Source organism: Sphaerodactylus townsendi, linkage group LG10 (assembly GCF_021028975.2).
Source record: "Sphaerodactylus townsendi isolate TG3544 linkage group LG10, MPM_Stown_v2.3, whole genome shotgun sequence".
Classification (NCBI taxonomy): Eukaryota; Metazoa; Chordata; class Lepidosauria; order Squamata; family Sphaerodactylidae; genus Sphaerodactylus; species Sphaerodactylus townsendi.
The window spans coordinates 59,758,434-59,830,522 of NC_059434.1; the positions used below are offsets into that span (position 1 = coordinate 59,758,434).

A 72,089-nucleotide genomic window follows, 5' to 3' on the forward strand; every position below is an offset into this window, starting at 1 on the left:
TCTAAGTCGCCACCTGTTTTACAAATTATTTATTCCTTAATTATATTGGTATACTGAAATTTCGGAAGGGATTTTTTAAAAAATTAATGCTCTGTTGAATGTTTTAGTGTGTTTTAATCTGTTGTAACCTGCCCAGAGCCGCTCGGGGAATGGGCAGAATTTTTTTTTAAAAAAAGGTTAGACAGACAGACAGACAGACAGACAGACAGATAGATATGCTCTTTGCTGCAAAAGAGCCACCTGCAAATGCTACCCAGGAAGAAACCAGCTCCACCCTCTACCAACTAAGCATCATAGGGAGTCACTTACTGCTAAAATGGCAGCCTGTGAGTAAAGCACAGGAAAGAACCCACTCCCTGAATCAGCTGCTCACTTTAAAACTGAGTCCTGAAGACACCCTGCAGCAAAAACTTCTTCCCCCACAATGGCTGATGACGATGCCAAAAGCTTTTCCAACCATGCAGCTAACTAACTAATAGGTGGAAGAGTTACCAGTCTGAAGACAAAAGGTACCAGCTCAACAAGAGAAATGCAGGTGTAAAAACACACAAGGACTTGTGGGAGTCTCTCGTTTCTCACTCTCCCACTATTTCCTCTCTTGCCCCCATAGCCTCTCTTTTCCGACTTCATTTTCCTCTTTCCACCCACCAGCCAGTCTACCTTTATCCCTGTTTTCAGCCTTCCTTACTTCCCTCCTTGTCAGCCTCTACCTGAAAAATTGATGTTGCAAGGTGATGGCTGATGGGCCAGAGCCAGTTGCACAGAGGAGAACCTGCATGGACTTGTGGAAAACACCTCATTCTCCTTGGATCTCCTTTCCCACATTGTTTTCTGTTTTCCACGATGCGACAATCTCCCTTCCTGTCTTTTTTCTCTCTTACCAAGCAACTGACACTTCACCTCTACCTGTATTTATTATTTCATCCATACTCTGCCTTTCTCCATAAGGGGGACCTTAAGCAACTTACACCATTCTCCTTTCTTCCATTTTATCTTCACAGCAGCCCTCTAGGTAGGATTTAGGAGTAAGGGTGAAAATGTATAACTGATACAGGGTGATCTACTGAGCTTCCACAGCACATTGGTGATTTGGACCTGAGTCTCCTAAATTCTACTTTGAAATTCTAACTGCCATACCACACTGTCTTATGTGTGGTGGCTACTGTTGAATAGTAGCAAGCAGCCAGTGCTGGGTCAGCCATGAAAGCCATATGGTAGTAAGTCACTTGGTGGTTGCTGCCTGGCCTGGACCAACTAATCTTCTTTCAAAGGCCAAAACAGCTCTGGAAAGGGTCCTGCCTGCTCCCCCACCGTTTACTGACAAAAGAGGGTTGAGGGTTGGCAATATGGTTGTGGTTGCTCAGCAACAAGCCACTGAGGGCATTTGTTTCTTAAAGTTACAAGTGCTGTTTCAATTATTTATATATATGTATATATATTTGTGTTATGTATATATATATATTAGATTCCAGATTTTTCTGCTAACCTGTGGCGTTTTCCAGTTTATAGGAAAACTGCCTTGTCTTTCAAGGCTCTAATCCCCAGATTTAAATATCCACAGGTGTGGCCATATTGAGAATTAAATTTATTAATGATAAAAACATTTTGTGTTATGTATAAATAACATATACTTCCCTGAAATTAAACTGATAGTTACATTGTAATGATTTCTTGTAAAGTAGTGAAGATTTACATTTTAAAACATAGTACACATTGTAGCAAAACATGCACAATAAATTGGCATCGGTTCTGTTGATAATATTCCACTGCAGAAAATAAGTATAAAAGATTTTATGCACATATTCTATTTCCTCCTTCAGAATTTGCACTGATATTTCCTGTTCTAATACTATCCCATATTCATTTGTCACGCTTAGAAGAGAAGATAATCTCATGCATGTGTGCTTCTGCTAAAATGGTAACCATCCCTGGCTAAGAAATTAACACCTCCTTTGAGTTTATCTGTATTTCTTCCTGCTTCTAACAGATAAATTAAAACCAGCATTAAGCAAGTGCAAGTTTCACTTCACATGCAATTTCCAATCATTGCCTCACTAACACTGTAAGTGAAACGGCTTCAGGCCCTATTACAACTGAATCATAACCAGTGATGCTTGTTTCCAATATTACTGAACTGATTTATTCCCACAGCCCTCCTCAGAGGACTTCCTGTGCTTTCCACTAGGGAACAATGTTGGTAACAGCTAAAATGTGTAATTAAAATTAAAATCTTTTCCAGATTGGATTGGAAAACTGGAAAATTCAATCTCTCCCAGGCACATCCATAAAATAGTATCACACACAATCATAGCAAAGTCTCCATTTATGGTGATCAGTTAATAGCCAGCATACAAGGTGACAATTTAATTACTTATAACGTAGAGGCAGGCAAAGGCAAACTAGTACCTCTGAATATCTCTTGCCTTAAAAATTCCAAGCAGTCCCCATATATAAATCAGTTACAACTTGCCAGCACTTCTTACTATCCACCTTTCCTCTTACTGGTAGCTACCATGTTCTGGCCACATAAAACAAAGAGTATTCCAGGATGGACTATTCCAAGAGAACAGTCTGAAGTAAGATTACCATTCTCAAGGTAGGGCTTGGAGATCTCTTGAAATTATAACAGATCTCAAGACTATAGAGATCAATTTCATTGGGGGGAAAAATGACAGCCTCAGATAACAGACTCTTGGAACAAAGTTTAGGAGAAATGGAAGTTCTGCAGTGACATGTCTACGGTTGAGCTCCCTCCGCAGGCTCTGCACTCAGATCCCCAGGAACTTCCCAAGCTGCAGCTGACAATCCTAACATCAGACAAAGATCTAAAATGAAACGTACAACTGCAGCAATTCACATACAAGGAGATCAGTTGATTATTCAGTACCCGACAACTCACAGTTGAATGTGGAAGCAAACTCATCCCATCTGGGGTGATATGAAGCTTCTCTTTTGACATTTGTTCTGTGATGTCTCTTTCACACATGCCAATCACTATCTGATGATTTGCTTGTGTAAATAGCTGATAGTTAGATAATACTGGTTGTAAAATGATGCTCACACCAGACCATCTACATGCCTCCACTCATTCCATGGATGCCCAAGAGGTGCTATCAACATTTTTCCATGGCCATTTCCCGCTATCGCAGATCGGCAGAAGTTTTCGCTGGAGTCGGCGCATACTTAGCTGACGTAGGTAGAATCTCACCGACTGACATTTAGGGCAGTGGTAAGCGTGGTCCCCAAGGCCTACGACAACGCCGGAGGCCCGGGGACAAGGTAAGTGCCGGGAGGGAGGGCGGGAGGCGTCTTGATGCCGCTGCTGTTCGCTCGGCAGCGGCTTCAAGGCGGCGTTTCCCCAACAAGAGCGCTTCCGAGCGGTCTGGGGAAATGCCGGCTTTGCGGCGGTTAGGCAGCGCGGCTGCGATGCATCTGCGCCCCCTGTGCGAATGGCAGCCTGGGGACGGCTTTTTTGCCGTCCCCAGGCCGCCATATTCCGCCCGTGCAGAAACGGCCCATGAGAGAAACATTTTCGAGCCAGTAATAGCTGCTAATGCCACTTGGGCAACAGCTGTGTATGCAAGACAACAATCTGTGTAAACATATCACAGCAATATTCATGTTACAGTTTCAGCAAAGAAAAATATATGTTATTCATACTGAATTAAGACATTACTTGTGAATGAGAACTGTGCCTGAAACAGAATGAGTGAAAATGAAATGGCTATTTGTATGGTTATCACTACTTAGTAATTGGCAATCACCTGGTGATGTTGTCTAAGTAAGCTAAAGGAAGAACTCCCAATAGTTTCTTAGTGCACTCTGTTCTTACACACTGCCTGCACTTGACACACATTATTAAGGTACATGTTAATAGGTCTGACTCTGTTCTGGCTTTCCTTTTCTACCGTAGAAGGTTCAAAACAGTAGAAATAGCATTTTCCATTGAAATGACCCATGTTCTACGATATACTTCTCTTTTATTTGAAAAAAGTCTTGGTTTTGATTTGGAATATTTCAGAAAACGTTGTAAACAGAAAGGCCAATTAAAGCCTATCATTATGAATTTCCTGATCTTTCTGAAAAAGGCAAAGTTTGGCACACTTTTTTTCCATGCAAGTCTGAAAGGCAAACCAAGAACAATCTCTGGAGTCTGTATCTAGTAAGTAATGCTGGAGATACAAATAATCAAAAAGGAAAAAAAGCCTCAAATAAAAACAACAAAGGCTGCGTATCATCTTTGAGGTGGTGCCAAAAGCTTTAAGACAAAAACAGCTCTGCCCTCTTTCCCATTCTTGTCCCAAGACTTCATGAACTCAACTCATCAGCCTGCTATTAATAGACAAAAGTTTGTTTCTTTATTTATACAAAGCACAAGGTTATCCAAACAGTAATCATGAACATTGCTGGAAATGAGCCTGCATTAACAATGCCATTGACCAAGCCAATCTCTCTTCTGGGAAGAGCATCACAGGACATGAGGTATACTAAATGTTTACATCCTTACAGGAGAACTGTGATGATCTCATTCATTTGGAACAGAGGAGGCTGTTTTTTTGTTTCCTCCTGATTGGCATTGTTTTTATGGGCAATGAGAAGAAAATGAAGATAGCCTTGAAACACCTACCGGTTGCAAACAACATGGGAGAAAAAGATAACCCAAACAAAGCGTATTACCATTTCTTTGCCCCTGTTATGTGATGAGACATCAATGATGAGTTTTTCAGATTAAAATTTTTGGTGCATTGATTTCCATGTAATTCCACAGTGACATGTTTGCTTCTTATTAGGTAAACAGTCCCATTCAAAAAGGGGGGGGGCTTGAATCTGCCATTGGGAGTAGAGAACAGCTGCACCAGCAGATTTGCCCTTCTTGCGGCACTTACCTCGATGGTGAGACAAATATTCCGCATGGCTGCTGCAACCCTTCCTGGAAGTGGGACGCAGTGCTGAACACCACTCCAGTGTTCCAGTGGCCCTGCTGACATAGCAGGGGCAAAGCCAGGGGAGGAATCAATGCCAGTTGGCTTCCTCCTGGCCACTACCCTCATTGATCCATCAGTCAAGGCTTTGGACTAAGTCAATTCATTGCGTTTTTAGCCTCCTCGTGTCCTGGAAAGCCCCAGTAGACTGACACAGCCACGACTGGGTGCCCCACTGTTTGGATGGGACTGAAAGACACAGCTGCTTTGTTGGGAGACAGGAAAGCAAAGAAATGTGCAAAATATAGTGAGAAGTATGTTAATTACAGCATTGGATCCATTCTGCAAAAGGAGGAACCTTCCTCTAGGACGGTGAGACTTGTTTCAGCAGAAGGAGCATGTTCCATGTGTCCAGAGAAGATACCATCAATAATAGAGGCTGTTCATAAGAGCCGCTGTAAAGCTTGCAATACGGTATGACCAGAGGATGATTTTTGAAAGGGTCATAGATATTTCCAACAACTGTTGATCCATTTATCCCCCAATGTCAATGCCAACTTTAACACTTGCGGATCTTACCTTAAGCCTTGCAAATTATGGTGTGATTAGGCAGTTATTTTTGAGAAGTTCATACATACATCCTGTGCCTATAGATTCATTTTCCCCCTGAAGTTCATATCTCTCCTCTTTCTGAATCACATGCAGAAATGAGTGTGAACGTTATTTTCCCTCCTCTGCTATAATTAATTAAGTAGCAGAAAAACTGAAGCCAGGGCCAGTAGCTTTCTTAGAATCAGCATTCTCAAATAGTTAACTGCCTGAACAAATTCTTTCATGACACTCACTGACTTTCCTAATATGACAAAATGAATGAAGAGCCTATTAAAAATCCCAATAAAATTTTTCTGGTACATCATCTTCTCACTTACTGATACATATATACCAACTTAGTGATAGTATTTTCTAATTTTTAAAAACTTCAACACAATGAAAGGCTTTCCAATATACTACACAATGTTACACTACTGCCATCTGCTGGACAGTTTCTAAATGGCATTTTCATTGACAACAACTATATAGGAACAGAATTCCTGAGTAAGATATGAAGTCCAATAGCCCAAAATTTGAACAAGAGCTTAGTATCTGGCATAATTGCAAATTGGTAAGCATTTAAAAAATGTCAAATGGACCATACACAATACAAACCAGTCAGCATTTTGAGTAGCTCTTGATGTACACTTATTCTGTTTTTAGAAGAAATGCAAAACCGCACTAGCAACTCAATGTCACCTATTATAGCACTTTTGTTTTATTTTCAAAAAGGAGACTATGGTAATGTATGTACATGTGGTCTCCTTTGCTTTGAATGAACATTCCCTTTGAGAAGGATTCTTAGTTATACACACATTTTCCCCTCTTCGGCATTTGCCCTGCAGTTAGATCAGAGAATCCCAGAAGTTTCTGAAAGCTTTTAAAGTGTGACATTTTCCTCTCCCTTCACAGGAAAAGTGAAGGAGCTTCCCATGTGCTTAGCTTTCCTTGGAATATCTTGTCCCTCTCCACCTAACCCTGCCCAGACCACAGTAGTTCCTCCTACTCTTCAGGCCACCATTTCAAGATCAGATGGGTTTATATTTTTTTTAATTGAACAGTGAAAGTCTATCATTGGAGTGGTGAACCTAGTAAAGTTGACAAGGCTGGTCTCGTGGAGTAACACTAAACCAAAGACAGGAAGAAAAAAGTGGCAGGGAACCTTCCCAAATGGAGGTTGCATGGAAAGAAGGTGGTGGGTGGGCAGCCAAAATGGAGAAGGTCAGCTAGGGACACTTTGCAGGAGTATAATCTGTGTAAACAAAACAAAAAATGCAAGAAACCTCCATTGTGTAACAAAGTTAGAGGATCGACTGCTTCCTGTCAGGTGAAAAATAGTGCATGCATCAATGGCCTATGTTGAGTGATAAAAATAGCCTCTAGTATCCAGGCAACTAGATAGGTGTATCTCTAATTCTGGAAATGAGAGTAGTAAACAGAATAAAATGTTAGTTGTGTGGTAGCTGTTGAGGGATTAAACTGCTCATTATGAGCTACTAGATTGGGGTGGGCCAACTAGCTAAATTCCACATCCCCTATGGGAGAATGAAGGCCCATTTTGCTACAGCACTTTCATAGAAAGTACGTCCTGTGAAATTAATAAGGTGTACTGTCTGTCCTCATAATGCTGATCACCTATTCAAGGTAAAGAAATGCATCGAATCATTTCCATATCTAATAGAACTGACCACTCACCTCAAATTTCATTTGCTTACATACATCTTGCAGGATGATCTGCATGTGGAAACCTCTTTTGGTGCCAAATTGTCCAAGCTGAATCGGGGGCCGTTTCCGCACGGGCAAAATATGACGTCGGTATAGCGTCAGGCCGAGGCGTTACGCGCAGCGCAGATCTTGATCGCGCCCGTGTAGCAGCTAAACCCGAAGCCTTGACGGTGTATTCAAGCGGCAAAACCACTCTTTTTCCCCATGTGACGCATCGGCCTTTTCGTCACGAACAGCCATGCGCGGGCTGTAAGTCACAAATGGCGTCAGACCTGCCGGCAGCAAAGTCTCGCCAAGGCGCCAGCGTCCCTTGAGCGCCCTTCACTTAAGCGCTTCGATGCGAACCCGTCACATTTCTGCGGGAATGCGGACGCCCATAGCTCCGCCTGTCTGTGTAGAGGCGGCGCTTTTTTTTTTGGGATGCGTCGCCAGTTTGCGGCGTCAGCCAGCGTCGCTGCTGGCCGTCGCGGAAGCGGCGAGGTTAGATTTCTCCACCTCACAGAAGTACAGAAATTACTTAGGAGGCCAAGCAGTGTTGAACCTGAGCAGAGTTGAATGGACTTAAAAGGGTGTAACTCTGCTTAGGATTGCACTAGATTGATAAACAGTGTTTAATTGATTGTTTGGGGACAACAGAAAAAAAAATATCACTTTGAGGACTCACCAAAGGCAGAAAATCAGGGCACATGGACATAAAGAAGTGCATAGCTGAGAGTCTGTTCAAGTGTGATTATTGACTACTGGCTTTGATTATAATATTTATGGTATTCATCTTGCATTAAATTTTTGGATAATCCTTATAAAATACTATTGATTTTTCCAAAAAGGTTTACAAATACAATCCGAAAAGCAAAATGGAAGCTGATAGGAATTTGACTTCAGAAATTACTGGCATAAAGATGTAGAAAACAATTCTCTGTCACACACACATACACACACACACACACACACACACACATATTACACACACACACACACACACATATTAAAATACTTTCCAAAGTACATTGTTTGTATTATCATGCTATTTTTTTGTAACTGTTGATTTCATAGTGCAGTATTTTTAGCTGGAAAAAGTAGGGCAACCTTTTTCATGGGCGTAAAATTGGAAAACAAACATCCTTATGATACATCAACTGAATACAGCAATACAAATCCAATGTAAAAACAAAAATACATTTAGAGACCAACAGTAAAAACTATTTAAAAAGCACTGGGAATCATCCAAGCACAGTACAGTGTCTTTGAATATTACTGATTTTAAACAGGAATGTTTAAACAGAATGCAGTGAGGCTGTGAACAAGAGCAATGTTGGTGGGGATGAGTTTCTAGGATCGTTGCAAATGGTGAAATCCATTGGAAGGTCAGGTTCTGCTGCCACCTAGTAGATTTCCTTCAAAATGTAATGACATAATGATGGCACGGAAGAAGTAAAAGCGAGTGGGAGATCATACTATGTTGCCCTGCAGACTGTGAACAAGTGAAATTACATTCATATTTTTGGATTTAAAGGTGCCCTTCCACTTGCCTTTCTGTGAGCAGAAGAGCTTTTTCCATTAGCAGTGATGTACTTTTTGGCCTAACCCATATTGATATAGAATTATACAAACTCTTTATAATGCTTTTGTAGGCATTATAATGCAAATAATGAAATGAAATGAACCTTTAAAAATCCTGTGCATGAATTATGTTCCTTCATAATTCATTTCACTTTGAAAAACTACTTAGAAATGCTATGAATTATGGCACACAATATACAGCAGCACCCCAGCAAGTGCCTTTTTTGGGACAGGAAGCTACTGCGCAACAAGTGCCTGTAGGATGTCCAAGACTGCTGTGGCTTGCAAACAGCACAGATGGAAGGAACTGGGGCCAATATCATGGCTACCAGGAATGCCTTGGGCTTGAGCACCACGGAGTCAAAATCGTCTATTGTTTACTTAATGTACAACAAAGAACTCTTTACAATACCTCTCTCCAAATTAGACATTTTCCCATGAAGTCATAGGACAGTTATAATCCTTTTGTTTGTTGGATGTATATGTTTCTCATCTTGGCAATATGCCATAGTTTTGTTTTTGACCATTCCTTGCCTTTCTGAAGCATATCTTTCAAGTACTAATACTCCATCTATCCACTGGGCTCACAGAATATCTCCTCACACTTTTTTTTTACGCATACATGCACAAACCCCTTGCACATGAATGGATATGTGTGTGTAAAAACTATCTTGGATCTCATGGAAATCATAAAGCTGTTTGTAATTTGTTGTTGGGTCAGTGCCATAGCTGCAGTGAAATATTTGGGATTTCATCCAGAGAAACCACAGAAGAATTTATTAAACAAATAAAAACATTCAAATGGAGTATATAATATAATCAGCTTTCCAGGTTTTCAATTCTGAAACAGTTCTCAAAAATGCTCAGACAGTCCTTGAAGAAGCGTAATGGTTTCCACTGGCTTAATTGTATCCAAGATCATCAAATGTATCCAAGGAAAAATCCCTTTAAACTGTTATTGATGCAGACTAGAAAGGCGAAGAAAAAACACTTATGCTGAATTGGTTTTAAAGTTTAACCTTTCAACACATTTGGGAACCGTGACCAGAAACAAATCTAATATTTTACAGTCAAAGCACCCATCTCCAACATATCCCCCACACCTATGCTCTCCGTCATTTACTATACGGTCCCTTGACAGAACATACTTCCTGCCTCTCCAACATCTGCCTTTTTCATCATTAATCTTCTCAGGACATAGACAACTGTCTTTCCCACCTTACAAAAATTGAAGCACACATGAATGTTTAATATACACAATGTCATATTATTTCAATGCATGCTGGCAGTCAAAGTATGAATTGTAATGTATACTTCCAGTTGTCAGTTCAGAAATGGGGGCTGCAGTCATTCAAGATGAGTCAATACAGAGTTTGAGAGTCTGGTTTTAATTATAACTTATTGCTCCCTTTAACTTTTAGTCAACCAACTGAAATTTGGGATGGGATGAGGGGTGATCCTAATATTTTTAACAACAGTGATGGGTTGGATCCAAATAGCTATGATTAGAAAGAAATAGCTGTTAGCACTCTACCAGAAACACCAAGAGTTGTCATGCTATATCAAGACAGATTGTACCTGGAGAAGGGACTGGCCAGAAAGGGAGGGAGAGAAAGACCACACAAACACAGAAGACTGGGGAAACATCGGAACATAACTTTGATTACCAGTTCCTCAGGGCAGGGAACCCTGGGTGCTGTTGACAGTCTGTTTTTAGTGAAACCCTTCACCCACCTGCTTGAAGTAATCAAGGAAAGAACCCCTTAAAGGGAGTCCTTTTTAAGGTCACGCAGGAACTCCTCCATACTATTTTCACCAGCCCAATGTCAACTGGCCAGTTGTAACAGTTAAGCACATTTAACAATACCATAACATAAAGATATATAGATAACACACACATATTTTTGACAAGGAATAATATATCCTTTGCCTGTTACTTGACTATGTTCTGCACATCCATATTATACATGCATATACACATATTATACATCTTGATCTCTTCCCACCTACCCACCCACGCTCTGCTATAAAGTGTGTTAGCTCAAGATCAAGCATCTATCCACAATCGTTCCCATCTAAAAACAAATTAGACACTATAATCCCAAATATTTTACCTGGATAGAAATTCTTGTTGAATGCAGTAGGACTGTGTGAAGTTTAGGCTTATTGGTCACTAATTTTGATCTAGGGGAAGAAATCTTTCTCTATTTCATCAGTTTCCTTACATTGCTTGGATTGTTCATTAAGGAAACAAGACAGAACAGAAAGGATACTGCAAGGCAATTAGTTTAACTGACCTTTAGGGAAACATAAATGACATTAATTTTGTGAACTTTGAAGGAAAGTGTGCCTGTTTTTGCTTACCATTCACAGTTGAGGCATTCACAGCAATACAAAGAATATCTGCCATATACCAAGAGGACAATTGCATAATATTAAACATCTAAGTGCACATGTCTCTGGGTATCTGAGCAAACTAGGACGGGAACAGAAGATGTTGCACAAGATCTCACACAATGTCTTGCACAGGTGGAACTACACTAAATAAATTTATTTTTCTGTTTGTGCATCACTGCATCCAGCCCAATGTACTTATTATACATTGCTTAGAAACATTATGAATTGGACAAAGAGACCTGAGATGAGAAAGGGAACTCAACCAAAACAGGAACTGATTACTCACTTGAAGAACAGTCGATACCTACAACATAAAGGAAGGGTGAACTCTGCTTAGGAGAATCGTTTTCCAGAGGGTAGGGAACTACACTCCTTATCAGTTTCACCAGCATGGCCAATTGGCCATGCTGACAGCAGGGGTAGGAACCTGCGGCTCTCAGATGTTCAGGAACTACGATTCCCATCGTATGGGTAGGAACCCTCTGGCTCTCAGATGTTCAGGAACTACAATTCCATCAGCCCTACCAGCATGGCCAATTGGCCATGCTGACGAAAAAACTGATAGAGAGCCGCATTCGGTTCCCTAATTTTGTCAGGCCCAGGATTCTGGGATCCTAACAGGGTGACACTACTAAGGACTTGGCTTGGAGAAATAAAACGTTCAATGTACAATTCTTCTCAGCATGCCCATTTCCTACAAGCACAAACTGTAATGTTGGCAGCAACCTTTTTCCAAATGAGAGAGGCTATGGCATAAGCAGAGAGAAACACATTAACATTGTGAGGCAGGAAGGGTTTGTCAAAATGAAGCCTGAACCTTTAGGGACAATTCATATATCCACCTATATCACTTGATCTCTCAGCACTTGGTAGCTCACAGCTAAACCTGTAAACAACCTCCATTAAAAATACTGTATTTGATATGAGAGTTTCACCATATATGTGCAGGGCAGCTCTTAATGATGCAGTCATAAAATGATAAGTGTACGGTTATGAACACAGCTTTGCACAGGGATCCTAAAGACTCTCTTGAGACATCTACTAGAACTATATAACCCTAGCATTCAGCTGCCCTTGTAAAAGTTCATTATGAGGGAGTCACCAATAGTTATAGCTAGAACTCTGTCTGTTTCCTGTAAAGGATGCAATAACCTTTGTGAGAATGACTGTCAAGATACAACAGTCTGTCTGTTGCACATCACTCTTCAAATGGCTGAAAAGTGTGTTTGACATCTGAAAGCACTAGCTGTCTATAGATGTGGGAAAAAATGAAAGGCAGATAACAATTAAGGGAGGCCTGCTAAATATCAAATTAAGATCTGGAATGCTATTCCAGTTTTGTTGTGACTGAGAACCGTTCCTGTGTATCATCTGCATCTTTTGCAGACAGAGTGAAGGAAACAATCTGATCTTGATATAAATAGAGGAACTATGCACGTCAGTGAAACTCTGCTCTTCCAACAACTTATTGAGATGTGGGATAGCATGCAGTTATTAGAACGGTGCATTTCATATGCATCGGTTATGAAATAACTTCCTTTCTATTGTTTAACTGTTGTTTTTATTTTTTTCTACTTATTTTAAGCTTTGGTTTTAACTTGCTTTAACGATGTATTCGTGTGTTGGATTTAATGACCTTTAAGATATTTAATTTGTATATTTTAAAAAAATTGTTAGCTGCTTTAGTAGCCCAGTATTATGAACAAAATAAAACATTAAATAAGAATAATTAAAATTATTAAAAAACCATTGTGGATAGACAGAAGGGGACATTAGTCTTACAAGACATTAAATTCGGCGGTACAATCTTACTTTTGAATATGAGAGATGTCAGGTCTCATGTATTCTGTTCTGAAACGACCAAGTAGTTAAACAATTGTGAGTGTATAAACTGCTATCAAGTTGTAGCTGATCTTATGGCAACCCCAGCAAGGGGCTTTCAGGGCAAACAAGCAGCAGAGGTGGTTTGCCATTGCCTTCCTCTGCAGAGTCTTCATTTATGGACTCACATCCAAGTACTGACTCTGCTTATCCTCCACAATGTGGCTATACCATGCCACCTACCGTAGTTAGTCAGTTATTGAGAAGAAAATATTCTACACCAGTAGCTATAGAACTTTTTGAAGGGGATTCCACTTCTTAACTTTATGTTTTGCAACCCACCCACTAGCACAGAGATACAGGACGTTGACAATGCAGATCCTTAAGACAACAGGCAGACATTGAAATCAATGAGAGTGCAGGATGGAGGGAATTTAGCAGTTCTGCTGCTTGCCATCCCAACTCAGAACCTGTCCAGCCTCTGGAGCTTCAGGATGGAGCAAGTAGAGGCCTCCAGTGTACTTAGCCCAGCCCTCTTGAAACATGATGAGTCAGGACTGGCTTCCCACTCCCAACACCTAAGTAGATTCTTAACCTACCGGTAGGTAATTTCCAATAAGAAAGCATATAAAAAACATGGTTTATAAAATACAGTTTAATAAACATAAACACTAACATACAACACAATGTCTAGGGGTTCCACTATTCATTTAAAGCACAGGTAATATTTTGAAACTTTTGTTAACATACATAGAAAGTAATGAGACTGAAGAGCAGTAGTTCTGTATGCTTAAATGTGGGCCTGTCCCAATCAGGTAGAAATAGGCAGGTAAGGAGCACAGGACCCATCTCGTTTACCCACAGACCTCTCCAAGTGCTTTTTTCCCACCCCACAAAAAACTTTAAATGTTAGACCTATCGAGGAGAAAAACACACTGTGAAATTAACTGCATGTGGGGAGAAGAGTGGGGGTTTTTTGCTGCTCATCTCTTTATCTCTTTTGCTTTTTATGAAAATGTCTCTTAAATGAAGTCTGGTTGTAGGTCTGCTTCTCAACTATATCATCATGCTCGAGTTACTTATTCTTAATACGTCTGACGATTTATACGATCCGAAGAGAAACGTGAGTATGTTTTTAAGTACTGTTTTTAATACTATATTTCTAGTACTAATAATTATTTCTTAACCTTCTGTCATTTTTTTCAGCTGCTTTTCCACTTCTTCTACAAAGGCTGGAAAGTTCTGATCCAAGAGACACAAACGGATAAAACTGCCTAAATCTTCAGCACTCCATGCAGATTGCTGATATGCCAGGGGAAGTGCAAAATTTGTCTTCAGTAAATCCTGCAGAAACAAACAGACGTAATCAACTTCATTTTAAAAAACACCAGAGCCTTTTAAAGATACTTTATACCTGCAGTGTGCATTTCATGCTGGCTAATCGTGATGAAATCCACGCGGAAGACCAATTTTTGTGTTATGAATGTAGGATGACTTTAAAATAATAGCTATCAGAAACGTAGCTAGCTCGTACAACACATTTATTTTATTACTATGCATTAAGGTTGGTTGCCCATTGGTCTTGTCTACTATTTAATTTTGTTTTAGTTTGTCCAGCGTTGTTTGCCAATAGTTCTTCCAATGGGATCTCAATATCCTGCCTGCTAGAGGTAGCAAACAAGTACCTTCATATTTAGATATCCGTCGCTGCCAAATAACAAAGACTGCTTTCATCAGCCCTCTTATTTGTGCATAAAGTCCAGGACATATTTAAGAATTGCCAACTACCCAAAGTCATATTTTTCTTCATACCTGGATAGTCCCATAAGCAAGCTATTACCTGCTCAAGCCCTTGAAAGTGGGGTGAAATTTTCAAATTGTCTCCCTATCTTGCATATATCCATGGTCTTCTAGCTTGTTACATTCACTTATTTAATGCAGACCCTGAAAGACTGTTCTACTTTGCCAAGTTTATATCAAAAGATTTGTAAGAAAGGGCAGAGTAAGCTCCTTTGAAACATCACAAAAAATCAAAAGATTTTACAAACCTTTTCATGTGATTTACAGGAACAACTACATTACATACTTTGAAATATATCCTAACATCTTCCAGACTGTACTCCTATAGTATGTGATTGCGCGAATAATCAAATAATATCTTATACATTGGGGGTAAAGTCATCACCATAAAGAAACTGCTTCATCATAAACAAAGCAGAATGCAGTGAAAAAGATTCATGTGTACATTTTTACTCATAGTATCAGAGCTAGAAAAGATACAGAAGAGGTCAGCTAAAATGATCCAGTGGACAGAACTATCTTTCTTTGACCTGATTTCCGAAACGAAACCTCCATGCTGAAAAACTGTGTATTTTTTTTATACTGGGGCAAAAGTAATGGCTGTCATCAGAGATGCAAGGGGTATCTGGCAAACTGATATTGGAAACAGCTGGGTCTTAATCTGATCAGTCACAACTCCTGCAAGTTCACAAACAGCCCACATAGGAAAACTGTGTGTTACCGCATCCTGAAAAATGTGACAATAATTGTTTTTTGAATGCCATAATATGCTTTTTAACCGTGGGAGTGCTTTGCTTTCACAAGGCTGCTATTACGAAACACTGAGAGGGAAATGTCAAGCTGTAGTGTGAATTAATTCCATATTCGCTGTAGGCAATAAGGATTCATGAAGTGGTGGGCAAGTTGAAAAGAAATGCAAAATAAATTATAATGAATGTGTACAGTTTCAACAGGGGATGGATGGGAGGAATCCAACTAATGATGATTAATGGGATTCCTCCCATCCATCTCACTGGGAGATGCTTTGGCCAATATCCCTTTTTTTAAGGGAAAGAGATACTGTTGCCATTTGAAGCCTTCCATGCTAGTCTTCTGCTTGACGTTTAAATGATGAGAGCCCCAATCCAGTGAGAGTTTTTGGCTGCAGTGTGAAGATTTTCATCAGTGGTAGGATTCTTGATAGCAAGGAGAAGAAGAGGCAATCTACTTAGCATTAGGGAGCCATCTTCCTAATTGTAAGCTCTACAAGGAGGAAAAATAGCAAAGGTGGGTAGATCCTGTCTTGAGCAGGGAGGTCTCCAAGCTTTTCCATTTGGGGAGGCAAATGTTTAATAAGGGTAGGGAGTCTCCTTACAGGAGAGAAAGGGGGGATACAAATCCAAACTCTTCTTCTTCTTAGTCAGGTGAAGTGGGATTTTTCCACTGGATCCCAGGGGCACTGGCATGGTTGCCTGAACAAGGCAGAGCCCTATGCTCCTTTGTCCCCCACTCAACAGTTGAGTCCTGGCAGCAGCACTCCTGGGACCAGCAGGGAGCCAGCACGTGAAAGGGGCAGGCATGGGGCCCCGCCCTTTGTTGAACACTGTGGCAGCAGCCTGGCTCACTGCTGTGTCCGGCCCTCCATGTTCACCTTAGGACGCCAAACCAGGGAAGAGTGGCTACAGGAAGCAGAAGCCCAAGCAGAGGGTGGCTCGCTGGTGATGGCAACAGCAGAAGAAGACACAATACTCCCATTCCTCACTTCTGGGGTGGGAAGAGAGGAGAGTGGTGGCCAAATGCGCCCCTCCACATGACACCCAAAAGTTTCACTCAGGGCTTGAGCCCCCAGAAGTTCCTTCCTGATGATGCCTATGCCCTTTTGAAGCACAAATTAAGTTAAACTTTTATCACAAGTAAGTTTGTCCTACCTTTAAGAAAGATTTCATTATTGAAAAATATTATTTTCGCCACAATCAATTCTGGTTTTTGCCACAGAAATAGCTGTCCTATCTTCAGCTAATTACCTGTGCTAGTTTTGCCACAATTACTCTTTCTTGAGCTGGACGAACCTATAAGATATTTAATAGACGTACATATTCATAAATGAACCAAGGCAAGAAAAATACTACAACAACATCAAAAACAAAGGCCAATTGGCCATGCTGGCAGGGGCTGATGGGAATTGTAATCCATAACATCTGGAGTGCCAAAGGTTCGCCACCACGGGTCTAGTCTGAGCATGCCCAAACATGTGGTAGGAAAATCAATGCCAACTCTCCCTGCTAGCTTTCTCTGTTCCCCAGTACTGTCACTGCTGGCCAGGACAAAGGCTTGCCAGCTGTACTGAAGGGGAAACAAAGCCTTCCTCTCCCTGCCATCTTGCTCTGGTTCCAAGTGCTGCTGGCTGGGATTAAGCCTGACTGTGTGGTTGGTTTTCTGTTTGTTTGGTATAAGTCCTCATGTGTGTGTTTGAATGGGGGCAATCACATTCTCTCTCACTAGATTAGCTGACACCATGATAAAAATGAGGGAGGAAAATGGGAATTAGAACAACCACATTTAGGTCCACTTCTTCAGATTTACAGACAAATAAAGGCTATTTTTATTTCATTTAACTTGGATAAAGAGCACCACAATACTTACCCTAGGCCGCCATTGTTGTCCCAAGGAGGCAGGAGGCTGGTCCGACCTTTGCCAACTGCCCGGTTCCATGTGGGGCGGGCTTTTCCAAGCCAGCACAGGCATGTGAAGTCAGCAAGGAGACAGGCAGAAAGCATTCCCAGCCTCTCATTAGCTTTCGCCCCTACGGTCTTTGATGATCTTCAGCCCCATGTTCCACTGGCTCTTGGTCAGCGTTCCTCCCTTTGGCTTCCTTTCAAAGCCATATGCCCAGTTAGTTGGCTACAACTAATGGTGGCAGGCTTTAGGACTGGAAAACCACTTGGCTATCTTATGAGGCCCTCAGAGGTAGCATGCCCTATGCTCCTCAACTGCTGCAAGTTTTTTGGAGGCAATTTCAAATGAAAGAGAGGCACTGATCTGTGTAGGAGCAGCCAAGGAGCACCATTTTGGAGGTTGCATCCACAGCTTCCAGATGTGTTTGGGCAGGAGGGCGGTTGGTGTTGGAAGGGATACTTCCAAAATAGAGTGTTTATTTACGGGCCAGTAACCCCTGTCCTCCCCTCAGCTAGCAATTAATAGAGTTTGTTGTTGTTAAAGACCATGTACTTTTTTACCAAGGTGATGTGTTTCATTTTTATTTTAAGCTTGTTTGAGTATGAAATTTAGAATGTAGGTAATGTAAAATCATATAAAAGCCTGGCTGTACTGGACCAAGGACAATTTTGTCCAACATAATGTTCTCAGTCCCTCAGTGTTCACTTTAAAGCAACATAAGAAGGCTAATGCAGAAAACATTAGACACAGTCCCAGCAAAATAATGGGATTATGGATGTATAGACAATTTATTTCAGCATGATTTAGTGATGGCTAAGTGTTATTGAAATTCAGGTTAAGAATGTTTGGTGAGCAACAGTTGTCATAAGTATGTTCTATTGATCTTTGGTAAATGCTAGTCTACTTAATTTTGGATTCAAAATGCAGGGGTGGTACATGCAGAGAGGCCTTAGTTGACTCTCTCAAATGCCCGCAAAGATGGGAGTAAAAGGGACCATCCAGCCACACAAAAATACAAGCATCTCAGCAACTTACAGTGTGTTGTACTGGCTGATTTTGTTCAGCATCTTTCACTTGATCTTCATCTTCAAGTGGCTGGCTGTGACTTTGTTGCAATTCCAGTCTTGCTGCATCCATTACTTGAACAGGTACATACTCATCAAGTTTCTGCACACAGCTATAGCAGTGTTCCTCTTTCTGTGTTTTAGAATCTCCCGCAAATTGAACACGAAACATACGATGTTTGTTCTATTTCAAAGCCAGAAAGAAAAACTGACATTTTATCTGTCAAGCTCTCAACTACCCAGCAGAAACTGAATGAGACTGTTTCTTCTGAGTCCTTATAGGTGCATTTAAAAAACCAGTACCATATGAACACCCGCCACTTAGCTATTAAGCAGGATTCCCATTGAACTGATTCTAAAAGGATCCAGTGACCAACTATGTTCCAAGAAAACATAAGCTATCTTTCAAAAAATCAAATGATCCAGTGCTGTGACAAGCTTCTTGACAAAGCAAAACAACAGTGCAGTCCTAAACAGAGTTAAACCCTTCCAAGTCCACTGACTTCAATAGCTCTAGAAGATGCCTTAATTTTAATTTTGATTTTGTTAGCAACCTTCACAAGAGGCAAACACAGAACACTTCATTGTGAAGCAAGCATTTCCAGTTTTGATGAAGTGTTGTTACTGTATATCTTACTGGTCTGTATTTCATTTAATCACAGCTTCTTTGTAAACTATTGCAGAGAGAGCACAGATTAAAAAATCATATTAAACAATGGCTGATGTCTCAGAGTGGCTTCCTGTGTCCCTTTTTATTGACATGGCCTTTAATGCCAATATATTAACACTTCCATCAGAGCCATTTTGGCTTGATTCATATGTTATGGGTTTGTTTTAGTTTCTGTGGAAGGGGGGTGTTAATACGCTATTTCCAAACACATAATCATAAGAAATGTGAATTGTGTAAATTAGAGGGACATGATGCAATTTTGATTTTGTGGCAGGACTTTTTAGACCTAGCACAACTGCAGATCTAGATTTAGACAGGACCTGAGGAATATTATTTAAAAAGCATTCTCTAAAGTTACAAATATATACACATATATTCTGAACTTTATACATATTCTTCATGAATAGTGTGTATAATGATTCCAAATGAAATGTCTTAGGTAAATTTAACAATGACTGATTTTGTACACATAACTCTATTTTAAGAACAACCTTAATATAAGCATGTCTTATGTTTTAGATCCAAAATGTGTGATGAAATACATATGAGGGGAGAAATACCTAGAAGAAAATGTGTCAGAAGCAGCATACCTTTATCTTTGAACCAAACAGCATGCAATCTGCATTTCTTACTATTTTCAACCACTTAGAAGCATCAATTAATGAAAAACCTTCCTAAAACGGAGAGAGAAAATCTAATGAGAAGCATAGAACAACCCAGAGTGCAGTGAAAGCAACATCTTACCCTGAGATGTTAATTCACCACACTTAAAACGTTTGGGGAAAATAGGCAATAGTGGCAATATTTTGGGGATGAGGCGGTCTACAAAATCTAATAAATAAATAAATAATATTGTAGGAAAAGGATTAGCAGTCAGTTTAATCCTTTTCTAGTTTTCGATAACAAAGCTGCATTATCAGTGTAAAGAAGAAGAGGAACTTTCCTTGGGCCAGTCTTTGCAGGTGTCCATTTGGATTGAGCAATATCTGCTCCAAATCATTTATATAAATATTAAAAAGGGTGGGAGCAGACCATCATTATCATTATTTCCGAAGGAGACTCTCTTTTCACTAATCTCCAACAGGGGGGGGGGGCTGTTTCTACTTGTGTCCAGGGAATGCTGGTACAATGACCCTCCTTTTACTACCTGAAGCTAGGAGCTGGGCCACACCACTTGCTGATCCACTTTCAAGTATCTGCAAGGGTCAAGTCCTCACAGGAGCAGGGCGGCACTCTCTACCGCTTCTACCAAGGGGAAAATGGGTGGGCTCTGTGCTGGCAACCATGATGAGTACTTATTTTCATCTACATAGTTTCCTTTCTGTATCCTCATTTATAAGGAAGTGCTTTGCAAGGAAAGTACTACTTACCAGTACTTTTTTTCCTCTGGAAATGAAGAAGTGGCCTGAAATAACTATAGTGAGAACAAGAACACCAGATTCTTCATCTGACTCCAGAACCTTTTTTATAATTGAAAAAGAAAAGGAGAGAAGCAAACAGGAATAATTCAGCAAAGGCTGTAATCTTAAATGTGGGGAGGGGAAATATGGAGACTGACAGGTACCCAACAAGTCACAAACATTTTTTTAAAAGCTACATTTATCAATCTGGAAGGCCTGTTCCTAAAAAAAACCATACACTAAGACATGCTGAAGTTACCAATAGGTGAAGAAATGCTTTATGCACATGCAAAGAAGCACTCGTCAGTATTTGTTTGTACTAGGACATAGATAGGGAGGGCTGAGCTGTGATACTCCTGCTCTGGCAAATCCTTCTGTCTCTTGCACAATACATTCAGCTACATAAGAGTGTCCTCCTCTTGGCCTGAATGAACCAAGCTCACCTTCCAGGAGCCTGAGGCAGTGGCCAAAGCTCCAGGCATGAATCGGCCATAACGCTTCAGTGGCCACTCCGAAACCCTGAGACAGGAGGAAGAATCCCGTGAACGTTCCGTTGCTGGAACTTCTGTTACTGGAGCTTCAGAACATGAAGTAAGGCACGCATGGCTTTCGTCACTGCATGTAGCCATCTTGTTAGCTACAAGAAATGCAGTGGAAAGAGGACAGAAAACACAGCAAGCATGTCAGATTTAGAAGGTGCATTCTTCAGTTAACCAAAATATGAGATTTAGACAATGGTCCAATGGCCCATTAAAATAAACTCCAGAACACTTGTTTTCAAGTGACAAATTTAAAGGTGGGATCACAGTTCTTGCAATGGAGCTATCTGAGGAGTTCAACCACATAATCAGACATTATCAGGCGTTTGAAACACACCAAAATAGATATCTCAGAGAACAACAGCAGCAATCTTTTACCTCAGGAGAAAAGAGGAAAGGGTCTAAGGAGGGCTTCTGAGGAAACACTTGAACGAGAGACTGAGGGAGGGAAACAGGGGAGGGAAACAGTCATACTAACAGCAAGAAGTCCCCAAACTGAATTTTTCTTAGGACAGTTTCCTATTTTCTGCTCAGCAAGGCTGGACTGACATATTCCGGGCCTTATGATATTTAAATTTTATCACTGTGAAGTCAGGGATGAGGATGGCCTGCATCTAGTAGAGAAGCCTGGTGTGTGACTGAACTGCCTAGGCCTGGCTCCTGAAGCAGCTGAGTTCTATGGAAAATAATTGCCTGCAGCCTAGGACAGAGACTTGAGAATAGCTGCTGTAGGTTGCTAAAGGGGGGAGGGGCACTTCATGGCACCAAAAAAGACAAAGAGACATATTTAAGTGGCATGAACTTTCATGAAGTACAGACCATTTCATCAGATGCAGAAAGCATGTTCTTAGTAGACTTTCTATACACAAACATTGGCACAGCAAAAAAAGACTGTGAACGTTGGGGCAGAAAGAGCATTTTATGTAATACTCAGTCATAAAAATATACGGAACAATAGTATCAGATGCTAGGAATGTTTTCCTAGACATGTTAAACAAATGTAATACCTGTACTGTGAGAGAAATCCTTTATTTTTTATTAATAACCCCCTCTTTACTGTCATGCTACAGGTGATACATTAGTTCATCACAATTAAGAGTCCATACCAGTTACAAAGGTCATGCAAATAGGGTTGCCAGATGGTTTCAACAAAAATAGACACAAATGGACACATTTGATAAAAATTTATCAACCCCTTACCATTAATGGCATCTAATTTGTCTTTTGTAAATCAATTACAGATCACAACAAACTATGTCAATGTAGATGCATTAAATGTTGCCGTTACCAACACCAATTAGTCAGTACAAATAACAAAATACAAATAGAACTGGTTCTAATTTTTACCACACCAAGACATTTTACTTGACCAGAATATAATAAATTAGTTGACTAGAAATAATCAGGTACAGTATCCAAAATTCAATGGGACAAGAAAATCATACATATCCTTAGCATGAGTCCAGATTTTTAACAGTTGGCCCTATCTCTATAAAATAAATTTTACTAGGATCAGAATATAATAAATTAGTTCAGTGAGGTGACTACAAATGAAATGTATATTATAACCTATTTTCCATTAATTGTAAGACTTTTGTCCATTTTTTAAAAAAAATTCACAGAGGGGTCCTTGGTCTCTGAATAAGTAAAGGGCATATTGAAACACATACAAATTACCCTGTCTTGCTGGGTGATCTTGGGCCAATCACACTCTCACCTATAACAAGCCTTAAGGGGTTGTTGAGAGGATAAAATGGAGGGAAGGGAAAATGTGAGGTGCTTTGGGTGCCCACTAGGAAGAAAGGTGGTGTGTAAATTATGTAAACTAACTTGCTGGAAGAGGACTAGAGGATAGAGTTTGGCAGTTGCTGCAAAAGCTGAAGGACACAAGAGGAGCAATACATTTGCACACGCTTCATGCCCTGCTAGTGCCACTTTATACCATCCCAAACAATGGCCAGTTCTGACACAGCCATCCTCCCCTCTTCTCTCCTCAAAAGCAATAAATCTTTATTCTGTTTAGGTTTACATCTGTCTCATTATATTTATTTTAGTTTGCCTAGTGAGGGCAGGGCCTGGAAAGGAATGTAAAGTCAACTGGTTTACTTTATGCTCTGGAAAGTATAACAGGGCTGGAGGAAAGTGCTTCTTGTCACCAAAGGCTACCATTTCTGATGCAGCTCAGTTCCTGACAAAAAAAGACAGGAAAATCTGACAAGCCAGCCAGTGAGTGGTTTCCCTGCCTGAAGAATTATAGAAGGTATAGGGACTGCCATTGCGTCCTAACTTCAGATACGTTTAGGGCTACACTATAAAAGTATGACGTGATTATTCCACCTCATGCTGCATAGAACAAAGTTCTAGTCCTAAAGCACAGCAAGAAACATAATACATCATTGTAAGAAATGGAGACAGTTAAATTGCAGCAAGACCTATAAAAATTGTATCTTATAATAGATGAACATTTTTTTGGAAAAAAAAAACAGAAGACATAAAGACTAGGAAACTTGGGGAGAAGCAAGTTATTACATCCTGCCAAAATATTTACATGCTTTTGAACTAACCAGGGTAGGTTCTTGGATGAAAAACAGCTTCTAATAGGGAATCGCTAATAAAAAACTTTAAATTTATACCCTTTTGATTAGAAAATGTTGCTTGTTTCTGCAATTACAGAGTAACGGTTTAACTCTCTAAATCAAAGATGGGAAAGAGAATGTTTGGAAGTCAATGTGAAAAGTATTTTTACTAACCAAAGTAAAAAAAATATAACTTTTAGGTGGCCCGTTAGACTGTTTGCCATCAAAGAAGAAAACAGAAAAAATGCAGCACAATAGCTGCCAAAGGCATATTTCATAAATAATTTCTTCTTAAGGGGTGACACTGTACTGTTCTCAGAAGCTGTGTCTGGAGTTGGGTGGGGCCTCAAGGCCTCTTGACTCCCAGAAAACCCCACCAGAATGGTCACCTCAGGGTGCCAGGCTGGTCAGGAGCATGGGACATGAGACGGTAGACCAGGACCCTGGAAGACACAGAGGCAGAGTCTGGGGGGAAGAACATTCACATAACTGGTAGAGGATGAAGACAGTGAGCCCACCATGAGGGACCTGGGTCCTCACATCCCACCCCACCTGAGTTGGAAAAGCAGTCAGGTTAGGTTGCATCCCCCATGCTGCACCCTTTGGCTGAAAGCAACTAGAGCTGAGTACTGGAGGCCCAAGGTCCTGCCAAAAGAGAAGGGAGACATTAAGACCAGCTCAAGCCCACTATTCTGGACTACTATGAAATGTTACCTGAAACCTATAAGCATAAATTTTGAGCCCTAGTCTGGAAGAAGGATGTAGTCTACTGATGGCCAAAATCATTGACTAAGGGGGAGAAGAAAATAGTATATAGATCAGCTGTTCTCAACCTGTGGGTCGCAATCCCTTTGGGGGTTGAATGACCCTTTCACAGGGGTCGCCTCAGACTCTCTGCATCAGTGTTCTCCATCTGTAAAATGGATAAATGTTAGGGTTGGGGGTCACTACAACATGAGGAACTGTATTAAAGGGTCGCAGCATTTGGAAGGTTGAGAACCACTGATATAGATGGTCATGGAGAAATTCCTACAAGCGATTCCATCCCAAGTCAAACTAGATAACTTAAAGTAGACTTGAGAGTCTGGGGATGCCACAAATCTACTGGAGAATGTAGTCTGGAAAAGCCGGAGGAGACCAAGGAAGGATCCAAGGTTGATAGTAAGCCAAATCCTGGATGCTGTACGATCTACCACTTGTCCTTTTGACCCGTGCCCTTCCTGGTTGGTGAAAGCCGGCAGGGAGGAGCTTCGGAGCCACCTGTTGGATATAGTCAAAGCTGCTCCCCTTGGAGCAAGGAGGTTTTCCTGAGCCAGGCTTAAAGAGGCGGTGGTCACCGCCCACAGCTCTCCTAAAAGAAAGACGCAGATCCCTGGAGATCCGGCCAATTACCGCCCAGTTTCTAATTTGCCATTCTTGGGCAAGGTAATTGAGCGAGCGGTGGCGGCTCAGCTCCAGCGATTCCTGGATGACACAAACGTACTGGATCCCTTCCAGTCTACAGCTTCAGCGCTGGTCATGGGACGAGGCAGTGCAGTACTGGTCACTGCTGTGGGCGGCCTCCGACCCCACTTGGACAGAAATGGGTTGGCTGGCTGTTGAGATGTTGTTGAATCTCACCCATGGCGTTACGATATGGTAGATCCGCGGACCTTTTGGTCCACCGCCTGCAGCTATTGCTCGGGGAGTTCGAGATTCCAGCCTTAACCATTGGCTGATCACCGTTCCTCGAATCGAGGTGCTTAACAGGTAACATCGGGGGGAGATGAATCTCCAAAGCGTGCAGCCCCATTATGTGTGAGGGGTGCGCAAGGAAGCGACCTACTCTCCCGATGCTTTAATATCTACATGCACCCCTGGCGAGGAGTCCTAGTTGGGGTTTGGGCTGCGGTGTCACCTGTATGCTGATGACACGCAGCTCTTGTTCTAATGGAGGGGCAGCCGACCTAGGCCCCTGATGCTCTCAAGCGTTGTCTTGATGCTGTGGCTGGTTGGTTGAGTGCAAGTAAATGAAGTTGAATCCCCACTAAGGCGGGGGGTCTGTGGCTGGGCGGGGAGTGTCGGTGGCCTTTGGCCTGCCACTACCCTTCTTGGCCGAGGAGCGTTAAAAAGTAGCCAGTCCGCCAAGAGCCTGAAATGACTCTGGATCCATCTCTATCATTGGTGGTCCAGGTCACGCAGAACTGTAGGCAACTTTACCATCCTGCGGCGAGGCCACGACGCTGGCCCGTATCTCTTCCCGCGTTCTGATCTAGCCACTGTAGATCATTACCACGGTCACCTCTAGATTAGACTACTGTAACTTCGCTTCTGGCGAGATACCTTTAGCCATGATCGAGAAACTGAAATTTCGTACAGGAATCACGACAATGAACTCCTTTCGGAGCAACAGCAAGGGACGGATTACTCGGTCCTATACCAACTTTACTGGCTGCCGATGCAAGTACCGGGTCATGTTTAAAGTTCTGGTTTTGACCTTTAAAGCCATTCCGCGACCTTGTACCTGCATATCCTAAGGGACCGTCTCTCCCTATATGTAGCCCTTCTAGGCCCCTCCGTTCATGTCGGGCCGGACCTGCCTAGTGATCCCTGGCTGCGAAGTCGGCATTTGGCCTCTACACAGAGGCCAGGGCTTTTACGACTCTGGCCTACCTGGTGGAACAGGCTTCCAGGTGAGATCCAGGGCCCTCGCGAGGATTCCACAAAAAGTTTCCGCCCAGGGCCTGTAAAGCAGACCCTGTTCAGCCAGGCGTTTAACCAACGGCGATGACAATCAACCCATAATAATATAAGTAAACATCTGGCCTCCCATTGAGTTCATAAAGGGGCTGAAATGGCTGAAGCCATCTCTGGATTTAAAATTTTATGTATTTTAACTAATTTATATTTATATTTATGATGTTTTAAATTTTTATGTTGTTGGAAACCGCCCTGAGCCTTCGGGGAGGGCGGTATACAAATATAATAAATAAATAAATAAATAAATAAATAAATAAATAAATAAATAAATGGAGGAGGTGACACACTGCACACGGGCAAGCCAGGTTTAACCTCAACCCCCCCTCTCCCTTTGACTCTATGGAGCAGCAACGGAGTTTCCCAGGAGCAGGATTTCAACCATTGTTTCCCCAACCAGAACACAGACTAGTTGAAGCCTGGGGAGGTGGTCAGAGCAAAGAAGGAAAAGGTCTGGGACCCTATTTCACCTGTGGGAATTGGGGCAACTACAAGATAGAATGTCTTCTAATGGAACATGATCATTTGTAGTTGATGCAGAAGAAACCATTCAGGTTCAACCTACTTTCATAGTGCAGGTTTTGGGGCAGATGAACTCAGAAGAAAAAAATGAGGTGAAACTAATGGCAGACCTCTAAAAGGCATCTGGCCAATTTGAAGTTCTGAATTGGTGGTTGACAAAATATCCTGATAAAGAGGATGTGAAGTATTTGGCTAATAGTTCTTGGTGGGCTTCCATATTCCATATGCATTTTTATAAGCCTCTATATTAAGCTTCTGTTATGTAATTTGAGGGTTTCATCATTAGGGGTAAACTCTAAGGAGGCAGCAGGTGAATATGAGGGCTGAAACACACCTTTTACCTTTAGAAAATGTAGAAAAATGTAGGGTCCTATTGCTTGATGGAAAATCTTTCTGTTTTGCACATACAGCATCTACTTAGTCCCAGGTAGAGCTGGCGAATTGGGACTTAAGAGCTCCACTCAGCAGGCCAGGCCTGACCTTCAAAGAGAAATTGGCAGTAGATTAAGGTGATCTATCGGCCTTGTTGGAGGCTGATGTGAACAACAGGGAAAGCATGGAAAAACAAGACCTAGCTGGCTTATGCTGGGAAAAACAAGGAAAGATCTGTGCCATACACCATATACTCTGAATATGGATACATGCAGCTCAGATAGAGTGCCAGTTTTTCATACACTTTCACTACCAGGTAGCCAGAGGGCCCCAAGAAGTTTGCAGCCACCTCTGCCATCTTTGTTGTCAATGGCTGAAACGAGAAAAAGGAGATGAGATGCTGGACCTGATGATCGTGGAGCAGTTTCTGGCTGTCCTGCTCCTGGAGGTGGAGAGCTGGTCAGGGAATGCAGACTGGAGACCCAGTTTCCAGGCAGTGACCCTGAGCCAGGCAGAGGGCCAGCCAATGCAGTAGTGGAAACTGCTGGAATGTTATCATATAGCAATTATACTGGCAGTGCCATGCCAATCACCAATTCTGAACTTTTACAAAATACTATTTACTACCATTATTATAGCTATATGATAGATGACTTCCAATAGGAAAAGGGCCATTCTGAAATATCATAGGTTAGCAACATTTCACTTTCTTTCAAAGTTCATTGATACTGAAACAAAGTTGACAAAAAAAAGTTTATCGGAATAATGTTATGTAGACAGAGGAAACATAGTAGTTCTGTACCAATCACTGAACAGATGTTCTTTTGCTAATCATTCCAAATACCCCTGTGATGAGAAACTCCTCGAACTGCAGAAGTAAATAAGTGAAAAAGAAGCATAGTGTTATAGATTCATCCCATTAGGGAAAATATGATTCTTCAGCCAAAATCTAATGAGAATATTTAAGTAAGATTAAAGGACACACACAAAAATGAATAGCTGACTCTTGGGGATAGGGAAACTGAAGTTCCATAAATCAAAGAGGAAGCCTGGCAAAGGTCAATATTCAACTAATATATTAGTTAGCAATAGGGTTGGAAGCAAACACATGAAAGGAGGCCAAGAGTAAGAACTTTATGAGAAAACAGACTCAGACATAAGCCATTGGAGGTTAAGTTATGATTCCAAATAAAAAGCAATTGGAAGCTAGATGTGACAGGAATACATGAATTATAAAGTGTAACTGAAAGAAAGAAATGACACTTCTACTGAGTATCAGGAAGCAAGTACACCATCAGAACAAGCCCACCTGATATGAAGGACCATATGGAATAGAGAGGATGTACAGAAATCTCCCATTGGATGAGGTAATCTCCAAATTAGTAGCTTCAGCATGAAACACACAGGATGGGACACAATGTAGAAGTCTTACCAGCACAACACTATATTTGCCTAGACTGACATATCCATCTCTGCTAAGGATCAGGGGAATAAATATTTCCATTTCACAGATCCTTTGCCACATAAACTGAAATGAGCCTCTTCAGGATGATGTCAACTAATATTGACTCCCTGTTCTTCCCTCTTTAAGCATTCATTTATCTGCACATTTATCATAGAATCAGTTCTATGAGCACCTGCAGATCCCACAGTCATCACAAACACTTCATCATATCTTACAGTTTACTTACAAGATCTAGTAAGATGAATGTTGGAAGTTTGGAGAAAAGTATGTGGATTTTAAGCAAAGATGGTGGTTGTACAAACCTGTACCAATTTTGGTCAAGACTAACAAAAGAAATCAATCACGTTAACAGTATTAGATCGAATGATGGAAGTGTTGCTGTTGGATTTGATAGCAGACATTGTTCTAGATAAGAGCATAATACCAGTGGTGGGATCCAAAAATTTTAGTAACAGGTTCCCTCGCCAGCCCCCCCTCAGCAAAGGGGGCAGAGGTGTACTTAGGCAAACCTGAGCCCTGGGCAAAACCTGAGTTGGATGCCCCCCCCCCATGGGCAGCCACCCCACCACAACCCCCCACATTTTTTTTTGCATCAGGTCATTTCTAAATCATCATCACATTATAGAAAATGCCCCAACTCACAAATCTGAACACAGCAATGGTGAAACACACAGGTTCTTTGATAGAGACTGGTGAGATAAAAGGTACGAAAGGCTGAGAATCAATGAATTGCAGTACCTGAAAGGGATTAACCCAGTTCAGGGAGTTACATTATTAGTCGCAATTGCTATATGGAACCTTCACATTCAAAGTCAGTATGCCTCTCGGGGAGGCATGGAAAAGCGGACCCAATTAGTAACCCCCTCTCAGCACACACAAATAATTAGTAACCCACTCTCAGGAACTGGTGAGAACCTGCTAGATCCCACCTCTGCATAAGACCATGGTCCACTAAAAAGTAGAAGAATTGAAAAGGTTTAACTGTGAAGCAGTAGATGAGTAGTTCTGCAAATCATAAAATTACATAAATTGATCGCAGTTTTACAGTTAAGGGATAGGTGTCAAAAAGTGACTTATTTCTCATTAGCCTGGAAACCATTTGATCTTGAGCAGGATACATTCATTATTAAGAAGAATTCTGGGACTTACCTGGGGTGCCGTTTGTGAGCCTGTGTGGGGAGGGAGGAAAAATAGAAGTGCTGATCCAAGGCAGAAGCAGCTGTCCAGGTGGGGAATGCAGCAGCCGGCTCCAGCCACCCAACCCTTCTTCTATGGCTGGGAGATCTTACCAGCATGGCCACCAGCCTCCTTCCTGTCTGGCCGGCCAATCTGATGTGGCTGGAGAAACCACCGGGATGGGGTCCTTACAAGGGCTCTTTCCCCGCCCTACTTAAAGCACCGCTGCTTTCACTAGGCCTCATTTGGCCTTGAGGTTTTCTGGAGCAGTGGATGTCCTCTTTGAAAACAAACAGCAGACCAGCAGTTGGGTAATGAGTGACTCCCTGCTTTGTAGGGAGGTCTATCAGCAGGAGGAAAATATAACCATATGGAGGAGACTAAATGTGTTTTTGTCTTTATAGATAAGGAGACAACATGAATACTAGATAATATAAAGAAGCTGTAACGAACTGGCAGTTGAGATTTGGGCATAATATTCAAATGGAACAATAAGAGAGTATGTGGCTAAAAGGATTTAAATATAAATTGCTCCAATTTGGAAGTAGAATTTCTGTAAAATGATGTACTGTTGGTAGAAATTGCCAAAGATGTACAAAATGTTTCAAATAAGTGTTGGAAATGTGGTCACCATAAAGGGACTTTTTATAATTTATGGTGGCTGTGTTAAAAAAAAAAAAGAAGTGCTGGATTTTAATACACTCAGCAATTCAAAAAATTTTTTACCATTAATATTCAAGTGAAACCAGAGGCTTTTCTTTTGGTACTTATGGACAGATATCTGGAAAGAAAGCACAACTTTGTTTTTAAGTATGACAGCAGCAGCCAGAATATTATATGTGCAAAAGTGGAAAACTGCATCTATACCTACAGTAGAAGAATGGCTTGTGAAGTTGTTAAATTGGCTGGGATGGCTCAACTTACTTGTTGATTAGAGAAAATAAATTTTTGGATAACTGGAAATCCTTACTAGCCTTTTTGGTAAAACTGAAAAAAATGAGTTGAGGACTTGAGGACTTGAGTAATTAAAAATATCATTAAAAAGATTTAATAGAGAGATGTGTGAGGTTTATTAGTAATAACAAATAAAAATGAATGTTATATATGTCACTGAAGAGCAAGTAGTAATATTTCATGTGTCAATACTCAGTGCAGGCAAAATCAGGAGCCTTTTCACTTAAAAATTGTATATGGTCCCCCCCCCCTCCTTCTGTGTTTGTAAGTCTTTCAAGTTTTAAAATGAAATCCCCCGCCAACAAATAAAACAATATATAATCCATTCAATAAACAGTACATCAGTGCTATTAAGACAGTAGTCTCCTCAGCAAAGATTTGCAACCTTCATCATCACCAATTTTTTACTTCCTTTTTTATGAATAAACAGAAGGCAGAGAAAAACTATGAGGTTATTGTAAGTAGTATAAACAGTAGCTTGTAAATATTTCAGGTATGTTCCTACATGCAAATGTTGACTCATTCATCACAATCTGAGTGCATTCTGCTTTCATACACCTTTTCTTGCACAAAACTTAATTTTTTTACCACATTAGTGCCCCATTATGACTTGACATGCGGAACCCTGTACTCTAATCTGTTTTTGATTTGTAAGGAAAGTGCCAAACGTTAATTATAAAGCAAGGCTTCTGTGACTTAACCATTTTGCATTTATAGTCTTTTGATATAGTCCAGAGAAGGAGGCTGAACCTTATTTAATTTAACCAACACATATTTGGTTAAAGCACCATCAAAAGAGTGACTGGAATCCTTCGGAGTCAGCTGGAGAAGTCACTTTGAAGAAGGCATTTATTAGCAACATTCTCCATGGTCCCAAGAAGGGGCCAAGAAAGTCTGGGGAAAATCAGCTGCTACTTATTATAGTTAATAGTTGTCATTCCCAACAGGGTAAAGTGTCAACAAATAGTGTTGATATTAGGATTTGCAATTTGTTTTACAAAAAGCATAAAATTAAACAAAATGAGCTGATATATGTAACAACCATTAGAAGGAACCTTTACATTTCATTCATTATAGAAATATTCTTGAACAATCTGAATGTGTTAACTATGATAAACAAATAATTAGCAAATGTCACAGTTTAATGCATGACATTACCTTTTCATTAAAGTCTAGGAAAGGAAGACCATACTTTCTGGAAGTTTATTTATATGCAGTTCACTCCCAAAGTCCAGAGCAACAGGGCTTCTAGATTCAAGGCTGCACTCTGAGAAAATTATTTCAGGGGTATGGAGGGGCCCATACCCAAAAATTCCTCCTAAGAGGCACTCATACATTTTCAGCGCCTTCAATTCTGAGATTCATTCCAGGATCGCTCCTGGAACCAAATATCTTGGTCCCTCCTACATTTCCTTCTGAAACATTGTTAAAATGATGGCAGTGTTGCCAGACTGACCTATGGGGGACCTAGGGCCCCTGTTTTAATAAAGTGGCACCTCTACTGCCTCAGCCAACTTTGGGATGCCCAGCAGCAGGGCAAAAATAGAGAAGCTTGTTTTGGGCAGCCTACAAGGAAAAAGAACTTTATCTGGACTTGTCTCCCTCCTTTCACACCCTTCCGGCAGGATTAAATCTACATATAAAAGATCTTGTGTGGAGAGAGTTTCCATCTCCAGCCCTGGACCAGACACACCGGAGAAGACAAAGGATGTATTAATGTGCTTGCCTGGCCTGTATTGTACTATCTAATGTTTCTTCCTCCGAGAAACATTTTTAATGACCACCTTCCTTTACATTATCATTGTTTCCCAGCTGTAATCTTTTCAGCTAACTTCCCTGGACACATCAGGCTGGGGTGAATTCACAATGGGGTGAATGGCCAAAAGAGAGCAGACTAAATTCAGCTCCTCCCCCAGCCACATCCCTGGAACCCCCCTCATTACACCAGTGGCAGGAGCACATGGACGCTGGTGCAGCATCCCATGCCACGTCCAACCGCCAGGGAGGGTGGCAGTGGCTGCTTGCTGGTAGATTTGCTTCTCCACAAGCTAGTGGGGTTATGGGTCCAAGAAGTTCTAACTGATGACCCTAGTATCCATCCTGTTGCTTCTGATACCAACAACCTGCTTCATCTCTATCAACATCAAGGGTACCTACTTTCACATCTTAATCCAGTCACATCATCTGCTTCTCCAGTTTACTTCAGGAGACCACTACTAGTACAACGTCCTGCCCTTTGGCCTTTCCACCACCCCAAGAGTTGCCATAAAGTGCATGGTAATGCTTGAAGCACATTTTCAGCATCAAATGATCACCAGTTTCCCTTACATATAAATTGACTTCTGACAACAACCTTATGTTTTTCCATTTATTATTAACTTGTAGAGCTTAGTCTCACTGGGCTTTTGGATGAAAAGTGAAGTTATACCTGCATCCTGCCTGAATGCTACAATTCATAAAGACACTTCTGTCCACATTACAACTGGCTAGACAAATCCCACAAATCTTAGATCTCATGGCAGCTTCCATGTCTTACTCTTCACCAGACTTCATATGAGTCCTTTGAAGACTGGTTCTTTCATTTCCTGCTATAATGAACTTCGAAGGAAAAAAAATCTCCTCATGCCTCTGAAACTGTTACAGTCTCTTTAGAGATAGATGGAGTGGAACGATTTTAACAGGAAAGTAGCCAAAACAGTACACGGGCTTTGGATACAAATGTCTCAGAAACAGAGAGGCTGCAGTATATAAATAGGAGTTATGCAGTTAGAATATAGGGATCCTGCAGACAGCAGTGGAAAGCTAGAGTTACTGATGCATTTTTCTTACATTATTTTTCCTTGCTTAAGTTTATTTTGTAAAACTGAAATTTGTTCCATTCACTTTTGGTCTTTTGTGAGGGAAAAATCCCTCTCTCTTGCATCCTCTACCACAATAATCTCGCTCAGCTTGTACAACATCTTGTACAGTTCCAAGGCCCGACCAGGATGAGGTCATACTCTTCCACATAGAACAACCTCTCCTCACCTACGTTCACCAGAACTAAAAGTTACCAAATTCATAATGGTTATATTACCATCTGTTATACATTTATACAAATAAATATGTGGCTTGTGGTTCTGGACCTACAAAATGCAGATTTTCACATTTTCATTGATCCCCACTATTTTGTGGATCCATAGCTGTTTGACCTGTAAAAACCTAACGCCGCCTGGCTGTCCTTTCCAAGGCATCAATCCTTGCTATCAATTTACTGACTGCAGGGCCATATTAACCCATGACCGGGCCCCTAGGCTTTCTGGTACCCCGGGCCCCCTCTGGCACTTCAGTCTTTCACACTGCTACAGCTGAAAGCCTTACCCTGGTATGGTAAGTACTAGAGCACAGTATATAGCCCTATATAGCTTCTGAGAGTCTCCTGAAGAATTTTACTAATAATTTTACTCTCTCATACATGATAGTTATGACTAGAGTAGACTGTATTGCTCATGGAGGTGTAATAAGTGGCATGATGTACCAACCCTGAAGTTAGTGCACTATTGGACTGCTGTCTCCCTAGAGGGCCCTGCCAATCATGTCTCTGTAATTTCTAAGAAATGAAAATACCAATTCTCAATGCTTCATTAATATCTTCAGGTGAATATGCTTCTACACACTTGCTTCAAAGCTATCAGAAAAATACAAGAGGCTATCACTGATGTTCCAAAGGTAATAATATGCTTAGATGCCATGTTAGCAACACATAACTGAAAATGCCAAAATAGTTTCCATTTACTTCATGAAATAAGGCTTTTGATTCTTTCCAAATTTCACAGAGTGTACTACTTAGCAATCCAAATTAGACACACAACTGCATTTGCAAAAGAAGGGCGGGACAGGGAGAGGGCAAAATCCCCATGCAACACTACCATCTGGTGGTAATTCAGAACAAAAACTACAGCCAAATCTCTTGCTTCAGCTACCCTATCTTCATTTGTTTCTAAGTTATTTGATGTGACATGGCAGTTATACTTGCCACTGTTTAACTACAGGCCTTTATTTTCTGAAAGGGAAAGGGGCTGCTTCTTTATCCAAGTAGTCTTTGGCACATTTGCAACTGATTTGCACCCATCCAGCAGTTAATTAAGTTTACAACACATCCCATTAAGCTTAAGACTAATTCCATACCCCATATTGACTGCACAAGCTACAAAGCAGTGGTCAAGTAGGGATTCATCACCTCTTCTAACAGAGATCTTTTAGATGACAGATTCTCTTACTTTTTCTGTTACAGTTTAAGTGCCAGGGAAACTGAAATTTGGGAAATCTCAATTAGGTACCTGGGTGAAGCCATCACATTGGAAATTCCCAGGAATTGAGAGGAAGGGAATCACTGCCAGGGAAGCAGCAAAAATGCCATCTCCCCCAGCTCAGTAGCATATCCTCCTTAGAAGAGTATACATGTGCTGAATTTTTTTTAATTCTGGGGGGGCAAAGAAAACTGATGTGTACAATAGCCTCGCAAAATCTTTCAAAATCATCCGAGATGGCTAGGTTTTACAAGACAGAAGCAGCAGACTCTTGCAAGAACAGGGTACTCTGAATCTAGCCACAGAATCTATCCCATGCAATTTAAAACTACTGTATGATAGATAGCTGCCACCCTGTCGTTTACTTATTTAACGGAACGACTGTAAACTGGATTTCGCTCATCATTATTATTATCTCGACTGGTCTGATTCACAAAACCAGCATCCCCCTTCTTGTATCCCTATATAAGCACAGAGTCATCCCTCCGTCCCAACCAACTTCCTTTCCTCTCCCTCCCGACAGAGCAAAGGCGAAAGATTTCCACATGCGCAGTAAAAAGAAAAAGGTGGGCGGGGAAACGTTCAGTCCGCAGAACCGAGTGACGCGACTTTCCCTTTCTGCGTCTGCGCGCTAGAGCCTACAGTCGTCCTGTGCGCCATGCTATATCACGTGCGCGTGGCGGAGGCGGGGTCAAGTTTTGAACCAGGTGGCGGGAACGTCCCTGGTCTACTTTTTTCAAAAAAGGGCCTTCCGCGGCCGCTCTCTGCTTCCCTTCCTTTTTAAGCGGCTCGGTTCCTCGTGTTCCTGATGGCGAAGCAAAAGAGCCGAGAGCAGGGCATCACTTTGCGGGGCAGCGCGGAGATTGTCGCTGAGTTTTTCTGTGAGTAGCGGGGGAGGAGGTATAGAAATCCACTTAGTCAGGGGTGGGGGTAATAGGAATCCACTTTCTCTGAGGGAGCAAGCGGGAGTACGGCTGTTGTGTGCTGAGGGATCTGAGATACGAAGGCGTCCAAGACGAGGGCTTCATGGCGCAAACAGCCGAAGGGCCTCCGGCATCAAGTATTGGTACGCTTCTGCGTCCTGCCTCGTAATAAAATGAGAAACGCCGTTTGAGCATGCGCGGGGAAGTTATTCCCGCGGTGTCACCAGCGGCTTGCTATCTAAGGTTCAGGAAGGGAGGCCTTCTTGTTTAGGAGCAGTCTATCTGGTGTTTTGTCGTCTAGTAGCGAGTAAATAAGTCAGGAGGCAGATGGCAACAAAAAGGCTAACGGAATGTATTCAAGAAAGCTGTAGGCAATTGGTAGAACCTAAAAGGAATCATAGAGTTGGAAAAGTCCCCAAGGGCCGCCTGCCATGCACACATTAGCCTTTATTGGCATAATCAGAAAGCAAAATGGATAAATCGGATACATAAAAAAAGAAAGGCCCCAAAAGGACCATACCAGATACATACTATTAAATACTCTCAGCTATCTCCATGCTGAGATGGCCTGACAGATGGCCATCCAGCCTCTGTTTAAAAACCTCCAAAGAAGGAGACTCCACCATTATGGGGCAGTAAATTCCACTGTCCAGCAGCCCTAACAGAAAGTTCTTCCTAATCTCTTTTCCTACACCTTGAATCCATTACTCCGTGTCCTAGTTTCTGAGGCAGCAGAAAACAAGCTTGCTCCGTCTTCAACATGAATCAAGCACTGATACTTACATTTTTAACATGTGAACAAGTTCCTCATAATATTTTTCTTCACTTCAGCATATGGCATCAACAGTATCTTATACCAACGTGGGATCTATCCTGCTGAAACGTTTACGCATGTTCAGAAATATGGACTTACTATGCTTGTAACCGCAGACTCTGAACTTAAAAACTATCTGAACAATGTAGTAGGACAGCTTAAAGGTACTTTGATTTAAATTATGTTTAATTTGTGGGTTGCAAGCTGGGGGGGGGGGGGGGAAGAGAGAAACTGATTGCCAAAATTTGTATGAGATAGATACAGCACTTGCTTGCTAACCATGACCGCAGGTCTGGGACACATGTGCTTGGACATGAAACCTTTCTTGCTATAATACAGGGCCTGACCACATGTAAAAGTCAGTTGAAATGTTGATTCAAGAGCACAATTTTTAGATGGTGCAAAGATTCTTAAAATCCTGGCTTGTGACATCCAGAAAACTATTTTTACTTCTTTTCAGAGTGGCTTGCCGAGTGTTCAGTTCAGCGGCTTGTTGTGGTGGTCTCCAGTAAGGAAACCAGTGAAGTTCTTGAAAGGTGGCAATTTGACATTGAATGTGACAAAGCTGTGAAGGATGAAAAGTAAGTGTGTTCACAGTTGTTATTTGAAACGTGGGGGGAAAATAGACATTTATCTGGCTGCTTCTTCAGATCTCCATCTCCAGTGACTCAAGCTGAATGTGGAAAAAACATAATTATTGAATAAGGCCTTCACTTGACAAATATTGCCTGGTTTGTGCATTAAATGTACTTTTTATTTTGTAATTTATAGTCTGCCAGGGGTGTGTGACAAAAATGTATAAAAACATTTTTGCAATAGTTTAAATAAGTTAATGTTCCCCTCTTAAAGTTCAATTGATTAAAGAAGCATGGCACCATAAAACAGCTGAAGATTCTGTTCCTTGGTTTCTGTCACTCATGTTTCAACAAATGCTGGAACTAACAGCACACCTTCTCCAATGATCTTGATGTATAGGAAGGTACACTGGATAAGATATCTTCCAGAAGCCACCAGTTAGGCACCTAACATGTATGGTTGTTCTTTGTCCAATAGAATTTGCTTGTCAAAATTTGGCTGCATGCCTCTAGTTCAGGCATTTTCAACCTTTCTGACTCTATGGGTAGCTGGGAAGTTCTGCAACTGAGTGGTGGCTACCACAGAAGGCAGGCAGACACACACAGGAAGCCCAAATGCAGGGGACAAGAGGAGTAACCTGATCTTGCCACATGGATCCATACAACAGTCACCTTCAGTTTCGACTACTGCAGTTTGCTCTATTCAGGGCTATCCTTGGGGCTTGCTCCAGAAGCTCTAGCTGGTCCAGAATGCAGCAGCGAGGGTCCTTATGGGAACCCTGTGGTGGGCACACATCCAATCAGTGTTCCACTAGGTACACTGGCTCCAGTTGGAGTACCAAATCAGATTCAAGGTTCTTGTACTAATGTACAAAGTCTTAAACGGTCTGGGACCCGTGTACTTATGAGAGCATCTTTCCTGGTACATTTTCTGCAAACAGTAATCTACTGGCGGTCCCTGGCCCAAGGAAGTTCAGCTAGTGTCAACCAGGAGCAGGGCTTTTTGCCTGGTCCCCAGTCTAATGGAATGCTGTGTCCAATGAGACCAGGGCTCTGTAAGGCATTATGCAATTTTGCAGGGCCTGCAAGACATAGCTGTTCCACCAGGTATATGGTTGAGGCAGCTACATTACCATCTGGCTTCTCCCTTTCCCTTTCCCCCTTTTTTCCATTGAGCCCAACGCAACCCTCAATGGCTTTGGGTACTGTTTTATTGCCATCTTGGAAAAGATTAAAATGTAGTTTATTGCAGTGTTTAAATGTTTTTTATGAAATGTTGTAAACCTCCCTGAGCCCGAAAGGGGAGCAATGGCATACTAAATCTAATAAAATAAAATTTAAAAGATACACTGGGAAACAGGGGAGAGAGAATAAAACCATTGTGGTGACCACTGCTGCTGAAATATTTTACTTTGCACAGCCAATCAGAAGCCCTGCTGGGAGGAAAACCCACCTCCAAAGTCAAGCCCACTTTCTAAAAACACTAAGCAGCCTCTGGCACTCCATTCTCTCAGAGTGAACACTGAAATTCATGGAAAAGTCTGCCTGTCTAATAAGTACAGTGATGGTTCGGTTTGCAGCACTGAGCTTTGTACAGAGTTGGAGCCATGTGTCTTCTAGTGTTCTTTTAACATTCTGAGTTTCATATTTTGTTCATATCCTCCGACCCACACGAACACACAGCTTCATTCCAGCTTTGAAAAGCTCATCTTTGTGTGGCATGCATAATTATTAACATCTGGCACATATTTTGTAAAGCAACACCCCATGAAAAGAAGCTAATACCAGAACTTTGGCCTTATTACTCAGCAGGAGGAAAAGCAAGAAGTCACATGGCAGCTTGAAGATTGTTGCTTCATGTGCTTTCATAAACCTGCGAGCACTTCATCAGATGCAGTAGATAATACAGAGATAAAGGGGAAATCCATTTATCTTGTCCAACTTTATTGACAACTTTGCATTGTTACTTTAGTGAACCAAGACAGAAATCTGAAAAGGCTATTCAGGATGAAATTAAATCTGTTATCAGACAAATAACAGCTACAGTGACATTTCTTCCTTTGTTAGAAACTACTTGTAAGTATTTTCTTATTTCATTCTACTGATATATCAGATGTCTTTGGGGGCTTGTTCAACGCTATAAAGCAAGGAAAATAAATATTGTGGTTTTGGTATCTTTTCACATGCTTGCAAGTACTTACAATACTTAAAATCTTGCTGTTTTAAAGGAGTCTCTCAACAAACTCTTTTGAAAAAGTGAACTATTGGCCTGCATTGGAACCCCTATTGTTTAACTTGTTCATAGATTCTGAGCAGTGAGATGTGAACCGTGAGGTATTCAAGTCTGAAACTAACACCATGTTATTCTGGAAAAATAAATCCAAGCACGCTTCAGATAAGATCTCAAACGGTTTGGCAAGTGGGTTAACAACAGTACGCCCAGTACTGCCACTGAATTCCTATAAGCACTTGGATTACCATTTAAAACATTGAATGAAAGGGGGTTACTGAACTCTGACATGCTTAGTTGTATTGTATTGCTGTCATTACATAACACCAAGTCCAAATTGAGGAAATGCATATGGGAACAAAAAATGAAATCTAAATTTCAAGTAGATCAATGAGATTATGAACAATATGCTAAAAAAACCAAAATGGGAATGATAAAACATGCTTCAGCCATTGTTAAGGCCAATCATCTGCATCCTCTTTAGAATATGGTGCATATCTGGTGCTGAGTGGGGTTAGTATAAATTTATACTAGGCTTCCGAAAAGCAGGGAAATGTAGCAGTCTCTAAGGGGTCAATCTGCATAGAGTTCTGTACAATTTTACATACTCATGGCAAAACCAGTGCAAGTTGCACATAGTAGATCAGGGATCGCCAACCTTTTTGAGCTTGTGAACCTTTTTTGGATTTCTGACAGGCTGGTGGGTGCAGTGACAAAATGGCTGCCATAGGAGGCAGTCACCCACAGAGGAAGAACAAGTGCAGGGGAAAAGGTAATCAAAGAATACAGTGGGAAGAAAGAGAATGAAACCAGCACTGGTGGCAGGTGCCAATGAAACAATGTTATGTTAATCTTCACTGCCAATCAGATCTTCAGTGGTGTATCAGAAACGCTGCTGAGTAAGAATCCCATTCACTGTCTAAAAACATTTGATTGGCTCAGATAAAGATGCTGACAGACACCATGTTGGGGTCTCTTGCAGTAAATCATCATCTTATGGATGCAGTAATAGTAGAAAACTTGTTTTCCCTACAGGTGCATTTGATTTGCTAATTTACACAGACAAAGACTTGGAAGTTCCAGAAAAATGGGAGGAGTCAGGCCCACAGTTCATTGCTAATTCAGAAGAAGTCCGCCTTCGTTCTTTCACAACTACTATTCACAAAGTCAGCAGTATGGTGGCCTACAAAAAGGAGTCCTTCACTTAATTGGGCAAATGCTGCCATTGTATATAAGCTGTATTTCTGTAAACTGTCATAGCCAGTTGTAATCAAATTCTGAACTGCTCCCGGAGATCAGTTGTAGTCCAGTTTGAATAATGGAAGCAGCAAAGAAGCACTTTGTTGATGTCTGCATTTGGTAACTGGGTTTTCTACCTTGAACCTTGTTTATGGGAAAATGTCATAGCTGTATTGGCTAACCATTCTGGGGTCTGTTTTATCATTGTGGTATTTTGCCAATATAACACTGCATAATAATTGAGGGGGGGAGAGTTATGGGGATTAGGGTGTCTATTGTTTCCTAAACAGCCTAGGATTTAATATGTCAGTCAAAACTATTTAATGTTTGCATTTTGTACAATAAAGTCTTTAAAATTATGAATACCATACATGATAGTTTTCAACTTAGCTTTATCTTAACCACTGAAGCAGGGAGATTTTATTGTACTAATCAAAACACCCACGAATCTTGTGTGGCATAACTAAGCTGATGGTTTACTTCTGAGCCAGTCTCTCATACAAAACATGACCCTCTTCCTTGTGGGAACCAGGCCCGAGTCTTGCTTCTTCCTGTGGGCCTTGCTTTACAAACTCTTACAGAATCTCACCTGAATAAGGCAACAAAATTGTTTTACATTTGGAGATAGTCTGTCTACAGGTTACTTGCTCAACAGTGTGATTCCATACGCTGTAGACATTTTCAGTTCTAGGTCTTGGGCTACATCATATGGGGAGAGTTGTATTTGGGCTGTACTGTAAGATGTCTCCTGTCTTGAAGTGCCTTTGTTTTAAGGAACAGCAAACAGACCTGGTCACTTTGTTCAAAAGGAAAAAGGCTGTGCCATACCAACTCCTGCCTAAAATATTACCTGTATGACAAATGACAGCAGAGGCCCTGTCCTTCTCACCTGTGTTAATGAGACAAATATTTCTCTATTGTGGCACCCCAGTCTTGAAATGACATACCTCTGTTCACTGGAGCATATGCTGTGCCTTCAGGAACCAATTAAAATTTACTTATTTTCTTATGCTCTGTATGACCATTTCCTACTGATTGTACTATTACTCTTCCTAGACAAATGCTGGTTTCAGAGATTTTATGTTCTGTCTCTTTAAGTATTGGTGCTTGATACTTTTTTAATTTGATGGGCTTATTTCCCCATTTTATCTATTTTTAATCTTTCTGTTCTGTTAACCTATAAGGGTGTGGGATATAAATATGAAGCTGGATCTGATAAAATAAATCATTCAGGAAAAAATCTTGCACAAAACTGGTATTGGATAAGACTACTGATTAAATAAGAATGAAAAGTAGGCATTTAAACACAGGAGGAGGAAAAAAGCACCGAAGGACGTCAGGGATGTTTTGAACCTAGTGCTATTTAAAGTTCATTAATGATCAGGTAGCCAAACTGGTAGAGGATACCAGTTTATGAAAATCTATTAAGAATGTAAAGAGTTCCAAAACGATTGATCTTTTCCCTTCATATATTCCAACAAGAAGTTAATGGCATTTTTTTTCTACAGTGGATGTAGGAATGAATCCACTAAAATATTCCCTAAGTTGCAGTCCTTGCCCTCTCCACCAGATGGCTTATTTCTGCACAACTGAGGGGAAAAACATACTGCCTATTTCTATATTTAGTTTTGAACACTCAAGTTATCCAACTGTATTTCTATTTGATACAATTATTCTAGTAGTTTCATAACTGAGGTCAGGAAGACATTAAGTACTGGATGTGGTTAGTTTCCATCCCAACCTAAAAAGTGTTGACACAGCAGAAGTCCTGGCTAACATATAACCCTTACATGTTTCACAGCTGTCTAGGGAAATAGCTGTACTTGAACTTGACATCTGTATTTCAGACTATGGCTTTTGGAACATGCACGCTACATTGACTAAGAAATTAGCAGCTGTCCTTAATAAAATGAAAAACATGGTGTGCAGAGACGACGTTAAGAACATAAGTTAAATGTATTGTCGAAGGCTTTCACGTCCGGAATCACTAGGATGCTGTGTGGTTTCCGGGCTGTATGGCCGTGTTCTAGTAGCATTCTCTCCTGACGTTTCGCCTGCATCTGTGGCTGGCATCTTCAGGGGATCTGATAGTTGGAAAGGAAAGCAAGTGGAGTATATATACCTGTGAATAAAGGTCAATAGGTGAGGGTATCTGAATAGGAGTGGCCTGTGAGTAACATGGAGATAGCAAGGTCAATAGGTGAGGCATCTGAATAGAAGTAGTCTGGCTTTTGTTCCCTTTGATTGTCTATAGTCATCCTGTGTCTGTGTGGAGCTGATTAGTCACTGTCTTGACAGAGTGGTCCAGACACAGGATTTCTGGACCATTCTGACAACCACTACGTCAGGCTACAGAGAAGCCATTGAAATCCACAAGCACATGGACAATTTCAACAGAAAGGAAGAAACCTTGAAAATGAACAGAATTTGGCTGCCAGTTTTGAAAAACACTAGAGCAGGGGTAGGGAACCTGCGGCTCTCCAGATGTTCAGGAACTACAATTCCCATCAGCCTCTGTCAGCATGGCCAATTGGCCATGCTGGTAGGGGCTGATGGGAATTGTAGTTCCTGAACATCTGGAGAGCCGCAGGTTCCCTACCCCTGCACTAGAGTCAAGACAGTAACTAATCAGCTCCACACAGATACAGGATGACTATAGACAATCAAAGGGGACAAAGGCCAGACTACTTCTATTCAGATGCCTCAACTATTGACCTTGCTATCTCCATTGTTACTCACATGCTACACTTCATTGTTACTCACTTGCCAGGCCACTCCTATTCAGATGCCCTCACCTATTGACCTTTACTCACAGGTATATTTCCTTTCCAACTATCAGATCCTCTGAAGATGCCAGCCACAGATGCAGGCGAAACATCAGGAGAGAATGCTGCTAGAACACGGCCATACAGCCCGGGAACCACGCAGCACCCTAACACAAGTTAAGCTGTTTTGTGACAGCCCATACATTAACTCAGGAAAGAATGGAAACCAATAGTGATTAGTGTCAACATCCAATGACCTATTTGTTGTACAATTACTTGCTGAAATGCACATTCAAACATTTGAATGAAGTTTAACTGGACAATAAAGGATAGAATGCATCATCAAAGCTTATTGTTGTTTTATTTATTAGGATATTTACACCACCTCCCCCACATTTCTCTTGGCTCAAGGTGAACTAGTTTCCTTTTCCCAACAGTACCCACCTCCAAGTTATAAACAACCCATTTAAACCAGTTCTCTCAGAAGTATGTTCCATTGCCTTTGGTTTTCCACCAACATTTCAAAAGTATGAAAAGCATAGATTTATTATATAAGAAAGCACAAATTAAATGCTTTTCCTAAATCAAGTTCCCATGTTTGTAATGCGTATGAAAATTAACAAACTTCTTCTTAACGCAAAATATTTAAACTTAAAAGATTTCAGAGTCTTTGCATACCAAAGTAACTCAAGAAATGGAATGAGCCTGGCTATTACTTTAAGAAAATGAGATGGCCAAAGAGTCTAAAGGAGAAGGCAAGGCCAACCACCGACTGGGAGAAAAGAGACGGGACAAGGGTGAAAATTTTATTGTGCTCATTATTGAGCACATTAACAATATTTCCTTATTAATTTCAAGGAATAGTCTTAACTTAGTCTTAACTTAGATGCCAAGCATTTCCACAACAGGAGTGAAAAATTTTATTCTGAAAATGTTCTCAAAAACTATTATTAGGGTGACAAAGCTTCCACGTAACAGATAGATGTTACCAAGGGGAAAAGGCAGGCAGGCCTTGCAACTGAAGCTGCTCCTGTCTGAGCCCTTTTCTTCAGTAGCCGCCATTCCAATTTAATGCACAGGACAACTTTCAAGTCACAGCTTGGGTATCTTCCAATTTAATTAAGATGTTTAGCTGCTCTTTCACTTGCATTCACATCTTGCATAGCCTCAGATGAAATATCATGAAGAACAGTTCCAAAAATCTTTGACGGACATCATTTGTACATCATAGAGTACAAATCTTGCAGGATGTTCCCCAGTGTCCATAAAAAAAGTTTCTGAAACGGGAAAAAATATATAGAGTCAAATCTGGCACCTTGTGAAAAAACTCACTGGAAAAACTGGTGGCAAATTGTATTATACAGATTTTAAAGGCAAGCAATTAACTGTATTGAAAGAAACTGCATGGAATACTTTTCTTGCAACTGAAACAGCTTCTCCTATACTGCATTCTGCAGCAGAAGTGAAGCAGTATGTTTCTCAGATATCTTTCCCAACCTTGTTTGTTAGGTTCCTTTCAATAACCAGGAATGAATCTTCAGCATAACTTTACACTAAACAATTACTTCTCTTCATCATGTAAATCCTAGGATTTATCTTGATGACAATACTTCCTACGATTTGTATTCTTGAGTATTCCTTCAGTGCGCCACTTTTCCTTCAGAAGAAACATAAGAACATAAGAACAAGCCAGCTGGATCAGACCAAAGTCCATCTAGTCCAGCTCTCTGCTACTCGCAGTGGCCCACCAGGTGCTTTTGGGAGCGCACATGTAGGATGTGAACACAATGGCCTTCTGCGGCTGTTGCTCCCGAGCACCTGGTCTGTTAAGGCATTTGCAATCTCAGATCAAGGAGGATCAAGATTGGTAGCCATAAATCAACTTCTCCTCCATAAATCTGTCCAAGCCCCTTTTAAAGCTATCCAGGTTAGTGGCCATCACCACCTCTTGTGGCAGCATATTCCAAACACCAATCACACGTTGCGTGAAGAAGTGTTTCCTTTTATTAGTCCTAATTCTTCCCCCCAGCATTTTCAATGAATGCCCCCTGGTTCTAGTATTGTGAGAAAGAGAGAAAAATTTCTCTCTGTCAACATTTTCTACCCCATGCATAATTTTGTAGACTTCAATCATATCCCCCCTCAGCTGCCTCCTCTCCAAACTAAAGAGTCCCAAATGCTGCAGCCTCTCCTCATAGGGAAGGTGCTCCAGTCCCTCAATCATCCTTGTTGCCCTTGGAATTAATCATAAAAGCAGGAACCTTTTCATTGTTACAAGAAACCTTTATCTCACATGATCTTAATAAAATAATGTACAAACTAGTTTAAGGGACAAGAAAATGTAACAAGAAAACACCCCCCCCCCCCAAAAAAAATCCTAAACTGGCACTACAGTACTCACTTGGGTCTAGTTCAACAGTCGTATGAGCTGGTTGATCCCATCGCCTCGAAATCCAGGATCACCAATTTCCTTGCGGAACCCCAATCTGTTACGAGAAGCGTAACGAGCCACTGATAGGTAGAACGGCCACAAAAATTGATTGATTTCATTAAAATGTTTCCCAGCTGAGTAAATTTCGTGGATAAGATCTTCTAGACAAATGATACCATACTGTCCTAAAGAGAAATTTAAAAAGTTAGAAGCTCAAGTGTCAATACATAATATAATCATATGCCATTGCAATTCTGCTACATCACCATGAGGAAGGGAAGGCAGCGTGTTATAGTCCAGGTGTGGCCAACCTATGGCACGCCAGATGTTCATGGACTACAATTCCCATCAGCCCCTGCCAGCATGGCCAACTGGCCATCCGTGTTATAGTCTAAGCTCGTCATAAGCTTAGTAGGGTCAATACTTGGGAGACCGCTAAGGAAGACTGCAAAGGAAGGCAATGGAAAACTATCTGCTTCTCGAAATCCCCTTGTGTGTCTTGCCAAAAGTCAGTTGAGACTTGATGATGCTTACACACACACACACCACCACAAACTACAAGCTATCTCAAAATCAGTCTCCCCCAACCCATTTAACCAATGCCCTCTTACCCAGATGCTGTTCAATCAGAACATTGTCTGTAAGAGCAAGCTTTTTCTTATTGATTTTGGCATGGCCTCGTTTCAGTATCAGCTCTCGAATAGATTTCAGGTTGGGGTATCTGCATAAATACAAAATTGGGTGATTCTGCTGCTAGAGAAAAAAAACACAGCAAGAATCTCAAGCAATGGCATGTTATTTAGACCTACCACACTAGAATTACTCACACACTGACTCAGGCAGCATTGATTTGCCCATCTTCAGTACAGGCCTCCCTCCATATTTCCCAGCTGTATAAATGTACTATTGGGAAAGTACTATTAGTAATTATCTCCATAAGATGATTAAACTAGAAAGCAGATATTCCTGAGGCTCACATTTTCGTCTTTCTGAACAACTACCTTACCTTTCCCCTTGTCTTAGCTTGATATAAACTTCTAAGGGTCTACAGTGCCAACAAAAAAGTGTACTGGACCATCTTGTACCATAAGCATACGGCTTTTTCAGTGACACTGTCCTCTATTATGCAAAATGGGAGGACGATTACTGGGCAAGGAAGAAAGCTAATTACTGGGAAAGGGAAACTTACAGATTAATGTAGTATAGTGGTAAGGACCGACTCTCTATCTAAAAACATGCATAGCCAACATTCTCTGCAAACTGCAGGGAATTCAGGAAAAGGCCCAGGTTTCATTCTACTTTGAGTTACAATTTTTCACAAGGCTGCTCCTGCTTTCTGCAAAAGTTCAGGTTACTACAGAGTAACAGCCATTCAGATCAGTTAAATCTTACACATATGTTGAGTAATTAGCTGATGCTGAAAATGTAAAAGTAAGCAAAGGCATATCAGAGGCATGATTACTTTCTAATACCATTCCAATTTAGAACTTACATATGCAGCCTTTAAAATGATCTATTTCAAAGATAGCTTGTGCATGCACTCCACCAGAAATTCTACAATCCTTGCCTATCTGAAAACTCTTTGACACAGAACATGTAAATGTGCAACAGCCACTTACTGAATGTGATATAAATCATCTCTCATTTGTACAGTACAGATTTAAAATGTAAGCAAAAAAACAAAACAGCTATGTTAAAACAACAGGAAGCACAGACTCTAGAGGAAGGGCAGGGTTGATCCAGCCTTTCACATGAGCGAGATGAAAAGTTTATACCGCAAGACTATTCACAAGATTACATATTGAATTATTGTAGTTTACAACAGGCACCACCCACTGCACCGCTTGCTAACCTGCAAGGTTTGGCTAGACTTCAAATCGGGCTAATTTAGCCTCTTTTTGGCCCTAACATTTCCAAGGGCAAAAACAACAACACAAAGCCAGCTACTGATTTTTCAGAAGCTCCACTAATAAGAGATATATTTTCACATCTAATTAGTGCTCTTTGAAGTAATCATATTTCCTAGGCCTCCTTTGTATATCTTCAAACTTCTTTGTAGATCTTCATACAACTCCACCACCACTCATTCAACAGCAAAGGCATACGAACCCCCATGCCACATAAGGCTCCACTATCCGTAGCATTTTCAGTGATACTGGCGACAGCTTGACAAATGTGCCACTGTAAATCTTGCTCAACCGCAGCCTCTGTATGACACGCAGAACCTGATGACTCACCCCTTTAATGCTGAATCAGAGGAAAAAAATAAACATCAGTTTTTAAATCGTCCACCTTGGAGACACGATGCTATATACCACTGCTTAATTACTCTGCTTAATGCTAAAGGGGTCCTTTCAGAACCAACCCATAGGTTAGAAAATACATTCAGTATATATAACTCTGGTATACTATCTCAAGACTGGTTGTGGTGGGTTTTCCAGGTTATGTGGCTGTGGTCTGGTGGATCTCGTTCCTAACGTTTCACCTGCATCAGTGGCTGGCATCTTCAGAGATGTATCACAGAGGGAAGTCTGTTACTGTGTCCAGTCTGCAGGTGAAATGTTAGGAACAAGATCCACTAGACCACGGCCACAGCCCAGAAAACCCACCACAACCAGTTGAATCTGGCCGTGAAAGCCTCTGACAATATCTCAAGACTGTTTAAAGGTTAGGCTTTCCATTTTTAATTAGCGCACCATTCAGTAAGGTCTTTAGTCCTTCCAAAATTTATCCCTACCATCAACACCTATCGCCAAAAGGCTGATTAATTCAAGTCTTCATGTTTTCCATACAGTCAGCAATATTCATAAGCAAACACAAAGGGGGAAAGCCAGGGGAAAAAACCAGCAGCTTATTGATAATGAGCAGCCCCTTACTCAGCAATCCGTACAGCGAATGTCAGCTTGTGTCCCTTGGGCACTTGCAACAGTCTAGGCCTGTGTTCCATGCGCTTCAGGCGTACGTTGTCTCTGAGTTTCCGATGAGAGTCATGAACAAACTCCTCAAGACGTTTGAACTTGATCTGTTTTCCTTTCTGATGCTAAAATCAGAAAATTTAAGAAGGTGAAGTGTTATTTTAGTATACTGGTGCACATTAGATAATTACCGAGTGCTTGAATGGAAAAGCTTGTACTAAACATCTGCTTAGCATGAATAAAGTGAGAAGCAATATATAGAATTCAGAAGTGACACAATCCCAGCTCAATGGGTTTACGATCAACATCACATTGAATGAACAAGGTAGTGATCAGTAATCTGACTGCAAATGGGGAGGGGGGGTGTTCAGATAAATGCTGTGCCACAAGGTAAAATGTCAATTTGTTTTTTTTTAATTAACAAAGAACTCATAAATTCCTTGAAAATTTTTAGTCAAATGCATCAGCCTTTTACATCCTGAATACTCAGACTTAAAAGTCAAGGGCTCCTTTAAGTCACATTAAAGAAATTTAGTCTTTGGAACTATCACATGGGATGAGGGAAAAATGTTTTTTTTTAATGAATTCTAGCGATCTATGGATGGCCTCATATTCACTCCTCAATAGCTACTACTGACACTTGCTCCCAGCTGAGGTTACTTGCTTCTGTAGGTTTAGGCCCGCAGGGGTCGGCAACCTGCGGCTCTCCGGATGTTCATGGACTACAAATCCCCAATTGGCCATACTGGCAAGGGCTGATGGGATTTGTAGTCCATGAACATCTGGACAGCCACAGGTTGCAGACCCCTGGTAGGGTGAGGCATGAAAGGGAAGCTACCTGACAAACGAGACACCAGCACTGAAGAAGAAGGAATACTGGAAAGAAGCATTTCTAGTGTTGATTCCATCCAGTACGTGGCTACAGAAACCTGTCACAACTGCAAGTCAAACAACACACACGATTTGGGTTTACCAAGATCAAGTTTTCTAAAAACATCAAGCTGAATATTTAAATATTTACTGCACACTTAATATGAATCTCAATTATTCTGTATGTTTTACTCTTACAGCAAACAAAATAGTACACATTTTATTTAGAAAGTATCTCAATAACAACCAGAACCAGGTTGAAACCACTTTCTTGCCAACCAATCTATTCTGTTTCATTGCCAGAATCCCCACTCTGCCATGGGAGATTGCTGGATGACCATGGGCTTGTCACACTCTGCCAAACCTATCTCATAGGTTGTTGTGAGGATATCATAGAGGAGTGGACAACTGTGTACAACACTCTGGGTTACCACTGGGGGAAAGGCAGAGTGTAACTCAAGTTAATTCAAATACAGGTAATAAAATGGAGAAAAAAGGGATGGGAGAAAATGTCCTAAATAAATATCACATCAAGACTATTCATACAGGCTTTTCAAAAAAGTGGCTACAAGGGTAACATCTGACAGATACAGTAAACAAAAGGCTGTTCCAAATTTAAGCACTACTTGGTGAACAGCAGAAAAAAGAGAAGAGCCAGCAATTATTCAATTACAAAACAGCACAAGGGGCCTTGCCCCACACTCTTGTTCCCCTACCTTTCTCTTATCCAGCAAAGCCTGCTTTGCCTGGGTAGCTTTGATTGCCAGATAGGCCTTTCTTTTCTTAAGCAGGTTTTCCGGGACCAACCGTATTTTTCTTTCAGGTCTAAAAACAAGCAGCAAGATTATCATACACACAGAGCCACTTTTACTAACAAGCAACTAAAAGCATACAAAAAGAAAAAAGCAGAAATAAACAGAAACGCATTTAATAGGAACTATGTATACTGCTTGCACGCACTTCTTTTTACAACAATGCTAAACCTGTCAAAATGCAGTTAAATGGACTTTTGGCCAAACCAGTAACCAGCATTCCCCCCCATCCCAGGGGTGTGGGACGGGGAGTTTGTCATACTTTGAAATACCCTCACTTTGGCCGCTTCCTCACATGCAGAATAATGCCCTTTCAATTCACTTTCACAGTTGTTTCCAATTGAATTTTGTTATTCCGCACAGTAAAATCTAGCTGCAAAATGCATTCAAAGTGCATTATTATGCATGTGCGGAAGGGGCTTTTGTTACCACTTAAACCGACTCGATTCTCCTGTACTATCAACACCCACGTCAGTCCAGGGCTCCCTCTGAGGGCTGCCCCCTTCCACCCCCAGCAGTCCCAACGCCCTTCAAATTATAGAGTTTCGTTCACCCCAAATATACTCCGTTCTTCTTTCACCGAAAAGCCACGGCGGACCCATACAAAGTCCTCCTCTCCCTCTGACCGCCCCGGGGCTCCACAAGCCTCTCAGAAGCCCCGCCAAACCCTCCCTCGCTGTGGATGGCAGCGGATTCCCCCAGGTCCTTCTCGCTACAAAAAAAACTCACTCGGGTTCCGCCATCTTTCCTTTCCTCCAAGTTCCAGCACCGAACTGCAGACAAGAGCAAAGCGGAAGGAGCGGTCTTTCTTCCCCGACGCGCGTGCTTACGTCGTTGTGTTGATATCCGGCTGAGGCTGTTCTAGCGTTCCGTGACGTCTCTATGGTTATTAGGAAAACTCGGATTATGTTTTAAAGGTCTATCAGTAAGGCTGAGGTTAGACGCCTGAGTTTCTGCCATATACATTTTTTGCTTTCACAAGTGCAATTTCTAAAACCTTCTGCTTTCACAAGTGCATTTTCTAAAACCATACTTAATGTGCCTGGTTGGAGGGAAAACCCTGTCATTTACTCGGAAGCAAGTCTCACAGAGTCTCAAATCTCATTCCCAGGTTTTTTGCCGTGATGCTGTTCAGAAAGCCCCCCTTTTAAAGGATTTTAGCTTCATTCTACTATGCGGTTTGATTTTGTTTTTGGAGCCCAACAACTCTGGGAGATATTCTGGGAACTCTGTGTATGCTTTCTTGAGTGGTATGTGTAGAACACGGGAGCGCCCTGGAAATCATTCCACACAAGGATTCAAATATGTGTTGTTCACACAACGTTTAAATACTGTTGTTACAATTTTTGCTAAACCAGAGCACCCCCTTGTTCCATATAAGGTTTGCCTTTAGTGTTGCCATTACCTAACTGGTTAATTGCAGAAGTACAGCATGAAAATTTTAGCTGCCTGATGCAAGAAGGAAATAAACATTTTTCTGCCTAGCGATTAGGATCAAGCAATGGCCCATTTCTTGTCTTGCCCCTCCAAAGGATGTTACTATGGAAAGGTGCTTGGCAACACAGCTGCACAATGACTGATATTCAGAGGCCATACAGTTTGGGATGAGTACTGAAAAAATCTAGAAAAATGTATTTCTTAAGTATCATTAAAGTTTATTGCTGGGTAACAAACAGTCACATAGATGTATTGTCGAAGGCTTTCACAGACGGATTCAACTGGTTGTGGTGGGTTTTACGGGCTGTGTGCAGAGGTGGGATCCAGCAGGTTCTCACAGGTTCCAGAGAGTAGGTTACTAATTATTTGTGTGTGCTGAGAGGGGGTTACTAATTGGTGATTTTGCCACGTGATTTTTGCCTAAGTTATGCCCCTCCTCTCAGCAGTAGTGCGCAGAACTTGAAGCAGTCTAGCAGGAGGTGCACCAGCGTGCGTGACAGCCTGCACCTGCATGCATTCATTTCCCGCCCAAGGACCGGTGCAGCGGCTGCGTCCTGGCCACAGCCCCGCCCAGGAATGCCCTGCTCCAGAATGCCCGGCCATGCCCCCATCGTGCCCCGCCCTGCCCCATTGGCGCTACGCCACAGTTTGAATCCCACCACCATGGGAACCTGTTACTAAAATTTTTGGATTCCACCACTGGCTGTGTGGCCATGGTCTGGTTGATCTTGTTCCTAACAGACTTCACTCTGTGGTACATCTGAAGATGCCAGCCACAGATGCAGGCAAAACATTAGGAACAAGATCCACCAGACCACAGCCACACAGCCTGGAAAACCCACCACAACCAGTTGAATCCGTCACATCCAGTCACATAGATAATCACTAATTAGCACAACCAGTCACGAATATTCACATAGATATAACCACACATTACTAAATATTCTATTTCATTCAGATGTAAATTTAATAAATCATACTAAAGTTTTGGAGCACTTCAATTTCAGAACCCTTCATTAAAACAAACACAGAAGGTATGATTCTGCTTCTCAAAGATTTAACCTATATGTACCATACGTTAGGGCCACAAATTTTACAGTGTAGTTTTATGTATATTACTCAGAAATAAGTCCCACTGAATTTAAGAGGAATTGGAACTAAACAGAGCAATTTTATGTATGTTTACTCAGTAGTCTATTCTGTTTTGTTCAAGCATTTTATTTCCAAATAAGTATGTATAGGATTTCACCCTTAGTTGGTTAATCATTAATTTATCAACTAAATTGGTTAATCAAGCTGAAACTAAATCTAGATAAAACAGATCAAGTAGAGAATAGGAACTCAATCTATGCTAGGCAGGCTTACATCTATTATCATTTGGTATTAAAACATCTTAAATACCAATTAAAATTTTCAAGTCTAAATGAGAGCTAAAATCTTAGTTCAACATTATACACATGACCCCAATTGTCTCTCATTAGTCAAGTCTTTGGTTTATATAGTACAAAAAAACTCCAACCACTTTCTTACATACTCTGGACTGTCAAGTACCAAGGCCTTCAGCTTTGCCATTGATTAATATACTATTAGTTTGTTCATCCATTCTGTAAGGTCTGGGTGATGATCTGCTTTCCATCTTGTGTTGTAGCACACTATTTAAAAATGTTTCATAAGCGTCAGCTGGTCTGGAAGACAATTAGTAAGTTACTACCAGGCCAACTGCAGTAAGCACATCATGCTTATTACATTTCCTGGCAGTTTGCTTGTAGGCATCATGCAAAGTTCAGATGATAGTTTAAACCGCAAGCCTGTTTAGGGATGGTTATCTAGCATGTCACCCCTACCCCAAATGATCTGGCTCGTTCTTTAAGGTTGGCCAAGGATGCTTTACTGAAACAGTCCCTGCTCAGGAAATTCCATAAATGGAAATTCCCACAAAAGCTTTCTCAGCTGCTGCCCCCCCCCTCCACTTCTGCAACGCAAGTGGTTTCTTTGCTGGAATCCCTCCAGCAGCAGCTGAAAACTTTTTTGTTGTTCCAGAAGGCTTTTTGTAGTTAATTTGTTCCCCAGTGCTTTGAAATACGTTTTTAGATAACAACCTTTGGGCTCTGTTTTTTGTTCTCCTGGGGAAACTGGTTTGGCTGCTGTGTGAAACAGGATGCTGGAGTAGATGGACCACTGTTCTGATCCAGCAGGGTTCTTTTGATGTTTTGTGAACTGTTTTATGTTGAATTGTTGTGGTATTTACAAAAAATTGTACTTTGAGTATTTATCTTAAATAGAAAAACTGGGTATAAACTCTAAATTAAAGTATAAGGGATTTACAGCGCAAACTGATTTACACCCCTCTAAGTTCTATGACTCCACTGGGCTTAGAATGGTGTGACTTTTCTTAGGATTTCCTTGTTAATGGCTGATTACCAGGGCTAAGATTTAATTTTAATATGTGCTACATAAATGCTAAGCATGTGAGCAAATTCTACACCTTCCCATTTTTTCTGACTGTTATAAAATTAAAATGACTTTTCCTTTTACAAAATTAGCAAACATTTTGCATTTTAGAAAGAAACTGTGACATTTTCTTGTAGCAGTAAGAACTAAAGGCATTATATGTTCATATTTTTGAATTTGTTCATTTTTGCCATTATCACTCAGGTTTAAGTGCAATAGGGAATATTCTGAATTTTGAGTACCCAAATTGAAAAGAAAGAAAGAAAATAAAGTCGGTGTGTTATAATGAAAAATAAAGTCAATTGGCCATGCTGGTGGAACCCCCATGCTCAGAATGGGTTGACCCAGAAAGGGGTGGAGACTCAAAGCAGCAGAAGGCTGCAGAGCTCATGTAGTTTGGAGGAGACAAGGCTACCAGACTCAGACCTTGCTTGGTATAAGCCCTTAACACATTGTTAAGGTAACTGCAATGTTGTTGGGAACTAGTGGGAAGGTAGTTATTTTTGCTATGTTGTAAATGTTGGAGTTTATTGTTTCAGGGTTTTTTATGTTTGTAATGGGTGAGAGTTCTCCTGGAAACCTTCATCATGTTGAATCCTGTTCACCAAGCCCTTGGAGTCTTCAGGAGCCAACCCACTTGCAAAGAAGAAATGGACTTGGCAGTATCAGTAGACTGTAAATATAAGGACTTGAAAATGCAACCTGAACAGGACCTTGAAGTGTGATGTTAAATGTTAAGAAAGTAAACCATTTTGTTTTTAAAATTTGTTGTTGCAAACTCACTCCAAGTTCTGCCCCACAGAACCCACAGATAGAGGTTACACTGGCAGAGGCTGATGGGAATTGTAGTCCATGAACATCTGGAGTGCCATAGGTTTGCCACCACTGGTATAGGTAATACTTTAATATAAATGATATATAAAATATAAATGATACAATAAAATATGTACTTTAATAATTTGGTATATTTTCTATTAGCATTCTATTAGCATTTCTATTAGCATTAGCATTTACAAACACTGAACAAGCTCTCTGCATGCTAGGTAATTGTTGCGAAAGATCAATGGTTTTCAGTGGGTCTTTGCACAAACAGAAGTGTTAGTGGAAGAATGCTCCATGGCAAAATGTTCTACGGTAGAGATTCTAAACTTGTGTATGCTACGCATGTTTCAGTTTTATTTGTAGAATTGTTATCGCTTCTATATCAGCTGAAGGCACATTATTGTCATAGTTACAGTGAATCTAAGCAGACAATGGTTCGTTGTAATAATATGGCTTTGCCTGTCGTGCAGAAGTCAGACAAAGAGGGTGCTGTTGCCTTTTGCATTGGCATAGACCTCCACTTGCACAATGTCCATGTGGGAATATTGCAGAGGGGTGGCTGTGTTAGAGTGAACTAAAATAAGAGTCCAGTGGTGTTTTAAAACTTACAATATTTTTTCTATGCAAGCTCACTTCCTTACCTGAAGATGTGAGCAGTGACTCACAAAACCCAAATAAATACTGTAATTCTTTAAATTTAAAGTGTAAGAATAGAAAAGGCCACAACATGTGTTAGGTCAATATCTCACTCTGCAAGCTGTAAATTAAAGCTGGCTGCTATTCTTAAATTGTTCTCTGCAATGCTTCCTTTCCCAGTAAAATTTGAAGACCATACTTGTGATTATGTTAGTGATTATGTTATGTGAGATTAAATGCTTTTTGTTCAAGGATAGTGAATTTCACAGGTCACAACCCAGTATAAAGAACACATTCATTGATTGATTGATTGATTGATTGATTGATTGATTGGTTTTATATACCACCCTACACCTAGTATTTGAATGTGATTTTTGTTAATTCTGCATAGGCAAAGGATTCCCATTTCCCATTGAGATTCCCATTTCAGGATAATTCAGGAATTATAGATCCACAATTTTGCAGTCACTGGTAGGCCTCTACCATTTAATCTTCTTACCATTTTACTGTAAGAGCAACAATGACTTCTGACTATATAGTCCTTTTTATTCATTAAATTTCAGCAACATATTTGGTATAAGTGATGTAGCATAAAATGGTTTTATCCTAACAAATCCAGTAATATGTAAATATTGATGCTATGACCCATCCATGAACTGAGGTATTTTAAACAGCTGTGCTTATATTCCTGCCAACAAAACTATAGTATTAGTACTTGAAGGGAAACATTGTCCTGGGAGTTAATGTAACATATAATGAATAATTTGTTCAGTCTGTGTAGTATGTTCTTTATCTTAAAATATGGTTTGACAGTATTTGCTTCAAGGGATCCCTTCTTTCTTTTGTGGGGTAAGAATTTGGTTATCCTGTGTCCAGTACCTGAACAGTCTTCTGTCATAGACTGTTCTACAAATTCTATCTAGGCTTTGTTAATACCTTTTGAATGTGCTTTTTCTAAAGGAAGTGGTAACCCAACCCTTGTGAGTTCATGAAAAACATTTTCATTCATTTCAAAAGTATTAGGATTTGGTCACGTAGACATAGCCAGTAATGGGATTCAAATAATTTAACAACCGGTTCCGGTGGTGGGATTCAAATAATTTAACGACTGGTTATTTACAAGCACCATTTTAACAACCGGTTCTGCCAAAGTGGTGCGAACCTGCTGAATCCCACCACTGGGCATAGCCACGCATAATCTATGAAAGGCACAACTAGAAAAAACCAAATCAAAGATGAATATGATAACTGGATAAAACGTAAAAAGTATATTAAAAGATATGCAGAATTTGCTGTATTATGTTTTATATACATGTTTTTGAAGGGAAGATGGCATGGTATAGCCTGATCTCATCATATCTCAGAAGTTAAACACAGTCACTAACTGAAAAGAAGACCACCAAAGAAGGCTCTACAAAAGAAGGCAACGTCAAATCACATCTGCCTCTCACTTGCCGTGAAAGTCCATAAATAGGCTGCGACTTGACACCACTTTACACAAGACACACTTTTTTTAGTCCTGTTTTTTAAATTGGTTCGAGATAGTTTAAGCTGTTTTAAATGTTAGCTGCTTGGGAGGCCTTTGTAGGCTTTGGAGGTTTTAAATGTTAGCTGCTCTGATTGGGCAGAAAGGTGGGACATAAACGTTGTAAATAAAAAACTAGAATCTAGAATCAATGAATTTTTAAAAATAAAACAAGCTCGCAATGCTTTCCATTGTGCGCAAGTATAAATGCCCCAGTCACAATCTGACATAATTTTTCTGGATGAGTTGGCCACAAACAATCTATTCATCAGATATTTTGCTTAATTCACTTGAATAGACTTCAGCCCATCTGGTTGATGCTAAGTCAGCCAACGGTAAACAACTGAAACCAGACTTTAAATCCTGTGTGGCAACAAGGGAGTCACGAGCATGGAAGAGGAAAGCAAATAATGACATAATCATGTAACTTCATAGTCATGTGACAGGAAGAGGAAAAGCCAGAGTTATGACCTCAGTGGTGTCAAGAAAAGAACCCTGTACAGCACATCAAGAAATCCATGGACAAGAAATACAAGCTGAATACAGGAAATATACCTTAGTGAGGAGCAAACTAGCACAGACAAGCCAAACAATTCCCACTAACACTTCCTTGCTTTCTCACTGTCCATGCCCAGGCCATCTAGCCTTGGCCGTCATTTATTACTCCAATTCCATTCCTCTGGAAAAGAGCTCTCACCATATCTATCTGCAGAAGAGAAGAGAGGGGCATGTTCTGCAATCATACAGGCTTGGAGGACTACCAGCAAGGGCAGAAGTGTCCAAGCTGTGTTGTGTGGAAGAAAGAGAGATAAGGCAAAATACAAATCTCCATCACTGATTAACCTTTGTCTCACCGTCCCACTGAACATGGTCATAAAGAGATGCAGGAACTCGGGTTCTCTGTGCATGTGCTCTGACAGCTGTTTCTTCCAAAAACCATCAAAAATTGCAACTGTGTAGGGTCTTGCTACTCAGTATATATATCCCCATGGAATATGGTCTGAGCATAAGACAGCTGTCTTTCTTCAAATGTGTCACCTTCATCATATAGTTATACTGTTTGTTTAGATTAGTTCAAAATGATGTAAGGTTCTCATTAACTGTAAATCTTGAAACTATACATTTCATACTCCACACCACAGGAGAAAAAAAGTATATCCTTTTTTTAAGTCGTAGAAAAGAATTGGTAACATCGCTGTTGTATAATACAATCCTAAAATGCTAAGATAGAACAAGCTGAAGCTGAATCCAGACAGTGCAGAGGCAATGCTACTTAGGAAGAATGACGTTCTAGAGATGGACTGCATCCACTTGTTCTAAATAAAGTGACATTGGTTTTTCGAAGCAGGTTAGGAACTTGGTGGTGCTCGTGGACTCTGCTTTGCTTCTCAAAAAGCAGGATGGCAATGTGGCCAGGAATGCCTTCTATTAGATGCATCTGACTTCCCACTCTCAGTTCCTAGACTCAATCAATCTGGCCTTGCTGATCAATGCTTGTATAGCCTCATATCTGATTACTGCAACATATATTATGTGGGGCTACCCTTAAACACAATCTGGAACCTGAAACTGGTCCAGAATATAGCAGCTCAACTATTGTCAAGGAGGCTAGCTTCTGGAAACACACATTGTTCCATTTGAAACAACCACCAGTTTGTTTCTGAGTTGAATTCAGGATGCTGTTTATGACCTTTAAAGCCCTTCGTGGGCAGGACCCATATATTTGAAGTACCATCTCCTTCCATGAGTCCCTGTATGCAAACCACAGTCTTCAGGAAACCCTCTGTTAGCTATCCCACTACTTAGGGTCGCCTGTTTGGAATTGACCAGAGACTGGATCATTTTCATCATAGCTCCTGCTCTGTGGAATTGGCTTCTTGAAGAGGAAGGGGAAGCTCTTACCTGGAGATCTTCAGGAGGCAATTGAGGGAATATGATTCAGCTAGCATATTTTATGGGTAGACTAGAGGAGATATGGGGATTTATGTTAGGGGATTCAGCTAGCATATTTTATAGGTGGGCTAGGGAAGATATGTTATTTCATTCTGGCTTTAAAATGTTTTTAACAACTATTGTAAGCTATCTTGAACCACAAGAAAAGGCAGGGTGTTAATATTTTAATGAACAAATGATATGCAGAATTACTCCATCATCCCATTGATTTAAGTGAGTTTATATTGGAATAACTTTGCACAGGATTTCACTATTAATATGTCTTTCTCAAAAAATGGACACATTTATGGAGGGTTGGTTTGTTGTTGGCTTTTAGACATGGCAGGGAACAAATGGTAGGAAATGTGTACCAACATGCACTGCTTTTGGCTTCCAGATGCAGTAGACTTGGTCCAATTATACACTGCTGCTCTGCCCTGCAGTGAAGGAATGTTTCCTTCGGGGCAAAGATTTCTGTACCGACCCGCTCTGCGTTATGGTACCACAGATCCCGAAAGCCCCGCAGTTAGTGAGAGTGGAGAAACCCCAATGTTTTTCCTCCCTTTGAGACTTCTGCTCCTTCTGGTGGAGACAGATGGGCCTTTGGTCTGATCCAGCAAAGCACTTCTTAATCCATTCTTACCCATACATTTTATTTTGTGTTTCTCCAAAAATGGTAATACTTTCTAGCTTCTTTTGATTAATATACAGAACAATTCTTTGGATAGCTTAAAGGTTTCCTTCTCTTGCCAGAAACCACTCTGAAGCTAAAGCCGCCTGAACTGATCGCTCTGCAGCTGCACTGTTATATAAGCTCAACACCATAAATTCAACACAACTTTAATAAACACAGATTTGGCCTGCCTTTAAGCAGAGCATAGTGTGGGTGATCACATTTCATCTGGGAAGGAGAAAGGAATTCCTTCCTGTTCTCAATGCATTAATCATGAATTGATCTCTTTGTTAGATCTGTTCAAATCAGGTGAAGTTGCATTCTCCATTCCCTCCTATGAATATAAACAGTACTTAAGGCACTGGTAGAACGCTGTCCGTAGTATCATTTTCCATGGTAATGTAAGTATAACAGAGACGCTATAGACGGTTTTTCTCTCCTACTGGACTGCGCTATTTGGAATAGCTAGGCGTTACTTCCAATGCAGAGAAGTCTCTAGTTTTCTATGAGAGTTGCTTATGGACAATAAATAAGAAGTCTTCTACTTGAGGCACTGGGAAGCCCCAGTCTGCTATATTGTCAGAAGCAGGTTTGTTTTCTGCTGCCCAGTGTGAGGGGTCATTTGGGAACCCAACCAAGCAGAAGGAGCAGTATCTTCATAGTGGATGTTGTATGAAAGGTATGTTACATTTTCAAAAAGCGTTTCTGTCGTTGTTTTGAGAAGTGCATGTCTGAAATCAGAAAACAATTATGCTGGTGTTGTTTTTATCAATGTAAATCACATTTTGAAAAAATAAAGAGTCAGTTTTGGTTGAGTGTGAAAACACATCTGTTGCATATAGAAGGCTCTCCAGGTTCAGAGTCTGGTACCTTCAGATACTTCCAGTTAGGGTATTTCAGGTACCAGGTGTTGGAGAAGGCTTATTCTTGCCTGAAACCTTGAAGAGAGGCTCACCAAGCAGACAGACCAATATCAAGCTGGACAGACCCATGTTCTGACTTGGTATGACAGCTTCATGTTAGAGTGTCTGTCTGTGTTTTTGACACACAGCCTTGAAAAGGGCCAGGCTAGCTCAAATTCATCAGATCTTGGCTGCTAATCAGGGTCAGCCCTGGTTGGTACTTGGACAGGAGACCACACAGGAAGTCTAGAGTTTCTACACAAGAGGCAGGCAATGGCAAAGTACCTCTGGGCACCTCTTGCCTTGAAAACCCCACAGGGTGCCATAAGCCAGCTGCAACTGGTCGGCAACCCCCACCCCCAAAGCCAAAAACAAAAACCAAGAACTAAGATCCTTTAATAAACTGTTTGGACATTCTAAGTTACGTAACCAAATTGCATAGTCAGTTTTTTTGGCAGATATATAAGACCTAGATATAAAAGATCTAGATACTGACAGTGCAGTCCTAAACAGAACTGCATCCTTGGACTTACAAGGATGTAACAATGCTCAGGACTGCACTGTCAAGTGACACAATGAGAACATCACTAAACACGGTGGAGTCTTATATAAGTCCTCAGCTTGTGAAGCAGCAAGCACTGCTCATGCTAAGCATTTATTTGCTGGTGGACATAATCTGATTGGGCCATAAATACAAAAGAGTTCTACATTCCAAGCACAAAGCAGTCTTGGACATACCCAGTTCACACCGAAAGAGAAAATTGGTTTAATGATGGCTAAAATAGAATAAAATGCAAAAAGACTGAGACAAAAGCATACTAGTGCCCAATTACTCTAAAAGAAAAGTGGGAGGGAGGCACTCCTTACTTAAACAAGGCTTTGTACAGTGTGAAATAAAATTTTCCCATCATTAGCAGCTTGGTGCCAATTAATAAGGGAAATGAGTAGTGAGGGCATGCTGGTACTTGACATTTTGGTCAGAATACAGAATTAATTAGAAGCACTCCTCTTATTGTAGTAACTGCAAATAATAGTCTGTGCTTATTTGTGTAAGTCCAAGAACCTCTGAACATGGAAAGGCAAGTTATGAACATCCGTTTTTTTTATTCCAGGCTTATTTTACTCAATATGAATGATGTTCTCTTTACCATTATTTCTCCAGATTGCAACTGTACATTGAATCAGTCCTAAATTCCAAGTAGTAGGTACAGTTCTGTATTTCTTTAGTTTTAGGAGTCTATTCACAAATGTTTGCCAGCTAGAATAAATTCATTCATTCCCCTATATTGTGGCATGCTGGTAGGTGAGCTGGAAAGAACAACTGCTGGTTTATGGTTTCCTGAGCCACACTGATTATTTTAAAAAAATGTGATCCCAAGTGGGATTTTGGCTGCTACTTGCCCTTTTCCTAGTAGGCTGAGCCCTGGCATTTGGAAGCTGGAGGGAGGGTATTGTCAATGGGAGCTTCACCCCCAGGTACAGTGGAGGGTTGCCTGCTGCCTCCTTTCTGCCCTTCCTGTGATGTCTCATTGATGGCAGTTGGAATCAGGAAGTATGGGGGATCTCAGCTGGTGTTGGGCCCACTTTCCCTCTACAAGTAGGTTTTTCAAGTCCAGGTTGGAAAATTCCTGGAGGTTTGAAGCAAGGATGTAGGTAAGGGGGGGGGGGGTTCTCAGGTTCAAACCCACACATTACATATCCGAAGCTCCGCCCCCCATTTGTGGTTTTTTTGTATTTTAAGTATTTTTTTGTTTTTGGCCTGCAGGGGATGCAGTTTATAGGTTAGCAGCACCACAATTTCAGGGATTTGTTGGGTGACTCTCCTGATGATACCACCCAGGTTTGGTGTGGTTTGGTTCAGAGGGGTCCAAAGTTATTGACTCCCAAAGGGGGTTCCCCCAACCCCCATTGTTTCCAAAGGGAACTAATAGAAAATTGGGGCTACACCTTTGAGGGTCCATTACTTTGGACCCCCTGAACCAAACACTGAGGCTGGGGGCAGGGCTTGGGGAGGCATGGCCATGCCCCCAGGGGTGGGTAGGGGCGGGGTGAACCACCCCATAAAAAATCTATACCTACGTCCCTGGTTTGCGGGTAGCATTTTGGCATGGTGGGGTCTGGGAGAAGAGGATCTCAGAGATGTATGATGCCATAGATTTCACTCAGCAGCCATTTTCTCCAAGAGGACTGATCTGTGTAGTTTGAAGTAAGTTTCTGGGAGAGCTCCAGGGCCAACCTGCCAGCTCAGATGGCAATCCTGTGTACAAGTTGTTGGTGTATAAAATTATCCACAATGTTTTGTAATGCTAAAGACATGGAAGGTCATCATTGTCTTGGGGTTGTGAAGCCCGTCATATTCTGTTTTAGAAACAGTTGTGAACTTCTGCTCCTTTGCAGCAAAAACAGCTGGACCATACGACAATCGCACTGTGACCTCTGAATGTACAATAAGGGTATGTTGTTTTTTTTTCAGGAGGTGGGGTTGCCTCATTGCTTCAATGCAGTCACTGTCTGGGTTTCTTTCAAAGTTCTCTATGACATCACACATAGTGACAATAGAACAGCTGAGCTGATGATGCCAAACTCAGGGATCTGGCACTTTGGAGAATTTACTCAGACTTTCTTCAGCCTTCTGAGATTACAGGGACAGAGGAGTTGAACTAGGAACCTTGTTAAATCTGTCTTCAAGTGTGCCGAGGGTATGGTCAGGGGAAAAAAGCTGGAAAAAGCCTTTTTTCTCAGTGGTGGACCAGTGAGGACCAGTGAGGTTGACTAAGTAGGGTGAAGCAGGGGCGTACCTAGGCAAACTGGCGCCCGGGGACAAAACCTGAGTTTGGTGTGCCTCCCACCCGGCGTATGGGCAGCCACCCTCCCCCACCATGACCAAACAATGATTTTTTGTACCAGCTCACAAAACACCTCCCACTCCCATCAAAACATACATGGCTCTCTCTCCCCACCAATTCTTTTCCTAATTTCCTAATCACAACAATCCTATGAGGTAGGTTGTTAGCCTCAGAAACAACTCCAAGTCAGTGCAAGTGGGTATTAAGCATGTAAATCTCTCACAAATCACCTCCAGCAAAACATTTACCAAACAAATGTCAGCATCATCTCTCACAAAACACCTCCAGTGGAATCCACCCCCAAACAGCATCACTTTCAGTGGTGTTTAAACGAGGAAGCTCAGATTCTTCTTTTAAATCCACCTGAAAGGGAGAATCTGGGGTCCCCGGTGAAAACAAAATTGAAAATGATGCTGTTTGGGGGTGGATTCTCCCCAACCCTGAAACAGCATCACTTTTGAGGGTTGGAGATTCAGATGAAACAAATAGCAGATTCGGCTGGAATCTGGGCAAATTTGGGCAAATTTGGACAAAAATTGTCCGATTATGTCCTGCCCAAATATGAACAAATGCGAATGCAAGGTATTTGGGTTTTGGGGGGGTATTTTTGGTGTTTTTTCAGGAGGGAGCACATTTTTAAAGCTAGTGGCACCATGATTTCAGGGCATCATCCAGAGACTGCCCTGATGATACCACCTGAGTTTGGCGATGTTTGGTTCAGGGGCAGCAAAGTTATGGACGCCCAAATGGAATGCTCCCATCCCCATTGTTTTCAATGGGAGCTAACCTGAGATGGGGGCTACCCATTTGAGGGACCCTAACTTTGGTCCCCCTGAACATAACTTCACCAAACTTGGGTGGCATCATAAGAATAGTTAACAGATGATACCCTGAAAATTTGGTTGTCACTAGCTTTAAAAATATATCCCTTCCAGGCACCCCAAGAAATTTGCCCAAGATTCTTTGTTTTGCAGTGACTTTGCTCCATTGTAGCTAATGAGGAATTTCTGAGGCAGGCTGCACATTTTTGAAGATAGAGGTGCCAGACTTTCAAGGTGGCTCCAAGAGGCCTTGAGTAATAGCATCCAAGCTTGGTGAGCTTTGCTTCTGGAGTGGGGGGGAGTTGAGAGAGTTCTGAGAGAGCTCAGCCCACAGGAGCAGGGAAACAAAATAAGCCTTTTGGGGGCCCATAAAATTGAACCCCCAGAAGCAAAGGTCTCCAAACCTGGATGCTATTACCAGGAGGCCCTCCTGGAGCGACCCTGAAAGTCTGGTGCCTCTATCTTCAAACATGTGCAGCCTGCCTACACACTCAGAAATTCCCCATTGGCTACAATGGAGCAAAGTCACTGCAAAACAAAGAATCTTGGGCAAATTTCTTGGGGTGCCTGGAAGGGATATATTTTTAAAGCTAGTGACACCAAATTTTCAGGGTATCATCTGTTAACTATTCTTATGATGCCACCCAAGTTTGGTGAAGTTATGTTCAGGGGGACCAAAGTTATGGTCCCTCAAATGGGTAGCCCCCATCTCAGGTTAGCTCCCATTGAAAACAATGGGGATGGGGGCACCCCCTTTGGGGGTCCATAACGTTGCTTCCCCTCAACCAAACATCAGGACAGTCTCTGGATGGTACCCTGAAATTTTGGTGCTACTAGCTTTAAATATGCGCCCCCTGCAGGCCAGAATGTGAAAAAACACTTAAAACGTTTAAAAACACACAAAAGACCCTGAAATGTTGGCGCCCCCCCACATGACCAAATGGGGGCGCCCGGGGACATAGGGTACCCCCTGTCCCTAGGCAGGAACGCCACTGGGGTGAAGTGAATTTATATCTCTTAAAGTAGCAATACCAGAGAAAGAACTTTGAGTGCTGAACCATGGCAGTTCTGAACTAGGGCAACACGCTCATGGACCCAGTTGCAGACACCCTGTGTTCCACTTCAGAGGATGTACATAGGAAACATCCTCAAGATTACAATGTTAAGGGGATGTACATAGGAAACATCTTCAATATTACAATGTTAAAAAATAGGTGCCTCATTTAGATCCTGTGGAATGTGGAGAAAAAACTGCTTAGATCTGGATTCTGTGGATTTTTCAGAACCAATGAATACTTGACTAATAAAGGACATAGGCGTGAAATACAGAAAATGAGAATTTGAGGTTGTCATTTTGTTTGATAGTTTTCAAGCTTTGAGGGCTGCCTTTATCTGGTCAAGACCTTCAGGAAAGTTTTGTGGAGAAGCACTTTTCTTGTTTTACTCAGTTACAATAAATCTGATAACAGAACACAAATGCTTGAATCCACAAGATTCTGCAGGAAGGTTTATATTAGAAGATACTTCATCTTCTGAAAATTGTTTTCATCTTGGAATGGATACTTGGACCACCCAGTCTACCTCTCCATTAATCCCTTGGTATGTGTTTGTGTATATGGCTGTCTGTAAGTCTCCATCCAAATCATATAAACTTGCCGCTCTCATGAAACCAAAACTGGATATAATTTGAAATCACAAGGTGTTTTTCCTCTTAGAATATTCCATATTAGAATGCAGCCAAGTAAATTCTAGTTAGTTCTCTCAAACTATGAAAACAGGGAAGGAGCTATATGAAGGTTCACATAAGAAACCTGGATTATCATCAACAACATATAGATTATCTCTAACATACATGATTGTCTAATGAAGTTAAAAAGACCAGCAGTGCATTCCTAACCAAAGTTACAGCATTCAGAAGTTCGTTAACTTCAGTTAGTTTAGAATGCTGTAACTGTTGTTAGTACTGTACATAGCAGATAAACCAGTTTAAAGGAAGTGCATAGCCTATGATATAGCATATCTGGGGGCCTCAAAACAATGATATCCTAAGAACATTTTCTTTGGAATAACCCTCATTGAATAGGCCTTTAGAATTTCAGTCTAAACCACGCAATAACCCTCTCATTTATTTATGCAAATTGCGGTTACAAAACCTCAAAAATATCTTCAGGTATATAGATTCTCGCATACTTGCACATCCTTTAGGCAACACTCTCAAATCCATCAGATTGCTTCTGTAAGAATATCATCATCATCTCGTGATGAACCTGTATTCTATTCATTCAGGAGTGATGGTAGGAAGCTTATTTGATTCGCTAGGATTCTGTGAAAAGAGAGATATTGCTTGACACTTGCTTCTAGAGTAGGCCTTTGTTCCTGTTGGCTTCTATCAGATGCTAGGATGGGGGAAAGTATGCCTGAGAATGTATATAATATCCCAATAATTTTCTGATGGTGACTCTCTCCGTTCCATTCATCTGTGCATTGCACTGGAGGACCAATTTACATTACTATTTTTTTATGTCCACATTAATAGATGCAACTCTTAAGAAAGAAACCTTCCTACACAGGAAAAAAATCATAAATATGTATCATGACAAGGTAAACTGCAATCTTATTACAAGAGAGAAGATTTCAAGGGACGATTTTGCCTCAAGCATTAATGGAATGAATAATAATACAATATTAGAAACAGAACTGAGTTCTGCAGATGTCTGGGGAAGGGCACTAATTCGCTATAGAAACATGGAGGCCCGTTCCATACGCGGCCCAAGCCCCACGCCGGCAAGAATCTCTGTCGGCGTGATGGGGTAGGAGCTCGATCACACGCGCAAGCGTCTTGAGGACGGCCTCAGGAGAGGCCGGCCGGATCTGACAGAAGTCGCATGGAGCCGCCTCTGCCCCCTTCCCACTCACCTTGCCTTGTCTCGTCGTCCAGCCTGCTGGAGTCCTCTGAAGCCCATGCATGCCCTGCTCAACTTCCGAAGGGTGGGAGGACGAAGTGAGGGAGGGGCTTCTGGAGGCCAGCATTGGCATTTGAGGACAACTTAGAGGGAACAGGGAACAAACAGCGATGTTCCCGGCGGTGCTGTTAACCGCGCCGCCGGGAAGACGCTGTTGAAGCCTCCTCAAAACAACTCCTTTAAAGGGTTACGTTTTTTTTTAGGCTGCGACTTCGGCGCCCTGGAGGGAGTTGGAAGAGCAGCCAGGTCGGCGCTGCTGCATTTCAGCAGCGCTGCCTGTGCGAACTACGGCCTGGGGGCGGCGTTTTTACCGCTCCCAGGCTGCCGTTTTTGGCTCATGCAGAAATGGCCATAGTATCAGTATAGTTGAAATGTTCTAACAGTTGATAACATATCTCATAAACGGTACACTAATTTGGGATCACACAATTGTTTGTATTAAGTTTTTTTTTATCAGACACAAGTTCAAAATGAATGTTTTGAAATGTTTATTGTTCCAATACAAGAAACCTCTAGGAATATATTCATACATTTTATATTCTACATATATGTGATTTGAAAAGAGAAGAGTAATTCAATGAAATAAAAAGATTTGGTAACACAGAACTCAAAATGAAGGAAGAAAAATAGATTTCCAACTGGCTATTGAAAAGCCATAAAAAGTTCTGATCCAAGTCATAATTTTAATATTTTGCACAGAAGAAGTTATGAAATATATCTGGTATGTTCTTTGCAAAGAATTATACAAACACAAATCAGATGTTTTCTAGGTAATTATGTGTGACCAAAATAAATTTAATGTGTACCCCTTGTAACTGACAAGTTGCACAAAATTCATGGCCTCTTTTTCTATCAATTTTGGATAGCATTTTTAATCCATACATTTATTTTATTATTCTATGACTATCACAGTCAAAAAAATCAAAGGTTTATATTGCACTAGTTACTGAAATTCTTTCAGTGTCATTCTGTAATAATTAAAATATTGATGAAGGAAGAATCTAATAATATGAATAGAATGGTATCCTGTTTAAAGCAATAATATAATCAAACAAGCATATATAGGGCATCAAAACAGGTTCAAATCAAACTGTGTCACTTGATGTTGGCCGAGGAATGTCAAGGTGTGAAAGCCATGCATATGACCCCTTGTATTGGTAGTATCAGGTGGCGTTGAAAAAGCCAGCAGCCCCATCCAAGCCCAGAGGCAATGAGACGCAGCACTACTGTGGCACCACCTCACCTCCTCCAAGAGGGCTTTCTGGTGGCATCTTGGGAAATGCCCCAAACCTCCCCACCACTGGGAAACCCCATTGGACTAATAGGATGTATGCCATCAAAAGAGTGGAGTAAGGCCAAGGGCCGGAGCACCACACTCCCAGTCCTCAAACCCAGTAGGGAGCCAACTAAAGTTGCCTCTGCCCCAGGAATGCCCTGGCCCCCCCCCCCCCCCGCTGACATCTGAGTGGGATACTAGTGCAACCCCACCGCAGCTCAGACCTCCGAGTTCTGTGACTGTGGGGCTGCGGGATAGGCGGCTGCCAACGCATCTGCCCTCTCTGCTGGAACAAGTGTCCCAGGGAAGACAAACAAACTGGACCAAGACCACACTGTTCTCAAAAGCCCTTCTGAGCCCTCTGGATGGGGCTGCATATCTACCTTGTGTTGCTGCAGGAAATGAAGATACAATATATGTACTTCTGCTTTCTAGGAGGGAAAACCAATTAAAGAAAGATTTGGAGGAAGACTATACATAATCCTTCTCTCAAGTACTGAACCCACTGGAAACTCAATCTATATTATCTCCCTTCCTGCCACTTACCATGTAACATTACAACGGTCTAGGGCATCCAAGTCTCCCAATATAGCAGGAGATCTCCCACCACCAGGGTCTTACTGCTCCAGGCTTTTGCCAGTATGTACCTGGAAGCGCCATCACAGCATCAAGGCATTGCTCTAGGAATTTCCCAACTCTATTTGGTTTTATCATACCAATATGGGAAATTCCTAGAGTGTTACTGCCAGGTGTGTAACCAGAAATGATGGTGCAGCATCATGCATTGTAACATTATCCTGTTCTACCCCTCAAAGCTCCCAGGAGTTGTCAGCAGATGGCTGATAAATATGTGATTCTGTTCCATAGGGTAAATGCTCCAATGGCACTGCCGGAAGAGAGAGAATTTACAACAGAAGTACCATTTGTAGGCACATCTACTTAAGCATGGCAAATATACTATATGATCTGTCTCTGAAAGTGTAAGCCATAGAACACCATGGGTGTATAACTTTTTTTTAATGAAAAGAACCTACATTACTTCCACCCTTCCCAACATGTGACCAAGTTTTGTTTTACGCTAGAAACAGAACGTGAACTAGGAAGAGTGCCAGAAATGAAGTTATCAGTTACTCAGCACACAGAAAATTATCTGAATAAAAGCCTAGAGGAGATATAATCTCAATCTTCTCCTGTGTTTTCTAGAAAGCACATCAATCACTCTGCAACAGTTAGACCCCTTCTGCACATGAAGAATCCTGCACTTTCAATCCACTTTCAATCCACTTTGCAGCTGGATTTTACTGAGCGGAATCGCAAAATCCACTTGCAAGCAATTGTGAAAGTGGATTGAAAGTGCATTATTCTGCATGTGCAGAAGGGGCCTTAGTAAGCTACACATAGTTCACAAGCTGCCTGCTTGTGAACTATTCAGGTGACCCTGTATTGTTTTCAAGGCAAGAGACATTTGGAGGTAGTTTACTATTGCCTGTCTCCACATGGGCTAAAAGAGTTTTGAGAGAACTGTGACTGGCTCAAGGTCACCCAGCAGTCTTCATGTGAAGGAGTGGGGAATCAAAACCTGTTCTTGAGGTAAGAGTCAAGCACTCTTAATCAGTATACCTTTCTTTTTGGGAAATATCTCTGCCTGAGAGATGCTGCTGGTAATGGCAATATTAAGCTAGATTGACCAATGCAACATAAGATGATTCCATATGTCCATATATGCTAGCTCAAAACAATTTCTATTTATTAGGCACTTTAATTTTCACCCTGCACATGGGTCCCAAATTTAGAGGACTGTCCCTACCTAATATAATTAGAAAAGGAAATAAATTTTTCTGTAATGGTCTGGGTTAGAACTCTGTCCCTGGCTAATATAATTAGAAAGGGAAATAGCTTTATTTGTAATCGATTACCACGATTCATTGCACAGTTATGTGAGCATTGGACTTAAGCATGTATAATTGCTTGCTGGAATTCAGCCAAACATACTGTATTTTTATTCAAGAGTCTGTGCAAATGCTTTTAAAAGCATTTAGGATTAATTTGCAGTTTGTTTCTTAAAAGGAAAATTTCTTGTAGAACCCACTCTGTTTACTTTGGAACTGTCTGGACTGTTAACTGGTGTGAAAACTATCAGCACAGAATATCATAATTAAGATACTGTTTTATTAAAAAACCTGGCATAGTTTTTGTGAACTGTAACCAACATCTTGAGCCAGTCTCTCATTTGAACTGCTATAACACTAGCACAGACATATCTGTTCCATTTGTCTTAAATAATCCCTGCATATCATCTTACGCTTTTTCCAAGTACAAAATTACACTATCCAGAATTACACTCTCCTCATCAACCAGTGTGGCGTAGTGATTAAGAACCAGTGGACTCCAATCTGGAGAACTGGGTTTGATTCCCCACTCCTCCATGTGAGCAGCGGAGTCTTATCTGGTGAACAAGATTTGCTTCCACACTCTTTGGGCTAGTCATGGAACTCTCTCAACCTCACTTACCTCACAAGGTGTATGTTGTGGGGAGTGGAGGGAAAAGGAGTTTGTAAACCCCTTTGAACCTCCACGCAGGAAAGAAGGGGGGATATAAATCCAAACTCTTCTTCTTTAGAAATAACTGCAAATCAATGGACCAATTTTTAGTAATATTCTGCCATGAAAATGAAAATGCTATTTTCCCCCAAAATGGCATTAGAGTCCTTATTTTTTTTTGTATTTTGATTTACAGTGCAATCCTAAACATTCATTTCAATGACCTTACAATGGTACAACTACTCTAACGGCCAATCCAGAGCCTACAGTGATGGAACGCAGTACTGCTTTGGTGCCACACCACTCCCTCTAAATACAGAGCAGACGTATTGACCTTTACAAACCAGTGATTGATTCCGTATGGGGAAGTTTCATGTGTAGAAACAGCTGCTTCAGTTTTCTCTTGTGTTAAGCCACTGCCTAACACTTTGCGAAGACAATAGTTTTCTGTCTCTT

The 72,089-nt window shown here is 41.2% G+C and overlaps 3 protein-coding genes across 4 annotated transcripts; 1 reads left to right on the top strand and 2 right to left on the bottom strand.

Annotated features, from left to right (window-relative positions):
* Positions 1-13,653: 13,653 nt before the first annotated feature.
* Positions 13,654-30,252, bottom strand: REC114 (REC114 meiotic recombination protein). Of its 2 annotated transcripts, XM_048508846.1 has the most exons (7): positions 29,965-30,252; positions 21,049-21,242; positions 20,576-20,665; positions 19,796-19,879; positions 18,507-18,719; positions 16,820-16,864; positions 13,654-14,360 (listed from the first exon to the last, which is right to left on the bottom strand). In XM_048508846.1, the coding sequence occupies exons 2-7, from the start codon at positions 21,232-21,234 to the stop codon at positions 14,199-14,201; spliced, it is 780 nt and encodes a 259-aa protein (XP_048364803.1). In that variant the 5' UTR covers positions 21,235-21,242; positions 29,965-30,252; the 3' UTR covers positions 13,654-14,198. The 2 variants fall into 2 exon arrangements, with proteins under 2 accessions (XP_048364803.1, XP_048364804.1); XM_048508847.1 differs by lacking the exon at positions 16,820-16,864.
* A 5,637-nt stretch (positions 30,253-35,889) lies between these two features.
* MAD2L1 (mitotic arrest deficient 2 like 1) lies at positions 35,890-41,374 on the top strand. Its single transcript, XM_048509516.1, has 5 exons — positions 35,890-36,115; positions 36,989-37,135; positions 37,432-37,552; positions 39,519-39,622; positions 40,812-41,374. Exons 1-5 carry the CDS (start codon positions 36,043-36,045, stop codon positions 40,982-40,984), a joined length of 618 nt encoding a protein of 205 aa, XP_048365473.1. The 5' UTR covers positions 35,890-36,042; the 3' UTR covers positions 40,985-41,374.
* A 2,750-nt stretch (positions 41,375-44,124) lies between these two features.
* RPL7L1 (ribosomal protein L7 like 1) lies at positions 44,125-51,625 on the bottom strand. The gene is made up of 7 exons (XM_048509514.1): positions 51,538-51,625; positions 50,713-50,821; positions 49,088-49,251; positions 48,321-48,458; positions 46,823-46,932; positions 46,182-46,396; positions 44,125-45,057 (listed from the first exon to the last, which is right to left on the bottom strand). Exons 1-6 carry the CDS (start codon positions 51,549-51,551, stop codon positions 46,188-46,190), a joined length of 744 nt encoding a protein of 247 aa, XP_048365471.1. The 5' UTR covers positions 51,552-51,625; the 3' UTR covers positions 44,125-45,057; positions 46,182-46,187.
* Positions 51,626-72,089: the final 20,464 nt, after the last annotated feature.

What these genes read in the sequence shown, in the direction of transcription:
- REC114 (XM_048508846.1), bottom strand. Translation starts at nt 21,234, where the DNA reads ATGGCTACATGCAGTGACGAAAGCCATGCGTGCCTTACTTCATGTTCT. An exon ending in CTGCCTCAGGCTCCTGGAAG is followed by an intron (nt 20,666 to 21,048) that starts GTGAGCTTGGTT and finishes ATTATAAAAAAG; the next exon opens with GTTCTGGAGTCAGATGAAGA. An exon ending in TTGTGGCAAAACTAGCACAG is followed by an intron (nt 14,361 to 16,819) that starts GTAATTAGCTGA and finishes TTGTTTCTGCAG; the next exon opens with GATTTACTGAAGACAAATTT.
- MAD2L1 (XM_048509516.1), top strand. Translation starts at nt 36,043, where the DNA reads ATGGCGAAGCAAAAGAGCCGAGAGCAGGGCATCACTTTGCGGGGCAGC. An exon ending in GATTGTCGCTGAGTTTTTCT is followed by an intron (nt 36,116 to 36,988) that starts GTGAGTAGCGGG and finishes TCTTCACTTCAG; the next exon opens with CATATGGCATCAACAGTATC. An exon ending in AAAGCTGTGAAGGATGAAAA is followed by an intron (nt 37,553 to 39,518) that starts GTAAGTGTGTTC and finishes TTGTTACTTTAG; the next exon opens with TGAACCAAGACAGAAATCTG.
- RPL7L1 (XM_048509514.1), bottom strand. An exon ending in CTTTGCTGGATAAGAGAAAG is followed by an intron (nt 49,252 to 50,712) that starts GTAGGGGAACAA and finishes TTCTGATTTTAG; the next exon opens with CATCAGAAAGGAAAACAGAT. An exon ending in TCTGATTGAACAGCATCTGG is followed by an intron (nt 46,397 to 46,822) that starts GTAAGAGGGCAT and finishes ATTTCTCTTTAG; the next exon opens with GACAGTATGGTATCATTTGT.